This window comes from Nomascus leucogenys, unplaced genomic scaffold (assembly GCF_006542625.1).
Source record: "Nomascus leucogenys isolate Asia unplaced genomic scaffold, Asia_NLE_v1 Super-Scaffold_485, whole genome shotgun sequence".
Taxonomy (NCBI): domain Eukaryota; kingdom Metazoa; phylum Chordata; class Mammalia; order Primates; family Hylobatidae; genus Nomascus; species Nomascus leucogenys.
The window spans coordinates 235,617-306,824 of record NW_022095775.1 but is presented as its reverse complement, the minus strand read 5'-3'; the positions used below and the strand labels follow the sequence as shown (position 1 = coordinate 306,824).

At 51.0% G+C, this 71,208-nt stretch overlaps 1 protein-coding gene across 1 annotated transcript; it reads left to right on the top strand.

Moving 5' to 3' along the window:
* The first annotated feature begins 20,789 nt into the window (after window positions 1-20,789).
* On the top strand, window positions 20,790-56,477 carry LOC100597204 (signal peptide, CUB and EGF-like domain-containing protein 1). Its single transcript, XM_030808373.1, has 18 exons — window positions 20,790-20,850; window positions 21,296-21,412; window positions 28,750-28,872; window positions 31,448-31,558; window positions 32,069-32,074; window positions 33,072-33,194; window positions 37,364-37,483; window positions 37,838-37,942; window positions 39,285-39,401; window positions 39,987-40,124; window positions 42,127-42,330; window positions 46,524-46,685; window positions 48,232-48,399; window positions 49,699-49,860; window positions 50,540-50,737; window positions 52,585-52,737; window positions 53,197-53,276; window positions 56,322-56,477. The coding sequence occupies exons 1-18, from the start codon at window positions 20,790-20,792 to the stop codon at window positions 56,475-56,477; spliced, it is 2,304 nt and encodes a 767-aa protein (XP_030664233.1).
* Window positions 56,478-71,208: the final 14,731 nt, after the last annotated feature.

Here is a 71,208-nt window from a genome sequence, read left to right as displayed (position 1 = left end):
ATTTCATTCAAATCCACTCCTCTCCACAATGCTCCACTCCATTCCATTCCTTTCCATCCCATTCCAGTTTCCTCAATTCCACTGCACACCAATCCACTCCACTCCCCACCATTCTACTCCAATCCACTCCACTCCACTCAACTCACCTCCATTCCGTTCCTTTTCATCTCATTCCACTCCATTCCAGTAAACTCGACTCTACTTGAATCCATTCCATTCCACTCCATTACAATCTACTCCACTCCACTGCATTCCACTTCACTCCATTACACTCCACTCCACTCCACACCATTCCACTCCACTCCATTCCATTAAATCCCATTCCATTCCACTCCACTCTACTCCTCTCCACTACACTCCATTACATTACATTCCATTTGACTCCATTCCTTTCTTTCTAGAGTAACTCACTATGTTACCCAGGCTGATGTGCACTGTCACAATCTCAGCTCACATTTCATTTCACCATTCCATCCCATTCCATTCCACTCCACTCTGTTCAACTCCACTCCACTACACACCACTCCACTCCATTGCATTCCATTCCATCCCATTCCATTCCACTCCACCCTATTCCATTCCATCCCATCCCATTCCTTTCCATGCCACTCCGCTCAACTCCCCTACACTCCAATCCATAACGTTCCATTCCATCTCATTCCATTACCCTCCATTCCACTACACTCCTCTCCACTCCTCTCTAATTCACTCCATTCCATTCCATTCCATTCCATTCCATTCCATTCCATTCCATACCATTCCACTCCATTCCATTCCATTCCTTTCTTTTGACAGGATCTCACTTTGTCACTCAACCTTGAGTGCATTGGCACAATCTCAGCTCACATTTCATTTCACCATTTTATTCCATTGCATTCCATTGCATTCCATTCCATTGCATTCCATTGCATTCCATTCCATTCCACTCCACTCCACTAAATGCCTCTCTTTCCCATTCCATTATACTGCATTCCACACCACTTCACTCCACTCCACTCCATTCCACTGCACTCCACTCCATTCCATTCCATTCCATTCCATTCCATTCCATTCCATTCCATTCCATTCCATTCCATTCCACTCCACTCCATTCCATTCCATTCCATTCCATTCCACTCCATTCCATTCCATTCCATTACATCCCATTCCATTCCACTCTATTCCACTCCACTCCACCCCACTCCACTTCACTTCACTCCACTGTACTCCACTCTAGTCCACTCCATTCCATTCCATTCCATATTATTCCACTCCATTCCATTCCATTCCTTTCTTTTGACAGGATCTCACTTTGTCACCCAACCTGTAGTGCACTGGCAGAATCTCAGTTCACATTTCATTTCACCATTTTATTCTATTTCATTTCATTCCATTCCATTCCATTCCATTCCATTCCACACCACCCCACTCCACTCCACTAAATGCCCTCCATCTCATTCCGTTTCACTTCATTCCACACCACTTCACTCCAGTCCACTCCATTCCACTGCACTCCACTCCATTCCATTCCATTCCATTCCATTCCATTCCATTCCACTCCATTCCATTCCACTCCACTCCACTCCACTCCACTCCACTCCACTCCACTCCATTCCATTCCATTCCATTCCATTCCATTCCATTCCATTCCACTCCACTCCATCCACTCCATTCCATTCCATTCCATTCCACTCCATTCCATTCCATTACATCCCATTACATTCCACTCTATTCCACTCCACTCCACCCTACTCCGCTCCACTTCACTCCACCCTACTCCACTCTGCTCCACTCCATTCCATTCCATTCCATTCCATTCCATTCCACACCATTCTATTCCATTCCTTTCTTTTGACAGGATCTCACTCTGTCACTCAGATTGGAGTGCAGGGGCACAATCTCAACTCACATTTTATTTCACCATTCCATTCCATTCCATTCCATTCCATTCCATTCCATTCCATCCATTTCACTCCATTCCACTCCACTCCACTCCTCTCCATCCCATTCCATCCCATTTCATTCTACCCCATTCCATTCCACTCCACTCCACTCCACCCCACACCATTACATTCCGTTCCATCCCATTCCATTCCACTCCATTCCACTGCACCCCTTTCCACTCCACTCCAATCCATACATTTCTACTCCAATCCACTCCACACAATTCCGCTTCATTCCATTCCATCCCATTCCATTCCACTGCTTACCACTCCAATGCACTACAGTGCACTCCATTCCACTCTACTCCACGGAACTCGAGTAAACTCCGTTCCATTCCATTCCATTCCACTCCAATCTATTCCATTCTGTTCTTTTGACAGTATCGAAATTTCTTTCTTTCCTTTCGACAGTATCACCATTCCATTGCATTGCATTCAATTCCATTCCATTCCATTCCATTCCATTCCTCTCCTCTCCACTCCAATCCACTCCATTCCACTCATGGCCACTCCACTCCACTCCATTCCATTACATTTCTTTCCATTCCACACTATTCCATTCCTTTCATCTCTTTCAATATGTTCTCTCTCTCTGTCACCCAGGCTGGAGGTCAGTGGCACAATCTCAACTCACATTTTATTTCACCATTCCATTCCATTCCATTCCATTCCATTCCATTCCATTCCATCCCACTCCATTCCACACCTCTCCACTCCACTCCACTGCATTCTATTCCACTCCACTCCTCCCTGCTCCTCTCCATTGCAATCCACCCCATTCCATTCCATTCCATTCCATTCCACTCCACTGCACTCCACCCTACTCCACTCCTTTCCATTCCATTCAATCCTAATCCATTCCAATCCATTCCACTCTACTCCCCTCCACTCCACTCCATAACATTCCATACCATTCCATTGGACTCCATTCCACTCCACTCCATTCCACTCCATTCCATTTTATTCCATTCTATTCCATTCCATTCCATTCTATTCCATTCCATTCCATTCCACTCCAATCCGTTCCATTCCGTTCCTTTATTTGGACAGGATCTCACTCTGTGACGCAAGTTGGAGTGCAGGGGCACTATCTCAGCTCACATTTCATTTCACCATTCCATTCATTCCATTCCATTCCATTTTTTCCATTCCATTCCACTCCATTCCACTCCACTGCACTCCACTCCACACCACTCTATTCCATTCCATTCAATCCCAATCCATTCCACTCCATTCCACTCTACTCCTCTCTACTCCACTCCACTCCATAATGTTCCATACCATTCCAATCAACTCCATTCCACTCCACTCCACTCCACTCCACTCCACTCCACTCCACTCCACCCCACTAGATTCCATTGCATTCCATTCCATTCCACTCCACTCCATTCCATTGCATTCCTTTCTTTTGACAGGATCTCACTCTGTCATTCATATTGGAGTGCAGGGGCACAATCTCATCTCACATTTCATTTCACCGTTCATTTCCATTCCATTCCATTCCATTTCATTCCATTCCTTTACAATCCACTCCACTCCATTCCATTCCATTCCCTTCCACTTCATTCAAATCCACTCCACTCCACTCCACTGCTCTCCGCTCCACTCCAATCCATGCCACTCCACACCAATCTATTCCATTCCATCACATTCCATTCCACTCCATTCCAATCCACTCCTCTCGGCTCCACTCCACTCAATTCCACTCCTTTCTATCCCATTCCAATTTCCTCCATTCCACTGCCCACCACTCCACTCAATTCCGCTCAATTCCACTCCACTCCACTCCACTCCACTCCACTCCATTCCATTCCACTCCATTCCACTCCTCTTCACTCCACACCATTCCCACTCTATTCCACTCCTCTTCACTCCACACCATTCCCACTCTACTCCACTCCATTCCATTAAATCCCATTCCATTCCACTCCATTCCATTCCACTTCCTTCCACTCCACTCCACTCCATTCCATTCCACCTCATTTGACTCCATTCTGTTCCATTCCTTTCTTTCTACAGTAACTCACTCTGTTACCTGGGTTGATGTACACTGGCAGAATCTCAGCTCACATTTCATTTCACCATTCCATCCCATTTCGTTCCACTCCAGTCCATTCAACTCCACTGCACTCCATGCCACTCCACTCCATTCCATTCCATTCCATTCCATTCCATCCCATTCCATTCCACTCCATTCCACTCTACTCCACTCCAATCCACTCCATTGCATTCCATTCCATCCCATTCCTTTCCACTGCATTCCATGCCACTCCACTCAACTTCCCTACACTCCACTCCATAACATTCCATTCCATTCAATTACACTCCATTCCACCCCACTACACTCCTCTCCACTCCACACCAATTCACTCCATTCCATTCCATTCCATAGCAATCCACTCCATTCCATTCCATTCCTTTCTTTTGAGAGGATCTCACTCTGTCACCAAGGCTGGAGGGCAGTGGCACAATATCCGCTCACATTTCATTTCACCATTTTATTCCATTGCATTCCATTGCATTCCATTCCATTCCTTTCCATTCCACTCTAGTCCTCTCCAATCCATTCAACCACATTCCACTGCAATCCACTCCACTCCATTCCATTCCATTTGACTCCATTCCAGTCCACTCCTCACATCTCTACTCCACTCCACCACACTCCACTCCATGCCACTCCATTCCATTCCTTCCAATTCCATTCCACTCCTTCCACTCTATTACACTACACTCCTCTGCACTCCACTCCACTCCATTCCATTCCAATCCACTACACTGCACTCCACTACATTATATTCCATCCCATCCCATTCCAGTGCATTACACTCCACTCCACTCCAATCCATCCCATTCCACTCCATTGCATTCCATTCCTATCTTTTGACAGGATCTCACTCTGTCACCCAGGCTGCAGTGTGGTGGCAGTATCTCAGGCTGAGATTTCATTTCACCATTACATTCCATTCCATTAGACTCCAATCCACTCTACTCCATTTCATTCCACTCCATTCCACTCCACTCCACTGCACTCCTCTACTCTCCATTCCATTCCATCCCATTCCATTCCACTCCATTCCACTCCACTCGACTCCACTCCACACCATTCCATTCCATCCCAACACATTCCTTTCCACCCCATTCCACTCTACTCCACTCCACTCCAATCCACTCCATTCCATTGCATTCCATTCCATTCCATTCCATTCCTTTTTTTCTACAGGATCTCACTCTGTCACCCAGGCTGGAGTTCAGTGACACAACCTCAGCTCACATTTTATTTCACCATTCCACTCCATTCCATTGCATTCCACATCACTCCTCTCCATTCCATTCCATTCCGTTCCATTCCATCCCATTTCATTCCTCTCCATTCTACTCCACTCCTCTCCACTCCACTAAATTCCACTCCATCCCATTCCATTACACTACATTCCACAGCACCCCACTCCACTCCACTCCATTCCACTGCACTCCACTCCATTCCATTCCATTCCACTCCACTCCATTAAATTTCCTTCCATTCCACTCCTTTCCATTCCACTCCATTCCATTCCATTCCACTCCACTCCATTCCAATCCACTCCATTCCATTCCACTGCATTCCATTCCATTGCTCTCTTTCGATATATTCACTCTCTGTCACCCAGGCTGGAGTGCAGTGGCACAATCTCAACTCACATTTCATTTCACCATTCCATTCCATTCCATTCCATTCCATTCCATTCTATCCCACCCCATTCCACACCTCTCCACTCCACTCTGCTCCATTCTATTCCACTCCACTCCTCTCCACTCCACTCCATTGCAATCCACCCTTTTCCATTACAATTTTACTTGTTTCCATGTGGAAATCCAGTTTTCCCTGAACCGTGTATTGAAGAGACTATTTTTTACCTTTTGTAACCTCTTACTGCCCTTTTCAAAAGTTACTTGACCATATAAGTTTGGATTTGTTTCTGCGGTCTCTATTATATTCTACTGGTCTATGCGTTTGTGAGGGAAATAGATTATTGGAAATCAAATTTGAGCAACCATTAAGTGTGTTTTTTTATTCTTTGTGTTTCTTTTAGTATTGAAGCTTTTCATTTTTAAGTAATTATACATGCATAAGAAGTTGCAGAAAAAGATCACAGAGACCCCATGTCCCCTTCATTCACTGCAGAGGATGAAAGTCCCACCTTTCCACTAACCTTCCTGCACCACCACCACAGAGGGCAGCAGAAGTTTCTCATTACCTCCAGGTGACGGTAGAAGTCCAAGTACCTAGTGCCTCTGAAGACACTACAAGGTTGGGGAGTGGGGTAGGAGATTTTATTTTTTGGTGTTGGTGAAATTTCTGGTTTTCCAATAACCCCCTTCTCACACTACCTGAGGAAGGAATGGGACAGGCACCTCTTATAGTCATGCAAAGATGGAAGTATTTGCTTTCCACTCAGGCTTTGCTGATGTGTGTATAGATGGAGACACAGGTTTAGGTTTTTCTCATGGCTAGGGTGGAGTAGAGAAGTATCGTTATTGAAAAACGTTACCTCTTGCTAGGATCTTCTTTTCCTCGCTCTTTGTCTAGAGAGGACAAGCTTTTCTTTTTTCTTGATGTGACCCTTTGCTGTTTCTGGGTTGTAAGTTTCTCCAGTATCCAGTCCAGTTAAAATGAAGCAAAAAGAAACCCCAGTGGAACTCACCTTCATGTAATTCTTCTGGCGCAAGGCGTTTAGCTTGTCTGCCTTCTTCTCTCCATGTTTTTATGTTATTTTACAATTTTAGCCATACATAGCATGAAGAATACTGAGAAGTATTTCTATTACATCTTTCCTAAAACTTGGAATCTCTTTCCCTTTTTGAAGCATGTTCTGTATATAAAAATTAACTTTAAAAATGTTAACTAAGCTCAAGTGAATATTTACTTTAAAATAAAATTCTTCATTTTGCACAGTAATTCACTTTGGAATTTCAATAATCTCTCTCTTAAATATAATACATGGTACAATTCCTTTGAATGTACAAATTTACAGGACTTTTCAGGTACATGTCATTCTATAAAAGGATGCATATTTGTATTGAAAATTCTAAGACTGGCGCTGGGAAGATGATTTTAGATACCGTCTTTATTTATTTTTCTTTGAATTCGTATTAATAGTAGAAATTCACAAGTGCCTCACATTCATCACAGTGTTCTTTGTGCTTTGATCTATAGTTGTAACCTTCCCAGGCACTGGAGGCAATGTTGTTTACCCAACATAAAAAAGTCAGGGTCACAGCTTTGCTTGCATTTGCAGCCTGAATATGCTGAGAATATTCTTATAAGACTCTTGGATCATTATTACATCCATTATGCACATAGCTGTTACACTAAATTTAATTTGAACTTTGTTTTCAATTATGCAAAAATCCCTGAGTCTGTAGTTAAGCCAGCGTAGTCTGAGTGAGTGTAGAGATAAACCCATTATTGGAAAAAATACATTCTTACTACTAAAAGGTCACAATATTCCCAGACTCCAGAAAAGGGTGAAAAAAATACTTGTCTTTTCCCATGAAATGCTATTTGTCCAGCTTTGATGGTGATGCCAGGCCAGAGCCCCTTCTTCCATTATCTTCTTCTGTCTTCTTTGCTTTAGTCTTTTATCTTCTCTGTCCTGTCCCAGACTCCTCCTAACTTCAATACTTTGAGGTCCTTGTAATCTTCATAACCGTTTTGACTTCAAGTTGGAAGACTGACAGCAGTTATTATTCTGATTCATTTTGGAGGACTTCACCATTTTGGTTTCATCTTGGAGCACTGACAGCAGTTTTCTACTAAGTCCCACTCTGTGCTATTTCAACTTTGAGGTTCTTTAAGGTAGTGCTTTTAAAAATAAAAAAATGTTTATCATGTATACAATATAATGTCTTTGCTATATATACAAATATATGCAATGTTTAAAATGTTGAGCACATTGATAGCAAAATGAGGAATCATGCTCATGGAGTCTTTGTCTTTACAACCCTCAAAGTCAAGCAGAAACAGAAAAAGAGATGAGGTGGAATGAAAATCTTGCTTTGCCATATGAGGTTTAGTATATTTAACTTAGTCTTAAATTTATTTCTCTTACAAGTAACTGGAAAGATTAGAAATAGGATTTGCAAAGTCAGTAAAAATTAAGCATGCTGATATTATATTTATATCTCTGATTGTTTTATGTATGTAAACACATGTATTGGAAATACATAATATATATAAATACAGTTGACCCTTGAACAACATGGGTTTGAGTTGCACGGTTTCACTTATACATACATATTTTTTCAATAAATATATTGGACAATGTTTTGAAAATTTGCAACATTTTGAAAAATATTGCAGACAAACTGCACAAAATATAATTTAACAATACAACTTAGGAAGAGTTAGGTAGGTCATGAATGCATAAAATATATGTAGATACTAGTCAATTTTATTATTTACTATCATGAAATACACACGAATTTATTATAAAAAGTCAAAATGTATACAAAACTTACACACCATGCATGGCACCATTCACAATGAAGAGAAATGAAAACAAACATAAAGATCCAGTATTAAAACATAATTGCATAAAATTGTAGTATATTTTCTACTACTGTATTGATTTTGTAGCCACCTCCTGTTGCTATTTTGGTGAGTTTGTGTTGGAAGCATCCACTAAAAACATGGTGTGGCTCTGGTCATCCTTGAGTGAAGAGTTCATCTCTTCAGTAAATTGTGTATTCAAGTAAAAAGTGTTCTCTCACATTTCTTATGTTATTTTTCACTGTGCTTAGTGCAATATCATAGACCTTGAATAACACAGGGGACCCATATGCAGTGCCACCATTGATGCTGGAAGTGCTCCAGAGAAGCATGGAAAAGCCATGGCATTACAAGAAAAAGTCGAATTGCTTAGTACATACCAAAGATTGAGGTCTGCAGCTGCAGTTGCCCATCATTTCAAATAAATGAAACTAGTGTAAGCACCATTGTCAATGTAAGAAAAAAAATTGCTGCAGCTATGCTAACAGGTACAGAAACCTTGCACTTTTCATGAAATATATTTTTTATCTCACACCCTTATGCTAGTATAGAAAAATGCAGCTCTTATATTAGCATAGGATTGTTATAAGGAAAACATACCAATAGACTCTAATATAATTCAACAAAAAACTAAACCATTATATGGAACTTAAATCAAAAGGAAGATGAAATATCAAAGCTGGATAACTTATTGCCAGCAAAGGATGGTTTGATAATTTTAGAAAAAAAAGTTTGGCCTAAAAATGTCTAGGTAACAGGAGAAGCAGCCCCTATCAACCAAAAGGCAGCAGATGAGTACCCAGATGCTATAAAAAATAATTGAAAAGAAAAGGTATCTGCCTGAACAGGTTTTTAACGCAAATGAAAGGTCATAAGGACCCTCAAGGCTCATTATGCACGGTGCTCTATGGAAATAATTTTCAACTCTATGGAAGAGAACCCTGATAGAACATCTGGAAGAATTACACTGTTAAATTTGCCATCATTGCTACAGAAAAGCAATGAACACCAACAAGCTTGAAACAATAAATTGCTGCTGGAGAAAACCATATCCAGAAAACTGTGCTTGACTTCATGGGATTTCTGACAGAGCCAATCTAGGACATAATAAAAAAGATTGTGGATATAGCAAAAAAAGGTGAAGTGTGAAGGGTTTCAAGATATGAGTCTTGGAGAAATTCAAGAGTTAACAGACACCACACAAGAGGAATTAACAGAAGATTACTTGATAGAGATGAGTGTTTCTAAACTAGTGCCAGATAATGATGATGGGGAAGTTGACTTTTGACAATCGGTCAAAAGGTTTCCAATTATTCAAGACTGCTTTTGACTTCTCTTATTACAAGGAACCTTCTTTGATATGGCCCTGAAACATGGTGGAAGAAAGATTTTTACCATATAGGAACATTTTTAGAGAAATTAAAAGGCAAAAAAGTCAGAAATTATTATGTATTTTCATAAAGTTGGGCCAACTATTCCTGCTTCTCCTGACTTCCCTTCTATAACCTCCACAAATCTGCCTCTGCTACCCATGAGATAGAAAGGCCAGCCACTCCCCTTCCTCCACCTCAGCCTGCTCAATGAGAAGATAAGAATTAATAAATTATGATGGCCGATTTCCACTTAAAAAGTAGTAAATATGTTTTACCTTTCTTATAATTTTCTTTATAATTTTATATTCTTGAGCTTAATTTACTGTTAGAATACAGTACATAATGCATATAACATTTAAAAGACATGTTAATCAAATGTTTATGTTACTGGTAAGGTTTCTGGTAAACAGTAGGCTATTAGTTAAGTTTATCAGGAGTCAAAAATTATACACAGATTTTTGCCCTTGTGGGAAATCAGCACCCCTAATCCCCACATTGTTCAAGGGTGATCTGTAATACATAACACATATAAATATATATATATTATATACATCATAATCCAATACTCTAAGATAATAATCAGGAAAACATGCTTTTTCTGAGAAATTAATATTTTATTAAATTGAAAATACATTGTGTTTTCATTAGTTTTCATTAGTGACTCCTTTCTGTGAGGTCATAATAAAATCCAAAATAAGGTCCATGTGGAAGTGGAACCAGCAATGAAAAATATTTGAATAGCTAGATGAGCACTGAAATATGACACCCAGAAAATATCGTGACAGACAATAGCTGGATGTAGAGCATAGAAAGCAGTCAAGGTGGCAACAGATGACATAGTGGAATTTGGGTAGATTTGGGTGGATAACCAGAAGACTGGAAGACACAATATACGGAAGTTAAGGCAGACTGTTGAGACAGAAAAATGATAGCTGAAGGTGTCATTCCTACCATGAAAATTTAAATTGTAGCAGTGGGTTTAAAGCAGGTGTGGTGATTCATGTGGCCACACGAATAATAAAATCCCCTGGGTAACTACATCAAACATACTCCTACACTCTAGGGAACATATGGGGAAGGAAGCTGATGGACAGTAGATCCCTACAGAGGTTATACAGTAGGCTTGTGGAAAGAACAGAGGATTATTTTGTTCAAGACAGAATTAATCCTTTATAGTTTTGCTTTTCTACACAACAAGAACATTATTTAGCTACTATGTATAAGCAGTTAAATTTGATTTCTTTGGTTTATAACATTAAGCATGGTGTGTTTTTGTAATTCTAATCCAGTATTTTAAAGATTATTAAAATTATTATCACAGTTGTGATTGTGCTTCCCATTTCATTTTTTTATCCTGATACCTACATTCTGACCTCAGGTTTCAATTTTTTTATAAAACTAGGTTTCTTCTTTGCTCTGGTTCTCTATGTTTCTATTTGGATAATATGTCCCTTGCATGATTTTGCCTTCTAACAAGAACCGTAAACGGATCTTGGCACAGAAACATTTGATAGTTTCTCACTGCTATCACAGAGTACATCCTCATAATTCTGTGTTTCTACACTTCAAAGAGTCATCAGCCTCACTAGTCCCCATTATTTTTTTCTACATAACTCCAGCAATTTCCTGCCCTTGATATTGAATCACTGATGTCTTGCTGGAATATAACCTGCTTGATACCACCAAGTAAATACCATGAGCTTACTGATTAACTCAAATTTCCCATAAGTCCCCATGCATGTCATATCTCAATGATTAGGTCAGGTTCAAAAAAAGTACATATTTTTTTCTGCCAAATTCTCCTTAATTAGTACAGGGTTGGTTATAGCTTCTGGTTTTAGCAGGCAGTTACAGCTGCTGGAATGAAGATTTTAAAATATCCTCTCTGGGATATGTTATGTTTGGATTAATCCCTTTTTCAGATGCCATTCTTGAAATCTACAAAAAAGCTAACCTAGAGATGACTGATTTTATCTATTATGCTACTCCAGTATTTGTCATGCAGACGAAGTGTGACCATGTGCTTGCTCATATCTTGACTTTCACTGTGTTATTTTATTTGTGTTTTCTTGTTTGTTTTTTGTTTTTGTTTTTTTGTAATTGAGTAACTGGATGAGGGTTGAGGACTTCTATGAAGATCTAGAAATGGATATCTTCTTTTTTTCAGATAAAACTGGATGGGCGAGTTCAAAGGTCTACATTTTGCATTAGGAGGTAGAATATTAGTGTTAACTTTGTTACCAAGGCATATTTTACTTTTTCATTTTTGTGACAAGGTCTGACTCCATTGCCCAGGCTGGAGTGCAGTGGTGGATTACGGCTCACCGAAGCCTCAATCTTCTGGGCTCAAGTGCTCCTCTCACCTCAGCCTCCCAAGTAGCTGAGACCACAGGCTAGTGTCACCACGCCTGATTATTTTTTGTATTTTTTGTAGACATAGGGTTTCACCATTTGCCAAGGCTAGTCTCGAACTCCTAGGTTCAAGTAATCTGCCCACTCCACCTTCCAAAATGGTGGGATTACAGGTGTAAATTACCCTAAGGCATATTTTTCAATCAAGCTGTTACTTCAGCTTTGCTCTTGGTCTACAATTTTTGTTCTTTATCTCGATATGCTCTTGTTTGAGAACGCTTGTAGGAGACGAATCCTATTTGGCACATAAACCCCAAAACAAAGTAATCTTTAGCAAGACTGCTATATACAGAACACAGCTCTGTGACTGATAGTAATGACACTCAGCAAGTACAAAGTCAAAATGCAGATATAAAAGTAGCAGTTACTAGTATTGGGGTTGATATTTTTGACAGACGAATGTATCAGAGGCCAAGATTCTAACCAATTTTTTTCTGAATTAAATTTCAGAGAACAGCTGAATTGAACTAGGGAGACATAAATTTGTCATGAATAAATCTTGCAGCAGGAATGTATTCAAACTATGGAGATATGATATACAGTGAATATATTTGTGGCTAGCAAAATGATGTTACAGTTTTACGATAATAAATTTCTTAGTATCTTGCACAGCACTGGCATGAATTACATATTAAAACTTCCTGCTCCCAAATTAAGCAATACATTATTAGAAAATGTTAGTCAATATTTATCAGTATGTATGCCCCAAACATTTTGCAAAGTATAGGAAATGCAAGTTTTAAAAGTCATTGTCTTTGCCTAAGGTCTTTCCATTTTATAAGGGAATAACATCAAGAATGGAAAAGGAAGAGCGGACAGTGTTGAATAAAAGTGACATAGAAGTGGAAAAAAGTATGAGGAATAGAAAATGTACACGAAGCAAGAAATAACATAGTGATGAGAAAAAAAGAGGAAAGAAGTATAGTAGTGAATACTGAAGAGGCGAGAGGATGATGCAAAAGAAGGATAAATACATGCAAGTGGAGGAGCAAGGCAGAAAGGAAAAACAGAGAAAACATTAAGGGCAAATTAGACCAGAAAGGAGGACCAAAGGGAAAGTCCTATAGACAAATGTTTCTATATCTGCTATAGTTAATTCATTACAATAGATGATACATGCTTTTACTCTAATAGGCTTAGTAGTAACTGATTTGAAATTATTAATATATATAATTTTGAGATTTCTTTTAGAAATATTAAATTGGTGGCAGCAAATTAATAAATGACCACTAGGTAGAAAAATAATTGTTAAAATTTAAAAGGATAAATTCTTGACAGAAAACTGCTGCAATAACAATCGCTATCTTATGTAACAAACACAGAACTTCCATTGGCTCCAATTTAAACCAAACTGACAGGTTTCACTAGGAATTTGTTATGACTACTAAATATTCTTGTAAAATTATGTAAGAAATAAATCTTCTTTATGAAATAGCAGTCATATTCCTGAAATAAAATGTAGATGCCAGGTTGTTTTACCCACTCCACCCCATTGGAGATTGACAATTAATTATAAAATATGCATACATGTGCAAGAATGCAATTAGCACATATAAGCATATTACTCTCTCACACAGACACGCGTGCACACACACACGCACAACCATTCATGCACACACACAGAGTTATTGCATATGGATAATTTTAATCGTTGCTACTCTTTTCAACTGTCATTACCACCCTTGTATCTTTTTCTTTTTGACTAATTGCTCCCCACTGTTAGAATGGAATGAAATCTGATAATAAAAAGAGAAACTTCTTGAGGTTTCTTCTCCCATGTTCCCCATATCCCTCAGCAAATTTCATCTTTAGTTTTTTAAGCTAATAAAAAAAATGATTAGAGAGCATCTCTGTCTCCTGACTGAAACAGTATGCATTCATCATTGTTGCACAGTAAACATGTCACATTGGTCCAGCCCCAAGCATTGCTTATTTGTACAGCGTTGGCCTCTAGCAGTGGGTACAAACTAGCCCCAAGTATGGTTTTGTCCTGTGGATCTAAGTACTTCTACTGCATTTTCAGAAACTCCAAAATCTAAAATTGTCTAGTGAAAAGGAAACAAATGCAATCTAAGTCATTATCTTCAGTACATTGTTATTTCAGAATATCTAAAGCATGTGCAATGAGTTGTTCATTAATATCAGGAATTGACAAAGTCTGGAAATGTGCCTAGAAATCCAAATCTATCATGACGCCATTATAAAATAAAGGATCAGGAAGTAATTGCTACTACAATGAGAAAAATAAATGTTGTTTATGATTGTTTGCTAAATCTATTTCTGAAATATTTTATGATTATAAAATGATTGACATGCAAATAATTCGCATGATTTTAGGGTAAAAGCTAAAAATTAAATTATATTTATATGACCTGAATCAAGACAGTGGAATAAAACAGTAAATATTCATGAATGTACACATAGAAAGAAATGTATTTGTTTGTTTCCTGAGATTTGACTGTGTTCCCTGAAAACCCAGTGGGTTGTTTTAAACTGGCAAGGAGGAATAATCCAGCTTGTTTGCAATGTGGCAGCCCATATCAACATCCTGTTCCACACAGTCCTTGAGAATCTTGAAAATGAACACGTCAGCATTATCATTACCTAAATACACATCCTGTGTGAATTTATACAGCTAGAATGTAAGATTAATATGAACAATTCAAAAGCATTCTTCCCTGCCTAAAAATTAATTTATATTACCCTCTTATATTCATATCTTCCATAGTATAGTAAAGGTGCCTTCTCACACTTTTCCCCCTATCTTGAGCTTCTGCCTTCCTATGTTTTTAAACTAAGTTACTCTCTATTTCCTGAAAATGCCTCCACTTCTAACACTGAGTCTTTACCCACGGAGACCCCAAAATCCTTCATATACATTAACTCCTCAGTTTTCCTAACATCTGGATACTTCTTACTTCTCTAATCTCCTCAGTCTTCATTCCTTCTCAAGAATCCTACATGGTTAAAATCTTGCTAGACTGAGTCATGCATTCTCAAAAGGATATTATTGTCCACAATGTGGTTACGATTGGCTCTTGAGGAGGAAAATCTTCTTTAGAATTACAATAGTTTGGGCTGGGCGCGGTGGCTCGCGCCTGTAATCCCAGCGCTTTGGGAGGCCGAGGCGGCGGATCACGAGGTCAGGAGATGGAGACCATACTGGCTAACACGGTGAAACCCCGTCTCTATTGAAAATACAAAAAATATTAGCTGGGCGTGGTGGCAGGTACCTGTAGTCCCAGCTACTCGGGAAGCTGAGGCAGGAGAATGGCGTGAACCTGGGATGCGGAGCTTGCAGTGAGCGGAGATCGTGCCACTGCACTCCAGCCTGGGCGACAGAGCGAGACTCTGTCTCAAACAAACAAACAAACAAAATTACAACAGTTTGGGTCTCCACGGTTTAACACTATAGGACAAGATCTTCATCGTTAAAATTTAATTTCATGATAGAATGGTGGTGATTTTGTAAAAGCATCTAAAAGGGATCCTGGTAGGGAGAGGAGTGAACATGAAAAGAAGATTGGGAAACACTGGGCACAATCATCGTCCCAGTTGCCCTCAATATATTTGGAAAGCTCTGGACCAATACACGTTGTTCTTTTTTTCTCTCCAAGATAACTTTGTTCAACACTTGATGACTTATCTTTAGAAAACCCTCCCATTCTTCCAGATACAGCTCAAATGTAAACTCTTGTAGCTTTTGTGGATACAATCATTCCACCTGCACCAGGCAGAAAACTTCTTTTTACATGTGTTCCCATATTTTCCAGGTACTTGGTATGCAATGGACCAAATGTTTCTGGTTCCCCCTGCAATTTACACATTGAAACCCTAATTTCAGTATGAAAATTTTTGGAGGTGAAGCCCTTGAGATGTAATTAGGTCAGGAGGATAAAAGCCCTCATGAATGGGATTGCTGCCCATATGAGAAGAGGGGAGTGAGCTAACAAGAACTCTCTCCACCAGGTAAGGGCTCACTGAGTGACTCTCTGCAACCCAGATGGGAGTCCTCACCAGAACCTAATCATGCTGGCAACCTGGCTACCAGAACTATAAGAAACATAATTCTGGGGCGGGGGCAGTGGCTCACTCCTGTAATCCCAGCACTTTGGGAGGCCGAGGTGGGCGGATCACTTGATGTCAGGAGTTCAAGACCAGCCTGGCCAACATGGCGAAACTCCAGCTCTACTAAAAATACAAAAATTAGCCAGGTGTGGTGGCGGGCACCTGTAACCCCAGCTATTTGTGAGAGAGCCTGAGGCAGGAGAATCGCTTGAACCTGGGCGGAGGAAGTTACAGAGATCACGCCATTGTGCTCCAGCCTGGGTGACAAAATGAAAAAAAAAAATCTGGTTTTCACTGTCTCCTAGGCTGCAGCCTCAGGCTCAAGTGATCCTCCTGCCTCAGCCTCCCCAGTAGCTAGGACTACAGGCACGTGCCACGAAACCCGGCTAAAGTTTTTATTTTTATTTTTATTTTTGTAGAGAGAGGGTCTTTCCCAGACTGGTCTCGAACTTCTGGCCTCAAGCAATCCTTCCACCTTGGCCTCCCAAAGTGCTAGTATTACAGACATGAGAATTTCTGTTGTTTATAAACCACACAGGCTATAATTATTTTGTTATAGTAGCACCAACTAATACATATCATCACTGTATATCCATTTATTTATATATTGTTCTTCCCTGTGATAATATGTCTTCATATTTAAGTCCAAACTATCTACAACTTTATAAGCCTCAGTAATACAGAATTGTTACCATACTAAGCAAGATGATTTAAAGATTAGGAAAATAAAAGCCTTTGGATAAAAAAAGTAACTGAAATATTATTGTTTTGATGTAGAGAAAGAATAGGTAAAGATATAATCCTGCTTAATTTCAGATCAACTATAGGCTATTCTGCTTACCTAGTATGAAACAGGATTATCAAGGCCAAATTTAGGTTTTTAAAATAGAGCCATAAAGTGAGTATGTGCTTTACAAATTGTATTAGCATCATAGCGGTCCCCATAGTGAGTATAAATATAAGACCATGTAGATGATAACAAAAAGTCCTAGAAGAAAGAAATATTTGTAACCTGTACCTATTTGTCTGTATTTATTTATATCTCTAATCTTTTGAGCAATTTATATTTACTTATATAATATAGTAATATAATTATATAATATACTATATAAATTTATAGTAAATATAAATTTACTGTACATCTATGGTTAATATATTTATTAAATATATTTATACATTATATATACATAATTTTATCTTAATTAGAGACAGAGTCTTGCTGTTTAGCTCAATAGCTCAGGCTAGAATATTGTTGCTTTTCATAAGTGCAATCATTCCACACTACAGCCTCAAATTCCTGGACTCAACCAATCCTCCCACCTCAGCCTCCACAAGTAGTCAGGACTATAGATATCCACTACTGTTCCTGGCTCTATATTATATACTCATGTATAAATATTTTGTAATTAATGTAAATAAGAAGTTATGGTATGTTACATAATATAATAATAGAATGTATTGCAGCCGGGCACTGTGGCTCATGCCTGTATTCCCAGCACTTTGGGAGGCTGAGGTGGGTGGATCACGAGATCAGGAGATGGAGACCATCCTGGCTAACACGGTGAAACCCAGTCTCAGCAGGGGTGGGTGAGGAATGGTTGAGGGCTTTTAAAAGAGTGACAGAATCAGAGGGGCCAGGAAAGAGGCAGCTGTGGCAGTCCCCAAGAGTCTTTGAGCATAGTGTCCAGCTCTCTGGCCCTGAATCCAAGGCCCCAGCAGGCTCCTCCAGGGCCAGCACTGCTCACGTCTAAGGACGCGGTGCTCGGCCCCACCAGGCCCGCCTGTCCTGTCATCGTACACTTCAGTCCCCAGCCCTCACTTCAGCCCAAAGGACCTCGGTCAGTTTCATTGTTGCTCCCTCTACCCGTCTTGCATTTATAGTGAACCTCTAAAAACCTCACAATATGGCTGAGGTGGGCACCGCAGAAATGGCCATCCCTGTGCTGTAGAGGAGGGACGGAGGCCCAGGCAAGAGGCTGCAGCCTGCCCCAGGCCCCGAAGCGGGAAGAGGTGAGGGCGGGCCTAAGGCCAGACTGCTCCCTCCACTTGACCCTCCCTGCCTGCACAGGGCCTGGCAGAGAACGTCCCAGGGACTGCTGGCTCCCAGCGCTCTTACATGAGCCTGACATGGGCACATTTCTCTGGCTGCCCAGGATGAGGCAGTGATCTGGAGGAGGGACCATGGGAGGCAGTGACAGTCACAGGAGGACAGCGGTGGCCTGGCCATAGTAAGAGCAGGGGCTAGAGCTGGGAAGTGCTGGGGAAGCAGCAGGCCCAGGCCCTGGGTCCCAGGGGAAGAGGAGGGGGCTCCTCGTCTTCGGCTTGGGGCAGGTAGGGGTAGCATCCCTGCAGACAGGGAGCACTGGGGGAGGAGCTGCTAGAGGAGGATGATGAAGAGTCCAGTGGCACGTGCTTGGTGGTAGGGCCCTGGAGCTGCCAGGTGGGTCACTGCCCGCAAGGAGCCAAGGGGGTTAGACTCAGATGGAGCAGGTCCCCTCCAGCTCTGCCATTGAGGCTGCACAGCCTTGGGCCGAGTTCCTGATGCTCCGTACGGGATCCTCTTCAGGGAAGTGGAGGGCACAGGAGCCACCAGGCCAGGAGCATGAGAGTGGGAGGCAGAGCAGGGCCCGGCCCATGGTGACCACGTGGCCCCTGCTGTGGCGCGGGGTGGTCAGCACCCAAGAACAGGCCCTAAGGGACTAAGAGCCCCTTGTTCAAAGCCTGATGTTTACATACCAGCCATAGACTGAGGCAACTCGGGAACTCAAGCTGCCTGGTCCAGAGAGCGGGTGACTTTCAGGTGGAGCTTCCAAGTCCCATTAGGGACTTCAGGGAAGAGAAGAGCCTCCAGGATTCTTGGAGTCTGTTTGGCCGGGTCCGTTTCTCAGGGTCACTGCCCCTAGAGCCTGCACCACACCTCACCTCCCCCTCCGCAGAGACCCAGTGCCCTCAGCCCTGAGTTTTCAGCGCCTGTCTCCCCCCACCCTCTGCACCCTGCCATGCTCCCCCATCTCTCCAAGGCCTGAGCCTTAATTACCTCCACCTGGAAAACAGGCACATTCTCTGCCCGCCTCTCCAGAGGGGGGCTCTCGCACAGGAAAAGCTGAGAAGGCAGGAGGGGAGCCCATTGGTTCCTGGATTCGGGGGTGGGAGGCAGAAGGGGAGCCCACTGGCTCCTGGATTGGGAGTGGGAGACAGGAGTTCCCTCTCTGGTTGTCAGCCCAGGGAGGAAACTAACAAGCCAGGTGCTTGTAAGCGGGTTGATTTGACCCTCACCTCCGCCCTGGAAGAGAAGGCTCGTCCTTATTTCCAGGTGTAAGTGCGGAGGTGCAGCCCCAAGGGGTGGCTGCCTGGGTGGCCCTGTGAGTGACAGCCAGGACTCATTCCCTGGCCTGCCCACCTCCACTATCCCAGTAGATGGCCCAGAGGGCATAAGCCAGCCAAGTGCCAGTCATACCACCTGTATGAGCCTAAGGGAGGATGACATCTTCCCTCCGTGTCTGCGGTGTCAGGGAGGCTCCTTGCGGAGGTGGGCTCTGAGCCAGGCCTTGAAGGATGAACAGGAGGGAGGCGTCCAAGCCCTGGGACCAGCACACTGCCATGGCAGGAGGTGGGAGGGCAAAAGACTGGTTCATAGAAACCACCCATGCCCAGCTGAGGTCCAGGATTTGAGGAGACATGCAGAGGGCGAGCCAGGAAGAGTGTCAGGGTCAAGACCACCCACCTTCCACTGGCACCCACAGCTCATCCTACGGTGGTGATGGCTCAGCCATGACCATGAGGAGGACGCCCACCACTGCAGCCCTGCAGAATCTCAGATGCACACTCGCACACACACACAGAGGGGAACATGAGGTTTCCCTTTCCCCCTGCACACCCCTACAAGGTGAAGTTCAAAGGAAAGGCAACATGCATTTAATTTAATTAGCACCAGGGAGTCCTGACAGCTGAGGGTGTATATTCATTGATTCCCCCAGCCTGCAGAAACGCAGACCCCACAGCACAGGAACAGAGTAAACCCATTAGGGAGACGCTTAAGGGAGAAGGCATACCAGGGCCAGGAGTCCAGGCGATGCCGAGGCAAAGGCAGGCAGGGGGATCCAGGTTATAAGAGATGGGCACCCATTGGCTTTCTGCCTCCCAGCAGCAAGGCGAAGAGGGAAGCCCACGCAGCCACAGTTTTCACAAGATAAAAGCCTGCCAGATGCTCAGGAAGAAACCCAGGTGGCAGAGACCCAAGGGCTGGACGAGCCCCCAGCATCCTGGTGTGCCAGCTCTGCCAGCCCCTCCTCCAGGCCTGGGGGGGATCACTCATGGCACGATGGCTTCAGTGACCTCGGTTATGCCCTAAGCCACTCTAGCCCCTTTGAAATTTGGAGGAAAAAAAAAGCACTAGACAAGCTTCAAGTGGACAAAAACCAGATGCCTTTGGCATATCACTCAGTGAGAACAGATGTTGGGCTAAAAGCCTCATCAAGGTGATGGATGGTGTGCGAGCCCTCGGAACCTACCCCTCGGCTCCCTGGCCGGGGCCACAAGCCAGTCCGTACTGAGATGCATTTGGGGGCCCCAGTCACCTCCAAGTAACCTCTAGCCTGGACTTGGAGTCTGAGTCCAGGCTGGTCAAAGGTTTAGGAATCCAGCCTTGGGCAGTTAAATACAGCCAGGCCAGTCTGGCCCCAGATGGTAGTTTTGACCCTGTTGGCAGCAGCCTCTGTATAAGCACAGCCCTCTGCAGTTTGCAGACAGTGTACTCATCCCTCACCACACGCAGCCCCACACAGGAATGGTGTCATTCCCCCATTTCACAGATGGGGAGCTTGAGGCTCAGAGAGGCAGCACAGCTTCCCTAGAGTCCCACAGCCAGAGAGTGTATCAGAGCCAGAGCTTGAACCCGGGTCTCCTGTCTCATAGAAGATCTCTCCACGGAAGGGGAAAGCCAGTGGCTTCTGTCCAAGGAGACTGAGGTCTCTGTCTCTTTCCCTCCCCAGAGACGTGTGCAGTCAATAAAAGAGGCTGCAACTGGATGTGCAAGGACACAGCCACTGGCGTGCGATGCAGCTGCCCCATTGGATTCACACTGCAGCCGGACAGGAAGACAGGCAAAGGTCAGCATGTGGAGCTGTGTGGGCGCCCCGGCCTGTACTGGCCTGGCCAAGAGCCTCTGTGTGCTTGCTTGCATAGCAGGGCCCAGGGCTGGGCTGAATGGGGGCCACGTGTGGCTGTGGGAAAGGACACGTGGCAATCATTTGCGTTGCTGTTGGAGAGGCCAGGAAGAGGGAGGGCTGGCCAGCAGCAGGGTCCCCGGCAGAGTTTGAGAGAACGCAGGTCCCACGGCACATCAGCAGGTTCCTGGGCCAAAAAGGCACTGATGTCAGAGAATTTGGCTGCACACTGAGTTAAACAGTTAAGCCAGCATCTCTGCTGTGGGACTTCCTGGGCCCTCAGTGATAGTGTGGCTTCCCAAGGTGCGTAGAATGTGGCGCGTTTACGAACCCCTTGACCTTTGGTTGCAGTGGGTCTTGCAGAGCTGGTGGGGACAGTCTGGTACAGGGCCATCTGGGACACGCAGGTCTACTCATGCCAGGAAAAATAAGGACAGTGTGTCACTACTGGGAGGGGGGCGAGGCTAGGGGGATCCCATCTGAAAAGATAAGGACTCGGCCAGGCACGGTGGCTCACGCTTGTAATCCCAGCACTTTGGGAGGCCGAGGCGGGTGGATCACGAGGTCAGGAGATGGAGACCGTGGTGAAACCCCGTCTCTACTAAAAATACAAAAAATTAGCTGGTCATGGTGGTGGGCACCTGTAGTCCCAGCTACTCGGAGAGGCTGAGGCAGGAGAATGGCGTGAACCCGGGAGGCGGAGCTTGCAGTGAGCCGAGATCGCGCCACTGCACTCCAGCCTGGGTGACAGAGCGAGACTCTGTCTCCAAAAAAAAAAAAAGAAAAAAAAAGATAAGATAAGGACTCAGGACTTCTGCTTGTCATCGGAAAATGAGGAGTCAGGAAGACCTGAGAGTGACTGTGGTTGAAGGAAGGAGGGACAGGGCTGGGCTGCCGGTGGCTGGCAGTGAGGGAAGGCAGAGGTGTATCCTCCCACTTGTCCCCTGAGTCACCCCACAAAGACTTACTGAGTACCTCCTGGGTTGAGGGGACCCTCGGGAAACAGGAAGCCCAGGGAGCTGGGAGAGGAGAGCTGGGTGGGCTCTCGAGACAGCCCTGCAGATGAGGAGGTCCAGCTACCCCCAAAGGACGGACGGAGCCCCAAGAAGCTGTGGGCCCTGGGGCAGGGTGTTAGGCCTGAGTGCCAGAGCCACCTGTGCAGAAGGGTGAGGGGCAGCGCTCAGTGCCCCCAGCATCGCTCCAGACCACCCTCTAAACGCCCCCACCCCAGCGCTGGGCAGTACTCCCACACTTCACCAGGAAGGGAGAGCCTAGAGAGCAGGGCGTGGAGGGGAGAGTAACTGGAACTTCCAAAGTCCCGTCAGGGAAAATATTGAAAGTGGAGGTTAGGGTGACTTAAAATAGCTTGAGGTGGACTTTTTTTAAGCCTATAAAAATAAATGTCTTTTTGTACAGTGTATGACTTCTCCCAACTTGCTGGGAAGAACTGAGTGATTATTGACAGAAATAACAGTGCTTCCGCCTGTTTATTTGAAAATAAAGCCCTTCTGTGGCCACCGCTCAGCCTGTTGATAGCCTTGGTGTGTTCCTGGCAGGCAAGTGGGCAGGTGGGTGGCGTCTGAGTCCTCGCCACATGACTCAGTGCCAGGAGTGACTGGCCGAGGAAGCCCAAGGTCTGTGCAGATCTGGGCATCTTCACAGCCCAGCGATGGCACAGCCTGCCAGCATTTGCCTTCGAAGGGCCAGAAGGGCAGGCAGAGCTTAATTCCTTGGGCAAGGCTGGGGCTGCTGGAATGGGGTCTGGAGGTCAGGAGCCACCCTGTCTGGGCCAGAAGGGGGCCTGGTGCAGGGCAGGCATGTGGCCCAAGAGGGGGCTACTGGGATTGGGGCTCCCACTGCTGACCCCTAACCATCCCTCTGTAGCCCAAGGGACACTCGTTTCCTCCCACTCTGCTTCTGGCTCTGAGGGTAGGGTGGCGCTCAGGAGTGATGTCCACAGCCCCAAGGCGACCCCCCAACCCCCCCCCAACCCAACCACATTTCCTTTGCTCTTCAAACAGTCGGGGCCCTTTCACCAGGCTGCCCCACTCAGCCCTTTGGCCAAACCTCCTCCATGGACGCCCAGCCCTGGGCCTGTGGCTGCACTCAGAGCCATTAGGGTCCTGGCTCCCACTGGCCAAGGTCAGAGATCATCTCACTCGCTCACGGAACTGGTATGTTTTCTGGGCTCCTATTGTACGCAGGTTCCAGTGAGACAGGATGAATAAAAGAGACGGTTCCTGCCTGTAGGGGTCCTCTACTGAGTGCGCAAGACAGGTTTTCATGTTTAAAATCACTAAGATCATTGAGTATTACAGACTGCTTGGTGTGGGACAGAGAAGTTCAGTATGGCAGGAGGTTGGGGGAGGCCGGGGAGGGCTGAGGGGAATAGGCGTTTATCAGGCAATGGTGGGGGCAGGGGAAGCATTTTCAGCACTGTGACTGTTGCCAGAGGCCTGCAGGTTCAAGGACCTGGGACTGGGAAGGATGCAAAGGAGGCAGGCCAGATGGCGCAAGGCCCAGGGCTACCCTACAAGCTTGGCCAGGTCCCAGTCAACACTGGGCAGGGGAGGCTCACGCCCAGGTTTTCACTTTGAACTGACCCTGGCCACAGTGGGGTCACAGTAGGGTCTGGAAGAGCAGCCAGGCACAGCTGCTGTCACTCAGGCTCGTGGCAGTGCCAAGGCAGGACTGGCAGCAGACATAGAGAAGGCAGAGACTAGACATGTCCATAGATGCCCACATTTCAGCACCAAGGGACTGGCTAGAACTGCCCACAGGACCACCTCAGGGAGCCTGAGAAACCAGACGGTGGCCTCCAGCCCCAGGGCTGGTGTCGTTGGTGTGTTCCCAGCCCTGGCTGGAGAGGCACAGGCAGGAGGATTCCCAGCAAATTGAAGGCCCTGGCCCCAGGGTCTGGCTCCTCGGTCAGGTGCACACCCTGATCTTGGCAGGGTCTGGGGAGGATCTCAAAGGAGAGAGTTCAAAGGCTCCATGTTTTCTGAAAGCCAAAATGTCAATGTCAAGCAAGAGGAGTGGCTGGAGAACAAAGGTCACAGTGGGCTTGGACAACCCAGGGCTGCAAACCCCGGGCAGGTGGGGGTCACGTGGGCAGGTGGAGGCAGGGGTGGGAAAGTTGGGAGGTTTTGTCTAAATGTTGGGGACAAGGGGGGCCTGGAAGATGTGCCTAAGCCCTCGTCTCAAGGGCTCCCTGTTGGGTACCGTGCCCATTTGGTGTTGGGAGGCGGTTATCTTGCTAATCGGTCCCTCCAAGAGGAAGGGGATCCTGGGCCTCAAGAATAAGGATGCAGGACTGCTGCTTGCCATTGGCAAGTGAGGAGTTGGGAGGATGGGAAAGTGACTGTAGCTGAAGGAAGCAGGGAAGGGCTGGGCTGCCGGTGGCTGGCAGTGAGAGAAAGCAGACATGCATCGTCCCTTCCTCAGCGGGAGCCTGCATTTCCCTCAGGGACACCAGCCCCTCTTCCCAGCATCTCCAGAACAATCTGGGAGAACCCCCTACCTACCACCTGTTTCCTCTCCTCCCTCTGCAGTGCTCTGGGCCAGGCAGGCCACAGCCAGGGTTTTTACCCGAGTGGGAGCAATGATGCCCTCGAGTGACCGCCAACTGGCCAGCCCCGCCCAGCAGCTGGCCCTCCCTGCTGGGCACTCCAGGATGATGCCAGCCCATGACCCTGTGCCCTCCCTCTGCTCCCACCCAAAAGCCCTCCCCTACATGGTCCCCCACATGAGATGGGCAGGAGGGAGCCAGAACCAGTGTCCTGTGCGTCCCTGTAGCTCACCCCATCGCCCTGCCCCCATGCACACGCATTCAAGCTCCAACCCTGAGTGATGCATACAAATAGTCCACTCAGTGGCCCAAGACCCCACCCTTCCCTCAACCCTCAGACCCGCTCCATTGTCTGGAACCACCCTGACCCATTCATTCATTCAGTGAGTGTTCCTAGACACTCACGCTGGGCCCTGGGGCACAAGACAGGAACAGACACCCCCAAGTCTGTGTCCCAAGGCCCTCTCATGCCCCCAAAGGCAGGTCCCATGAAGAGAGAGCTACTGGCTCTGGAAAAACACTGGGAAAGGCTTTCTGGAAGGGCCGTTTTTCCCAGGGCTCGGGTCAGCAGGTGAGAGGGGGGCTGTGGCTGTATTGGGTGTGGTCGCTGGAGTCCAGGCTGCCAGGGTAGGAGCCAAGCAGTCTGGAGAGAGGAGGCAAGGCCGCCTGGCCAGGCTGGAAGGGAAGCGCTGGGAGCCTCTGCAGAGGGAGGGCCCACATCCTAGCAGACTCAGAATGCTGGCCAGCAGGCAGGGACTCAGCCAGATTTGTGTGTGGAAGGTGGTGCTGGCTGCCTGGCGGGGGGCGGTGGGGTGGGAACCCAGGGAGGAGCAGAAGGGCAGAGAGGCACAGAAGCTGCACCCCAGGGGCCATGAGCCCAGCACCTGCTTCACTATATCCTGAGGTAGTGTGAGGAGGGGGCTTCCCTCCATCCTGACCCCCAGGCAGCCAGCTACACCAGCCTGGGCCCCAGGCAAACATGCCTCTCTCTGCCTGTCTGGTTGCTATGACAGTCCCTTAGCAGACAGGCCCAGATGGGGCAGGGGATGGGGCTGGGGCTTCTGGAAGGCCTGAGGCTCCACTGAGGAGGCAGGAGTGGTGAGAATGATCACGTGCTGCCCCTGTCTGCTTAGCAGCCTCAGCTCATTTCAGTTTGCTAAAGATGCTGGGAGAGGCGATGCTAGGAGAGGCACCATTTAGCAGCCCGGTTTGCAGATGGGACCCTAAGGCTCAGAGAGGTGCCTTTCCCTGCCCAACATCACACAGCCAACTGAGGCAGAGCCAAGATGGGCCTCTGTTCTTCTACCTGAGACTTCTATCTAGAAATTTCCCATCTACCTATAATCCCGGGGCTGGGGGGGAAGGAATGATAGAGATTCCTAAGCCTCCTCCCTGGACCAGCACAGCTGGGCTTCATATCTCTTTCTTGGTGGCTGCAGGGCCAGCGTGACATGCTGCAGCAGGCCCGTCTTTGGGTTTGGATGGTGCTGGCTGAGACCCAGCTCCTGCGTGTAGTGCTGTGACCTTGTCTGTAAAATGGGAACCCTGTTGTCTGGGTTGGTTTGAAGGTCACATGAGATGACAGCAGGAAGTACATGGCATGTCCCTCCCCGAGGCTCCCAGAGAGCCACGTGGGCATCTCAGCCCCACACTCCTCTAATATTCTTGACCAGAGATTTGACCTCTAATAGCCTGGCTTTGTCATCACTGGGGGGCATTCCCTGGAAACATTGCTTTAGGACTTTGGGCAGGTAGCAAGTCCAGCCTGTTTGGTTTGAAGAAAAAAAGTGAGAGTGGCATGGGCCGGCCTGAGGTCGGAGGAGCAGTGCCAGGAACAAGTTGCCTCTACGGGGCTCAGTGCCATCTGTAAAGTGGGGGCAGGCTTACCTTCCACACAGAGCGGTGCCAGTGACACTGGAAAGGGCCTTCAGGTACCTGGCTCAGCAACCATGCCCAGGACGGGCTCTGCAGATGATGGAATCTGCATCTGGCAGGTCTGCTGAGACATGGCCAGTGACCAATAGGAGCTGCTCTTCCCATTGTCCTCCCTGGAAGGGCCTCTTCCACTGCCTCCTTTTTGCTTCTCCAAGTCAGGGTGAGACCACCGTCCTGAAAGCCAGCACCAATTATTATTATTTTTTTTTGAGATGCAGTTTCACTTTTGTTGCCCAGGCTGGAATGCAATGGCAAGATCTTGGCTCACCGCAAACTCCACCTCCTGGGTTCAAGCGATTCTCCTTCCTCAGCTTCCCGGGTAGCTGGGATTACAGGCATGCGCCACCACGCCCAGCTAATTTTGTATTTTTAGTAGAGATAGGGTTTCTCCGTGTTGGTCAGGCTGCTCTCGAACTCCCGACCTCAGGTGATCCGCCTGCCTCGGCCTTCTAAAGTGCTGGGATTACAGGCATGAGCCACCATGCCTGGCCAGCACCGATTATTTTTTTAAGCTACCCCGCAGTGTAGAAATAAAACCTCTTATTTTTGTTACTCATTGCTGGAGAGAGTCTGGAGGGGGTGGCCAGCATGGGGGCCTGGAGGCCGGGACCCAAGAGGAATTTGGGAGTAGCTGAGACTGTGTCCCTTGGAGAAGAGGCCCCTTGGGGACAGGGACCTCTAACGGCACAGAATGCCAGGCTGGCCCAGGGCCTAAGGGCAAAGCCCAGATGGGCCCAACAAGGGGGCAGGACCCGTGTGAGACAGGGCCCCCAACCCTCTGCACAGCTGGGGAGCCAGCAGCCAGCCTGGGAAGTGGGCACCAGGCAAGTCAGGGCAGGAGCATGGGGGCTCACAAGGGTCAGTGCTGTGTTTACGGTGAGGAAGACATCTGTGAGTCTTCGGCCAGCAGGCCATGCTGGGAGGGAGAAAGTTCCCTGTCACTGGAGGGGTGCAAGCAGAGGCTGACAGGCAGAGTTGCTCGGGATGGCATCATTTATTACACGGGATTGGGCCAGGCAACCTTCGGAGCATACCACAACTTATTTACTGCTAAGCGAAGAAGCAGCTCAAACAAACAGGCGGGGAGTCAGGCTGGGAAAGAGGGGAGCGTCAGGCCCGCTGCATAGCCCAGCTTCCCACTTACCTTCTGAAGCAGGTGCTTTCCCTCTCTAAGCTTCAGTCTACTCCTCAAACAGACGCAAAAATGCCTACTTTTTGAAAAAGGTTTCTTGAGGGCTGACCAAGCACCGGCACAGTGGAAATGTTTTGTCACCTAGTCCTTGTGATGTCCTTCGAAGTGGGTGCACTTCCTGTCCTCGCTCTGCAGGCAGGAGGCTAAGGCTCAGGGGTCCAGGAGCTTGCGGAGGTCACCAGAAGTGGTGCCTGCCTGCTCCAGCCTCCCTGCTGGCCAGGCGGCCTCCCTGAACCTGCAGATGAGAGGACATGGGAGAGTCGCCATCCCTGCTTTCTTGCCAGGCACAGCAGCCATCAGTTCCTCTCTACTCAATGTCTCATATCCCAGGCTTGCCAAGTCTCAGGGGAAGTGACGAAGCTTGGGGAGCTGGCACTTCCCGGTACAACCCAGCCCCAACCCTGACCAGTGCAAGACAGGGCCCCCAACCCTCTGCACAGCTGGGGAGCCAGCAGCCAGCCTGGGAAGTGGGCACCAGGCAAGTCAGGGCAGTGTCATCCCCCGCCCCTAGCCTGTTGTCCCCTCGCTGGTCACACAAGCTGATTCTCCTGGCTCTCACTCCTCCATCCCCCTTGGCTCCCACAGACATCAACAAGTGCCTGGTCAACAACGGAGGCTGCGACCACTTCTGCCGCAACACCGTGGGCAGCTTCGAGTGCGGCTGCCGGAAGGGCTACAAGCTACTCACCGATGAGCGCACCTGCCAGGGTGAGCCCCTGCCATGCCCCGGGTGGCCCTCGGGACTAGCGGGATTGTGCCCCTTCCCCTCCTGGGCTGACACGGGCTCCTAGGAGGGGAGGGGAATGAGGATGGGGCTGGGCCCGAGGGAACGGGGTCCCTTATGACTCTAGGGGACATCGAGTCCAATCTGTTCCTTTTATTGATGTGACACTGAGGCCCGGGAGGGCTTCAGCACATGTCCCAGGTGGCAGAGGGAGCTGGTGGCCGAGCTCATCAGCTCACTGAGCCCCTCCCTTCCCAGGTGGCCCACGGGCCTCCCAGCATCGAACTCCTCTGGCTTCGGAGGTGGGATGCTGCCATCTGTTGGAAAGCGTTGCACATTGCAGGCAGGCGCTCTCGAACAATCCTCACCTTCTGGGAACAAGGATAATGAGAAGGAGGGGTCTGGGCAGAAGCCAAGAATCCCGGCCCAGGACAAGTCTAGTGGGATCCAGGATGCAGCGGGAGGCCAGAGGCTGGCAGTGCAGAGCGGGGTCAGGGAAGGCTACGGGGGAGAGCCCGTTGGTGAAATGCTTGAGGGGTGAGTAGGGATTTTCCAGGAGGAGCCAGGGAGGGAAACGCACCCAGGAGATGGCACTGCCAGCCTGAGGAGGTTTAGGGGACCACAGGGAACTTGGTGGGGCCGGATGAGGCCATGAGGAAGGAGACAGGTACCCTGTGAGACCCACACTGGGAGAAAGTGCAGGAGGTGGGGCACCCCACGGAGCAGGGCAGGGGCTCTCTTTCCCTCATGATTATCCAGCTGTGGTCTGGTGGTTTTGTGCCTGCGGGGTACCAGCAGTTGTGGGCAGCATGTGGCCTTGTCTGGGTACCGGGCTGTGCTTCTGCCTGTCACTGCAGCTCAGGGGCTGGCACGGGGCAGGGTGAGGCCCTGAGGAGCGAGGGCTGGGCTCCCACAAGGTCCCTGAGGAATGTAAAAGCAGGAGGCTGGCGAGAGTGAGGCCAGGGCCTGCCGTCCTCAGAATCATGTGTGCCCCAGGCCAGCCGCTCCCTTCCCCAGGCTCAGCCTCTTCGTCGTCCCTGGACAGGCATCCTGGCCATGTCTTCTCCTCAGGGCCTGAGGTCTGGTCAGGAGTACAGCGTCTGTCCAGGCCCTATCAGGGTTCCTCTGACTTTGACTTTGTTTCTCCATTGGCCTTGCCAAGTTCTGCAGAGGGCTGAGGAGAGCCCTTGACCTTGCATCCCAGCTGCCCCCTGAAAGAGGCAGGTGGCTATCGAGGAGGAGGTGAGATTGCTTGTGAGGCCCTGTCCTCACCCGCCCCACCCCCACCTGTATCTTTTTCCACCCCCTTCCAGGCTCATCTTTCTGAGGACTTGGGGCTGTGGGCTCCACAGGTCCAGCAGGGAAGGGTCCATGCTCCTTTGCTTGGCACTCAGGGGACCCCAGACACCCCCTCCCAGTCCCCCTTGGGCTCCACACAAGTGGACCTGCCAGGGTGGCTCCTAGGAGGGAAGGGGAGTTCAGATGGGGCTGGGCCCAAGGGAACAGGTGCGTCCCCTGGGCACCCCATGCTCTTACCTCCTAGCCACTGCCTGGAGCACCCTTCCTCCACATTCATTCGCTCATTCCAGGCTGGTCCCATCCTTCAGCTTTTAGCCCAGGTGCCGCAAGCACCAGGAGATCCCAGATCCTCCCTGGGAGGGAGCACACTCGCCTTTGAGCACCCATGCACAATTTCTTCCTTGTGTTAATGTTTTTATAAATATGCATATATTACAAATATTTGTGAAATTACATGAGCTAATGTTTTCAAAGAATGAACTCTTAATTGCTGCACCCAAGGAGGGGCAGGTTGGCTTCTGTTTTGCCTTCAGGGGTCCCCATCAACTGTCCCATAATAGCCATTTTCCTCAGAATTTATGGCCAGGACAGACTTGTCTCCAGTCAACATGGTGGTTCAATTTTTCCCTTCCAGGAACAAACACCCCATGACCTTCCCTCTTTCCCTTTTTACCTTGGCTGCCAGGAAGCTCATCGTCACATTTCACATTCTATCAGTGCTCCCTTTTTGACCTTTATGGGTGGCGTATTTCCTCTTCTCTTTTTACTTGTGTGGTTTTCCTTATTTTCTCAAGAACCATCATGGGGTGATGGGGAAAGATGCTTTGGTCAGCATCCAAGAGGCCTAGATTTATGTCCCAAGTCAGCTGCCCCCCCAGGGCCCTAGGGCCAGCCGCAGTCCATTTCCTGCAGGCGTGGATTCAATGCCTCTCTACCACTCCTAATCAGAGTTGACTGTGAGATAATAAAATGGCAGAGATTCATAATAATCCCTTCCATTCACAATGTTTCTGCCCTGCTCATCTCCAGAAAAGATGTGAGGTGGCTCCCAACCCAGAAACAGAAGGCTAATGGAGACACAATGGAAAATCAAGCAGCAAGAAGGAGTCTCCCATTTCCTGTGGGTCGGTGCTGTGCTGCACCTCCGCCCAGGGACTGTGTGTCCACAGATGTGTCTTGAGTGACTGAGAGTGACAGGCCGTGCCCACCCACCACTCCCTCAAACTCCTCCCCCAACTTTGTCTTCCTGTGGCCACACAGATATCGACGAGTGCTCCTTCGAGCGGACCTGTGATCACATCTGCATCAACTCCCCGGGCAGCTTCCAGTGCCTGTGTCACCGCGGCTACATCCTCTATGGGACAGCGCACGGCCACCTACACCGCACCCCACATCCCAATGCTGCCCTCAACCCTGGGGGGCCCGAGGCCTCAGCAAGGGCGGGGACTGCTGGGCAGAGGGGCTCAGCCAAGGACAAGTGGGGCAGGGCTGGGGAGACAAGGGGTAGCAGGGAACGGTTAGAGGTGGGTAGCAGGTCTCTGCCAGCGCCAGGCCTTGGCCAGATGGGCACGGGGCTAGAAACCCCATTTACTAGAGAACCCAGGCCAGGAGCAGGGGCAGCCAATACATGGAAATTCCAGACAGCTCATTCCAGGGAGGCTTGCAGCAGAGAGGGGCAGAGTAGAGGGGCAATTCGGGATCCGCAAGGGGGAGTGTTTGGCTGGGGGATGGGGAGGCACTCCAGAGGGATCCGCATGAGAAAGCAGTGGACAGAAGGAGCGAGAGGCAGCCACAGGGCTGGAGCCCGCAGGAGGGAGCTCAGAGGAAGATGCAGATAGGGGGCGCATCCCACCATGCAGGCTGCGTGAGCCCGCAGGGGAGTTGGGGGTTTATTCCCAGTCCGATGAGAAGCCTGTGGAGGGTTTAAGCAGGGGTGTGATATGGTCAGGTTCAGGGAACTAGATGCCCCAGTGGCCACGTGGAAAGGAGAGTGGAATCCAGGGTACCACTGGGAAGACAGCTCCAGGCATGGGGGCATGCACTGCTGGAGCCGGGGCAGGGTGGGCAGGGATGGAACAAAGAGGAAGTTTCTAGATGTATTTAGGAGCCACAGCCAGGCTGCTGGGACTTGGTGTTATATGGGCGTGGTGGGTGAAGATTGGGAAGCCAAGGACGGTCCCCCTGTCTCTTCCTTTTCTGTGACCTGGGGGTAGCCACACTCAGGATGCCAGGCCACTTGAAGATCAGACAGGGTCAGGCAAGAATGTGATCAGGACGCAGCTGGTGCTTGGGCTTCTGGAGGTGGGCTACAGATTCTTCTGGAAAGACTCTCAAAAACCTGGGCACCCCTTCCCTGGGCCTGCCGAGTGCAGGCAGCTCAAGAACTAACAGAATGTGGGGCCCGGCCCCTTCCCCCAGCTCCAGCAGGTGCTTTTGGTCAGAGGAGGGAGGGCCTTAGCGGTGACCTCCTTCACCCTGGTGTCTGTTGTACCACAGGGGACCTGGGGCTAGAAAAGGGCTTGTCCAGAGTCCCACAGTAAAATCAGTTTCACAATCCCCGGAGCAGTGCTCATTCCCTGCGCCACAAAACCAGGTTGGGTTGGAACTTTAATCGTGTGCCACCTCCTCTGCCCCCTAGCCTGGGGTGCAGCTGCTTGAGTTCAGAAAACGACCGAGGTTCCTGGGGGAAGGGACATTGGGGTCTGTGAGGAGCCTTATAAACCCAGGCGTGTGTGCGCCTGTGGCGCGTGCACTGCTCATCTGCATCCCCTGATGCTGTCCAACTCGGTGGGGGTCAGGAGACTCTCTCCCTCTTGCACTGGGTGGTCCCTTCCCCTGCCAGCCACCAGCCTCCCCTCTGCCCTTACGCCCGCTGTGCTTCCAGATGTGGACGAGTGCAGCATGAGCAACGGGAGCTGTGACCAGGGCTGCATCAACACCAAGGGCAGCTACGAGTGCGTCTGTCCCCCGGGGAGGCGGCTCCACTGGAACCGGAAGGACTGCATGGGTAGGTGGCCGCCCTGTGCTGCTGGCTCCTCCCCTGCACCTGGGCTTGGATGGGAGGGGCAGTGGCTTTTCTGAGGTGGAGGTGGGCAAGACAGCCCCTCCCTTTCCTCTGGGCCTTGCCTTCCCAGGCAGAGGTTCTCTGCTGTTGGGGTATGGCTGAGAATGAGGACTTGCAGAAAAGGAGGGGGTCCCAGGCAGAGCATGCCAGTGTCAGCCAGAGGCACAGCAACAGGGATCTGCGATGGGGAGGAAGGCACAGAGGAGATCTGGGGGTCCGTGTGCAGCCCCAGCCGTGGGCCACAGGGACCCTGCTGATGTCTCCATAGGGCTGGAAGCTTAGAGGGAGTGGGTGTGGAGGCCTCTCCTCTGGCAGCTTCCCCTTGTCCTGCTGAGGAGGCTGAGGGGGAGCAGGAGGGTCACTCGGGGTGCAGCAGCCTCAGTGGGGCACAGTTGCAGGGGATGTGGCAGTGCCTCCTGGAAAGCCCATGGTCCCTGCACCCTCTGCGGGTGTGCTCGCAGCACTGGGTGCCCCTAGGCTGAGTTCTGGATGGGCCCCTGCGTTCCCTGGTTCCCTGTACATGGTGCCCTGTCTGGGTGCTGGGGCTGTGGGCCTGCCCTCCTGGAACCTCCACACCGGGTCCTTGCCTGGCCACACTCTGACATCCCCAGGGCAGCCTAAGTGAGCCTTTTAAATTTAAGTTAGAACATCCCTCTGGGCTCAGAACCCTACCATCCCCCCAACCCTCTGCCCCTTCCACCCCCTATAACTCCTCCTTTGACTCTGAATCAAAGCCACAGTGCTTGGAATGGCCCGAAGGCTGCTGCCAGCTGACAGGATTGCCCTCTGCTGTCTCCCTTGCTTGCTTCACGCCAGCCTCACTGACTTTGCAGGGCCTCCACCAGCCCTCAGCCCGAGGCTGTGCGCTTCTCTTGGCCTGGAGGGCCCTCCCCCAGCGCTCCTCACTCCTCCCTTGCTGTGAGGGTCTGTGAGTGAGGCCTGCCCCATCACCCACCCAGAGCTGCAGCCTCGGCCACTTCCGCAGCCATTTGGGCCCCCTTTGCTTCCAGCCTTCTTTCCCTCCCATCACACTCCCAGCCACCAGAAGTAATGTGCACTTTACAGGTTCATGTTGGTTTATGTCTGTCTGTCTGTCCATCTCTCTCTCCTCACTAGAATGTAAGCTTTACACAGTTAAACAGGTCTTCTTGGCCTGTCCCATTCACTGCTACACGCCCAGCACCTGGAACAGACCCTGACAATCATAGACACAAAGTAAATATTTGTCAATGAACACATTAATGAATACAGACCATCATTTAATATCTGAGCTCAAAAGGCTGGGTTTATCATGTACTTATGGAAGGAATTGCTGTGCTGTTCAGGCAAAGTCTCACTGAACAAAGTCAACTGCTGCTCTTCTGTTGAGTTTTGGGAAAGAGCTTGTTTGGGGTTGTGCTGGTGGCAGAGGCAGCATTAGGGGATATCCGTCTTAGAAGCATAGGAAGGATATGGTACCTTCAGATTCTTTGCAGGAAAGCGTTGTTCATTGAGGGTGTTGGGGGTCATTGCTCCTTTGTGAGCAGGTTTACGGAAACCTGCCTCCAAAGGCCAAGGAAACTGAGTGGCAGAAGAAAGCGGCTGACACATTTAGTTTCTCAGAAAGAAACATTTGGCCGGGCACAGTGACTCACGCCTGTAATCCCAGCACTTTGAGAGGCTGAGGTGGGCAGATCACCAGATCACCTAATGTCTGTATTTTTAGTAGAGACGAGGTTTCACCATGTTGGTCAGGCTGGTCTCAACCTCCTGACCTTGTGATCCACCCGCCTCAGCCTCCCAAAGTCCTGGGATTGCAGGTGTGAGCCACCGCACCTGGCCACTTCTACCGCTCTTTACCATCTGTTGCTTTTGAACTTTTTCTTCCATCCAAGATCCTAACACTTACGTGAACTCATTGTGATACAGATCTGATCATCCAGGACAGTAACTATCCAGTGATATCCTGAATTCTTAAGCAAGGATGTTTGTCTGTCTCCTGGAGTTTAGGAAAATTTCCTTCAGCACTCAGCATAGCTCTAGACCTGACTTTACATCCAGCATTAGAGATCTGATTTCTGACTTTCCTGGGATAAACCCTAAGGGAGGAGTTGCTTGTGTAGGAGGTGAGGGGCAGGAGCAGAGAGGGTGGGATGCAATAAGTGGCTGGTGAAGACAGAGCTGGGCAGAGAGAGTGGCAAGTGGATTTTGGAAGGTTTGAGTGGGAGAAAACTGAGGCCAAGGTATACCAGTGGCAAAAGCTGTTAAATGATGGCATTTTGTCTCCTAACATTTTAGAGCTCCTCTTAAATATATTAATGTATTAGTTTTGATGTGTCAGAAGTTCCCACTATGACCAATGTTATTCCAAGCTGGTGGTGGTGGTTGTCGCTGTTTGGGTTTTGTGGTGAGTAGGGGGCAGTTTGCCATTTACCATGACAAGCACAAGTTAGGATAATAGTCTAAATTCATAAGGATGCAGGAGTTCAGCCAGGGAAGTTGCAGCCTTGGCATAACCAACCCATGATCATCACTTTCATCAGTCAAAAGTGTGTGCTTAGAATGATGTTCCTGGTTCCCCCAACCAGACACAGGCTGGAAAGGGCCGTGCAGTCAGTGACCTGACAGCTGTGACCCCAGAATATGGAGAAAACAAAGGGGCCTCCTTTCAAGTGTTGGCAGAACAGGAGCACCCTCAGGAAGATTTTAGAAGGGACCCAAGGAAAGCTCTGCCTAGTCGCCTATAGGAATTGGCCCCTAGTACCATAGACCTCTGACCATTGATCCTGGGGGCCAGCTTGGATTGAGTTGGAAGCATGCAGGGCCTGTGTCACCATCTGCTCCCCAAGGAGCACCCTGTTATCTATCCATCAGACACAAGACAAGTCAGAGCACAGCAAAACTCATAGGATAAAACTTTATCTAATAGTCAAGCAAAAGCAAAGTGCCCAGCAGCAGAACACGCAGGTAAATGTGCATCTCTGAACACAAGGTCTTGCTCCCCAGCCAGAGGCCCACTTGCTAACAAAGCAGTCAGCACGAGAGAGCAGCAAAGCAAGTGAGAGCTCAGAGTGTTGTCACACTGTGCCCTCCCAGAAAGCAATCAGCAGGACAGACAAAATGTGGGCCCCGGGGACTTGACCAAGGACACCTGTGGTCCTCGGTGCCCAAAGGACACTGGGAAGCAAGGGTTTCTAAAACAATCTCAGAGGAAACTCCAGAATTACCAAAGGATGAGATCAGCCACCGCTCAGTATCTGAAACCAGAAAGCTGAGCTGTCGCTTAAGTAAGGGGGAGCTGTGTTGGTCAGGCAGGCTCAGGGAGCAAAGCAAACTGCTGATCTTCCCTGGGGATTTGGGGCAAAGCTTATTCCAGGCAGGTCAGGATTAGGTTGATGGGAGTCTAACAGCATGGCCTGTGTGGGTTACAGAAGGGAGATGACTTGACTGAGCCTGGAAGCCTGGTTATACTGGAGTAACTCCACACTGATGACTGACCAGAGTGTGAGGCTGTCACTCATGAGGTGGCTTTCAGAGGCGTGCCACATAAGCAGGTTGTCACTGACCAATTAGCCGTCTATAAAATCAGTTCTGGTATTTACCATGGCTGTAGAACCGTCTGTCTTTTCCTAGGAGTCCGGGGGACTTTTTCATCCTCTAATGATAAGTAAGCAAGTGAGAAATTCTGGAGGGCTGTTTTGGGCATCTCCAGACACCTGATGGCTGTAGCAGGTGCTGCCCCAAAGAGGTGCTTCCGAGAGATCCCTCCCATGGCCCCTCCCAGGAAGCCAGTGTTCATTTACTGCCGTTCCTTTCCCCAGTAGGAATGGACGCCTGCCCTGGAGAGCTCAGCCCTGCCCTCAGGGAGTTCCTGATCTGGGGATGGGGACATGAACCTTCTCACAGCCAGGATTAGAGCCTGAGGGGGAGGAGGGACTAAGCCAGCTGTCTGGGCCCAGCATCCCCACACACCCAAGGGACCTGCGATCTCCAGGCGCCTTCCCACCTAACCAGCCCAGCCATGGAAGAAGGGAGTTGGGGGAGTCCCCATTAGGCCATCCCCAGGACCCTCCCGGCTCCAGGAAGCCTCTGCCCTGGCCTCTCTCAGCCCTCTCTCATATCTCCCTTCACAGAGACAGGCAAGTGTCTTTCTTGTGCCAAGACCTCCGCCCGGGCCCAGCTGTCCTGCAGCAAGGTGGGCGGTGTGGAGAGCTGCTTCCTTTCCTGCCCAGCTCACACACTCTTCGTGCCAGGTAACCCGGGCTGTCCCTGAGATGGGATGCTGTGGCAGGGGGGTCTTCCTCCCTGGGGTCCCACCATTGCTCCCAGCTGTCCTCCAGGAAAGAGCCCGACCTAGGAATGACAGCCTCTGATAACTGAGTGGCCCTAAGGCAGCTGTCTGGTTTTCTGTGGGCCTCACTGTCCTTCTCAGTAAACCCAGTGGGCTCCTTCCTCCTGGCCACTTACTTGTGGTTGTGTAGCAGAAACTGGTGGAAGAATCTGTCCTGATCTTCGCCTCACTCCACAATTCCTCTTAGGCCCCAAGAATCTGAGGGCCGTGGGAGGGAGGAGCACCAGGCCCACCTCACCCACCGGCTTCTCTGCAGACTCGGAAAATAGCTATGTCCTGAGCTGCGGAGTTCCAGGACCGCAGGGCAAGGCACTGCAGAAACGCCACGGCACCAGCTCTGGCCTCGGGCCCAGCTGCTCAGGTAACCCCTCGGCCTGTCCATGCTGCATGCCACTGGGTGACCTTGACTGCATCCAGCAACATGCTGGCGGGGGAGGAAAGGGCACCGCCCAGGGAAGACCTTCCTGCTCTCGGCCCTGCCCCATGTGGCGTGGGGTACTGGTGATGAGCCAGGCCAGGACCTAGAAGCCAGCAGGCTGCAGGCCGAGTTCCAGCCCAGGGTCAGGGGACCATGGGAGGGCCCTTCCGGCTCTGAGGTCACAGCCAGAGTGGTTCAGGGACCCTAAGGTGCTGTGAGTGCACAGATCTCAGACTGTATGGGTGGAGCAAGCCACATCTGCTGTGGCTATTAGGTTCTGCCGAGTCGGAGCTGGCCTGGCCGTGCAGAGCGTGCCAAGAAGCGTCGAGGCGCAGCACAGTCCCAGCCCTTTGGGAGCAACCTGCTGGGCTTGATCAGCATGGCACAGCCAGCCTTAGCTCCTGCCAGCTAAGGAGCTGGGGGTTGTGTCTTCAGCAGCTTTTCTTATTCAGGATGCTGGATTTGATAGACAGGTGCATTTCTGTATGTTTATTTTTATTATTATCTTTTTAAACGGAGTCTCGCTCTGTCACCCAGGCTGGAGTACAGTGGCTTGATCTCGGCTCACTGCAACCTCCGCCTCCCAGGTTCAAGCAATTCTCCTGCCTCAGCCTCCGGAGTAGCTGGGATTACAGGTGCCCATTACCACACCTGGCTAATTTTTGTATTTTTAGTAGAGACAGGGTTTCACCATGTTGGTCAGCCTAGTCTCGAACTCCTGACCTCAAGTGATCCGCCTGCCTCGGCCTCCCAGAGTGCTAGGATTACAGGCGTGAGCCACCGCACCTGGCCCATTTCTATATATTTAATGCATATGTCATTTGATTCTAAGCACCTGTGGTGATAGGCTTCTTTAGTCCAAGGGCTATGATTTGCTCTTGCAAGGAACTGGCAGTCCTGGGATCTATAGTATTTCAAAGCCCCTTCCCTTCCTTGCTGTCCTATCTCTCTTCTGTTCTACGCTCTTTCCTAAAGCACAATCATGGCTTGCTGATGGGGAGGAGGTAGGAGGATCCCTTTCCTCCTTCACAGAAGACCTCTGGCAGGTGGCCCCTGGGCGTGAGCTTGACCCCACCATCCATGTGTTCACCTGTTTTAGGCCTTGCAGGGAGAGAAATGGGGCAGGAGAGGGTCCCCCACGCCAGGAGAGCTGTCGGGGCACAGGGACTCAGATCAAGCCCCACCCCCAGCTCCAGATGGATTTGTGCCCTGGCAGCCCCCGTCCCCTACCACCTCCTTGCCTGCAGGAGAGGCCACCACCTGGGGGAATTTTGGCTTTCCCCAGATGCCCCCACCACCCCCATCAAACAGAAGGCCCGCTTCAAGATCCAAGATGCCAAGTGCCACCTCCAGCCCCACAGCCAGGCAGGAGCAAAGGAGACCACCAGGCAGCCGCTGCTGGGTGAGTGGGACGCCCTGCTCTTAACCCACAGCAACGGGGCTGTAGGAGAGTCCTCATGCCTGGGAGCTGGGGCCCCAGGGTGCAGCGAGTCTGATTTCCGAGGGTGGAGGTCTCTCTCACCTGGCAGCTGTTTATTGAATGAGAGTTTCCAAGGACATTGCAGGCTGGGGGAACAGCAGAGGGCAAGCTTGGTACGGGGGGCCCCGGAGGAAGGCACCAGCTCTGTCCCCGTGAAGATTCCTCCTCAAACCTAACAGAACTCTCAGCATGCAGCAGGCTCTGCCTGGAGCCGAGTCTGCACTGGCCAAACACTCAGCAGGCCCAGAGCTGGGGGCACAGCCTCATTCATGAATATGTATGAGATGCCTCCACCTGCAGCAGCGTGATGGACCGGTCGTGAGACCTGGCTCAGCCACCAGCCCCTCCTGAGACCCTGAGCCAGCCCTGGCCTTCTCTAGCCTGAGTTTTTCCATCTGCACCACGGACCAGGAGGTCCTTGCCAATGGCAGTCTGTGTGCAGGGCTTGGTAGGACCTTGCTCCTTGCCCCATGCTGCCTTTGCCACAGTGGTCCTTTCCTCGTCCAGACCACTGCCATGTGACATTCGTGACCCTCAAGTGTGACTCCTCCAAGAAGAGGTGCCGTGGCCGCAAGTCCCCATCCAAGGAGGTGTCCCACATCACAGCAGAGTTTGAGATCGAGACAAAGATGGAAGAGGCCTCAGGTAGGTGAGGGGTTCTCTTGGGGGCTTCTGCAGGCCTGAAAGAGGACAGCAGGCTGGTGGTGCTGCCGGAGGCCTGCCAGGCATGAAGCCAGGCTCCCACTAGATCACAGCTGTGGCTAGGATGGGAGTCCAGCTTCTGGAGACAGAGGCAGGCCCACAAGCAAAGGGAGCTGGCAGGAGTCAACGCCTGCAGCCCAGGATAGAAGAGGCAGCCCAGGGCAATGAGACAGAAGGGCCGAGGTGACCTCAAAAGTCACGTGACCCTTATCTGCCCCTCCACACTCCTGCTGGGGCCCGGGAGGAGAAATAGGTGCAGCCCCCCTAGAATGCTTGAGCCAAGGATCGTCTTTCCTGGTTCCAGAAGGGGGTTCTAATGCTGGCTCGGGTGTCACAGCAGCACTTGGCTCTTGGCTATATGTGAGTGTCAACTTGTGAGTCGTCGATGTTGAAGAGATGGGATCTGTCAGCAGATAAGTGTGGTATGGGCCTGGCTGTGGGCTTGGGTGCTGTGGAAAGAAAAGTCCCCACCCAGGTAACACTCTCAGCCAGAAAGGCAGACGCATGTGCAAACCACTCATTGCCAGGTGAGACTGTCGGTGGTGGGGGCACAAGAACAAACAATGCATAGAACTGAGGTCTCTCCCCACGGGAGGGCTTAGGAAATGTCTTAGTCTGGCTGGGTGCGCTGGCTCACGGCTGTAATCCGAGCACTCTGAGAGGCCAAGGTGGGTGGATCACTTGAGGTCAGGAGTTCAAGACCAGCCTGGCCAACATGGTGCAACCCTGTCTCTACTAAAAATACAAAAATTAGCCAGGTATGGTGGTGGGCAACTGTAATCCCAGCTACTCAGGAGGCTGAGGCAGAAGAATCGCTTGAACCTGGGAGGCAGAGGTTGCAGTGAGCTGAGATTGCGCCACTGTACTCCAGCCTGTCGACAGAGTGAGACTCCATCTCAAAAGAAAAAAAAAAAAAAAGGAAATGTTTTAGTCTATTTGTGTTGCTAAAAGGAACACCTGAGGCTGGATAATTTATCAGGAAAAGAGCTTATTGGCTCTCGGCTCTGCAGGCTGTCGGAGAACACGGCAGCAGCATCTGCCTGGCGAGGCCTTAGGCTCCTTCTGCTCACAGAGGAAGGTGAAGAGCAGCTGGCATCACATGGCAAGAGGAAAGGAGCAAGAGAGAGGGGAGGGGGTGCCTCTGTCTTCAACAGTCACATCTCATGGGGACTAGTAGAGCCAGCAAGAACTGACCACCACGAGGACAGCACCAGGCCATTCATGAGGGACCTACCCCATGACCCAGACACCTCCTACCAGGCCCCACCCCCAGCATTAGGGATCATATTTCAACATGAGGTTTGGAAGAGACAAACATTGAAACCATATCAGGAAGCTTTCCCAGAAGAGCTGCCATTTGAATGAGAGCTTAGAATCAAAGCTCACTGGGTGGAAGAGGTGGCAAGGAATGGCATTCAGGCAGAGGGAATAGAATAGGCAAAGGCACAGAGGTCAGAGAGAGGAGGAGCTGTCCAGGAAGCCATAAGTAGGGCTGGGCGGCTAGACATTGGAATCCACAGGGAGTGTCAGAGTGGAGGGGATGAGGCTGGGAAGGCCAGATGGGGCTGGATCTTGAAGGGCCTTGGATTCAGGGCCAGAGAGCTGGACACTATCCTGGGGACAGTGGCAGTCCCCAAGAGTCTTTGAGTGACAGAAAGGGGTTCTTGCCCCTTGAGTCATACCCTGGGGGGTGATGTGTTGCAGTGGCAGCTGCCTGGATTGCACTCATATCTGCCGCGTGGCCTTGGGCAGGCCCTGCCTCCCAGGTCCACAGCCTCCTCACTGTCAGATGGGCGTGACAGTGACCCCTTAGGTCAGGACTATCGTGAGAACGTGCTGAGGTGTCCGAGCCCAGTGCAGGGCCTGGCACGGGGCAGCCCTCAGCTAAGAAGGCAGCGGCTAGCAGGGTTGCCAGCAATTCATGTTGTCTGTCCTGCCCCTGCAGACACGTGCGAAGTGGACTGCTTGCGGAAGCGAGCAGAACAGAGCCTGCAGGCCGCCATCAAGACCCTGCGCAAGTCCATCGGCCGGCAGCAGTTCTATGTCCAGGTCTCAGGCACTGAGTACGAGGTAGCCCAGAGGCCAGCCAAGGCCCTAGAGGGGCAGGGGGCATGTGGAGCAGGCCAGGTGCTACAGGACAGCAAATGCAGTAAGTCCTTGCCCATGGCCACTCAGATGCTGACTCTGTCCTTCCTTGCACACGAGCTGGGGTAAACGGTGGGCACGCAGGGGAGACAGACACCTGGGGAGGGGACAGAGAGATGCAGAGGCCTGCCGGGGAGAAGGACTGCAGCCCTCATGGTCATCGCTGTCATTTGAAGAGCACTCCTCTGTGCTGGGCCTCGGGCATGTCATCACAGCCTGAGGAGGGACAAGGAGTGGACAGGACAGCAAGGCCACGGTCGAGGGGCGCGAGGGGGCACGGGAACCAGAACAGGCCCTCTCTAGTCTGGGATGTGGTTCAGGGAAGCTTCTTGGAGGAGGAGAAGTCACGTGAGCTGAGACCTCAGGGCTCCAGGAGTTGGGGAGCCTGAGTCAGGGTCAGGGGACAGAGCAGCGATGTCGTGAGGCCTAGGGCCGCCCAGGAGGGCAGCGTCGTGCTGCAGGGAAGCAGGTGAGGCTGGCCCCCAGTGGGCTGGTGTGGGCTGGAGGGGAGAGCCTGGAGGTAGGACAGGCAGAACCAGCACACGAGACAGTCCTAGTTCTAGTGGAGCTCGCATGCCCGTGCGGAAGATGGCCAGTGGGCCAGTGAACATGCCCACAGGTACAGTGATGCCAGAGGTGATGGGGCCTGGCAGGCCACAGACACCACTCTGAGTTGGATGGGGAGCCATAGGAATGCTTAGAGCAAGGACGCAGGTTCACGCGCTCTGTTATGGGAAGGCTGAGTAGGGGGCGGAGCAAGGACGCAGGCACGCGCACTCTGTTATGGGAAGGCTGAGTAGCGGGGTTAGAGCAAGGACGGGGAGGAGCATGAGATGGAGGGGTCTCCTAGGGAGAGACAGACTTCAAGGACGACTCCAAGGGTTTGGCCAATTGGGCGGAGGTGGTATCGCTTCCTGATGCTGGCCAAATCCCCAAGGATTTGAGGAAGGGGGGGCTGGGGGATGGGGTGCGCAGGCTGTACATGTTCAGTTTGAGACGCTCACAAGTCATCCACATGGAGATGTTGGATGGGCAGTTGGAGCCACAAGTTCGAAGCCTCAAACAATAGGGTTGGCCAGGGGTGTAAACTGGGAAGCCGGTGGAGAAGAGATGATACCTGGCGGGGTGGGGGGGTTGGGGGAAGCTGTTGGTGAAGAGATGACACCTGGCGGGGTGGGGAAGCTGTTGGTAAGGTGACCTGGGGGTGGGAAGCTGTTGGTAAAGAGGTGACACCTGGGGGGTGGGGAAGCTGTTGGTAAAGTGGTGACACCTGGCGGGGTGGGGAAGCTGTTGGTAAAGAGGTGACACCTGGCGGGGTGGGGACGCTGTTGGTAAAGTGGTGACACCTGGCGGGGTGGGGCAGCTGTTGGTAAAGTGGTGACACCTGGCGGTGGGGAACGCTGTTGGTAAAGTGGTGACACCTGGTGGGGTGGGGCAAGCTGTTGGTAAAGTGGTGACACCTGGCAGGGTGGGGCAGCTGTTGTAAAGTGGTGACACCTGGCGGCGGGGGGAAAGCCATTGGAGAAGAGGTGACACCTGGCAGGGGTGGGGGGAAGCTGTTAGAGAAGAGGTGAGGCAGTGGCGGGGGAAGCCATTGGAGAAGAGGTGACACCTGGCGGGGGTGGGGGGAAGCTGTTAGAGAAGTGGTGACGGCAGTGGGGGGGAAGCTGTTGGAGAAGAGGTGACACCTGGCAGCAGGGGGGGGGGGGAAGCTGTTGGTAAAGAGATGACACCTGATGGGGGAAGGGCCAGGTTGGGGAAGCTGGGACTCTGGCTCAGACAGTGGAGGGGGACAGCCGTACTGACAAGGGGGGCACAAAGGGAGCTTGGTGATATCATTCTTCTACTTTCTTTTTTTGTTTTTGTTTTTGAGACAGAGTCTCGCTCTCTAGCCAGGCTGGAGTGCAATGGTGTAATCTCAGCTCACCGCAACCTCTGCCTCCCAGGTTCAACCTATTCTCCTGCCTCAGCCTCCCAAGTAGCTGGGACTACAGGTGCGCCCGGCCTCTTCTACTTTCAATAATTTATTTTGGGCAGGGCATGGTAGCTCACGCCTATAATCCCAGCACTTTGGGAGGCCGAGACAGGTGGATCACCTGAGGTCAGGAGTTCGAGACCAGCCTGGCCAACATGGTGAAACCCCGTCTCTACTAAAGATACAAAAATTAGCTGGGCGTGGTGGTGAGCGCCTGCAATCCTAGCTACTGGGGAGGCTGAGACAGGAGAATCACTTGAACCTGGAAGGCAGAGGTTGCAGTGAGCTGAGATCACGCCACTGCACTCCAGCCTGGGTGACAGAGCAAGACTCCATCTCAAAATAAAAATAAATAACTTATTTTGAAATTTTTTCAAACTTTCAGAAACATTGTCAAGCAGAACAAAAAACTTCCATATTTTCTTCATCCAAATTCCCCAATTGTGCACATTTTACCACATCCGCCCCGTCTCCCACACGTGTATGCATGTATGCGAGTGTGCATGCATGTGTGAGTGTGTAGTCTTTACCATCCAGCCCACACACCCACCCCATTCAGCTCCAGCAATCCTTCCAATAATGTCCCTTTTTTTTTTTCTGGTCCCAGCTCCCATCCAGAAAGACATGTCACCCTCCACTGTGTCTTCAGGCTCCTTCAGTCTGGAGCCACTTCTCCCCTTTCCCTGCCTCTCCTGTCCTTGTCCCAACCTCACCTCCTCTAGGCTAATGCTCAGAGCTCCCTCTGGTCTTTCCTGGGGACCTGACTCAGGGCTCAGGGTCCAGCAGGAACCTCAGCTTCGAGGCCTGATCCTGGGCGTCCCATCAGCAGGCACAGGATACCCCCAGCCCACCACAATACCCCCAGCCCACCACACGATACCCCCAGCCCACCACAGGATACCCCCAGCCCACCACTGGATACCCCCAGCCCACCACTGGATACCCCCAGCCTGCCACTGGCTTCACTTTCACTTGCCATTTTCCCTCTGTGATTGATGAGTGTTTTCTGGGGACATTCTGAGTTTGGACCAATATTCTCCTCCTCATCAAACTTCTGCACAGCTCCCGCCATGTCAGCCACCTCTACCATTCCTTCCACCCTCTCCTGTAGGAAAGCAGGTGGCCATGGCCATTTACCACTGGGTCTGTATCCCTGTAGACTCAGATTCCCCTTACTCATTGCGTTGTGATCCATTCCTGATGTTATTTAGTTCGGCGCCCACTGTGTCCCCAGGGTAGCCAGGGATGCCCCACCAAGCTGGCTCTTGGGTCTTTCTGACCTGCCACACACACGCTGCGAGCCTCCCCTTCAGATCCAATTGACACTCTCCATCCCCTGGCATCAGCCAAATCCCCAAGGACCCCTGGTTCCTTTGAGAGGAAGATGATGGGTAGAAACCAAAATCTGGGCTATTCATTGCTCCTGAAGTACCACTGCCTCTAGGCCCTCTCATTGGACAGAACTGGAAAGCACAGGTGTGTATACACGTGTACACATAGGCATGGGGATCTATGAGTTCATGCCAGTGCCTCCTGTTCCACACCTCAGGGTCTTTTCTAACCCTCACTCCCCGTTTCCACGTTTGTAAGCATCTTCTCCAGCACTGAGAAACTCGGCTCCCTTTCTCCTTAATTTACTGATTTACTCAGTTTCCTTACTCATCAGTTGGTGTATTTGTTCAGTGTAGCCAACCAGACTGCGCTGTCTTCAGCCCATCATCTCCTCACTACGCCCCTCCCACCTCCCCCGCCAGGCCCTCCTGCCCTTGCCTATTTGAGCCCCAGTCCTTCCCCACTGCCCCTGACTCCTCCACTGAGGAAGGACAGGGGAGCTTTGGGGTGAAATGACTGTAGCATATCCAAGTGGCGACATCCAGGAGGCAGTTTGCTAAAGCTGGAGGGTAGGGTGTGGAGCAGACAGAGGACAGACGTATGGGGGAAGTGGGGACCACAGGCTTTTATAAGCGGGTGGAGATGGAGGGGTCCGCAGAGGACTCTGAGGTGCAGCAGCCAGAGGGGCCAGGCTTCATGGCCCTCACAGATGGCTGTCCCCTGGGTCCTGCCCCAGGCTCTTCTGGGATAGGTCAGGGGCCCCTCTGTGTCCTTGGGGCCCCAGGGAACAAGGACTGTGTCTATCAGGAGAGCCTGGGCTTGAGCACACAGGAGACACCCCCAGCCTCCCCGCCTCTGCCTCCAGCAGCCTCTCCGCTTTGCCTCTGCAGTTGCCTGTGGGCCTGGCACCCACTTCAGCGGTGAGCTCGGCCAGTGTGTGCCATGTATGCCAGGAACATACCAGGACACGGAAGGCCAGCTCAGTTGCACACCGTACCCCAGCAGCGACGGGCTTGGTCTGGCTGGTGCCCGCAACGTGTCGGAATGTGGAGGCGAGTGCGGGCCTACCCTAGAAGGAGAGGTGGGGTGGGGGTGAGGGTGCGGGTGGGGGGTGGCGGGTGGGGGGTGGGGGGGGCTCCTCCTGTCTCTGATGAGGCCCTCCTGTCCGAGGCCCTCCTCTCCAAGACCCAGGTGCCTGGTGTGGCCACAGAGTGTGGTATTTTCTAAAGTTCCTTGTCCTTTCCAAAACCCTTCAGGATGTCTGTGCCATCACCACTTACAAAGCGCATGACAGATCCCAAAGCATCAGCAGTCCCGGCCTGCACTACAGAGCTGAGCGCTGCACCGCACTCGGTGTGCTCTCAGAATTGCACTGTGCCCTTTGGAAAGGACTTCACAGTGTGCAACTTACGGTTTCTAAGGGAGGCACATAGGTGCCTTATGGTGGACCAGACAGCTTCCATTTTATGGAACATTCCATTACGACTGGAACACTTTGCAGAGTGTATCTTATACTTGAGCAGGAACTTTGCTCCACACAAAGAACTTTATGATGTGCCCCACAGACGGTTTCGAAAGCCCTTTTTCAATTTACCAAATGCAGTTAGGTTTGCAAAGAGCTTTTGCATTTACCTCCCTCTCCCCACTTAACTCCATCTGTGAAGCTAGCTCAGTCTCCCCATGAGCCTTTCTTCCCAGGCCACTGAGTTTCACCGAAGAGAATCCGCGGGGAAGCTTCTCAGCACCCTGAGAAGCACAGTGCCTGTGAGGGTAGGGGAGTGGGGTCCCAGGATACTGGGGACCTCCAGCTTTCTGCCGGTGACGGAAGGGCTCAGAGCCCAGCCCTGAGTCCGTGCAGGCTGCCGGCTGCTCTCTCGCCCACTGCCCGCTCCAGGACTGTGGTCTCCACCCCTGGGGGGAGTGGCCACTGGTAGGAGATTCGGTGTTTGGGTGGAAGCTGAGAATCCCAGGGTCTGGGCTGAGAGGATGCTAAACCCGCCCCTCACTCAGTGCCAGAATACTCTCTGCATCCTGAGTCTGCTGGAATGCTAGAACATTCTTTATGTGGAGCTGAAATTGGCTTTCCTGTGGTCCCCTCCCTTTGTCTCAGAGGTGCCCTTGAGTACCTCAGAAACCCTCCCCAGACCCACCTCCTTCTGCTCTGGCCTGGCCCTGCTGGTGGACCAGGCAGCGTCACCCTGAAGCTGAGCAGGTGCTCCTTCTGCAAAGACCCTGGTGCAGCCTGCCCCCCGGGGAGAGCCCCTCTGAGACATGTGACCCGCCCCTCCACCTGTGGGTCCCCTTCCTAGCTCAGCAGCAAGGCCTCTTGCTCTTCAACCCCCAGGCCTTCTTGCTGGTGGGAGAAGGAAAGCCAGGCTTGACCAAGGCCGCACATGAACTGCTGGCAGCATCCGGACCAGGGCCCAGCCTCCTGCAGCCCGGCTGCTTCGCTCTCCCCACCCCGTCCCCACCCCAGGCCTCGGGTGCCCGGTACCTTTTCCAGGGCCAGGCAAAGGCCAGGAGCAGGGCCTGAGACCACCCACAGCCTGGGCCCTGCAGTGCCTCCTGCTCGCCTGAGCTGTGACCTCTGACTTCCAGGCCAGTGTTCTCCAGGCTTCTTCTCGGCCGACGGCTTCAAGCCCTGCCAGGCCTGCCCCGTGGGCACGTACCAGCCTGAGCCCGGACGCACCGGCTGTTTCCCCTGCGGAGGGGGTTTGCTCACCAAACACAAAGGCACCACCTCCTTCCAGGACTGCGAGGCTAAAGGTGAGCATGCCCCCCCACCATGCCCGCCCACCCCGAGAGGCTTCCCCGAGCCCCTCTCATTTCCTCCACGTGGCAAACCTCCCAGCTCAGAGGAGGAGCTGGAGCTGTCAGGCATGGGCGTGGGTGACCCACTGTGCCCTGCATCAGGACAGGGACACCTTATAGCTGAGAGCTTTCTGAGCTCCAGGGGGACAGCAGCTCCTCAGAGCACTGGGCAGGGCTCTGGGGACAGGAGGCCTTGAGCAGCATGTAGAAGGGAGGTTGAGAGGGTGAGGAGGGGGCAGGAGTGTGGGGACAGGAGCAGGATCAGGGCATCACCTCAACTGCTGTCTGTTCAGGGCATCTGGTCCCACCCAGGTCTGCATCCCGTCTTCCCTCACTCACCAACTCCCCCCAAATCCTCCCCATTCTCAGCTGCTGACCCTGCTTCCCCACCGCGCTCCCTCTCAGTGTCTGTCCGTCTGTCCAGGTGGCCTGGCCCTCAGCCCCCTGGAGCCAGCCACATCACCAGATACTCTCCTGCACATACAAACTGTTCCGAATTTGCCCATTTAAAAAAACTGAAGCCAGGTGCGGTGGCTCACACCTATAATCCCAGCACTTTGGGAGGCCAAAGTGGGTGGATCACCTGAGGTCAAAAGTTTGAGGCCAGCCTGGCTAACATGGTGAAACCCCGTCTCTACTTAAAAAAATACAAAAATAATTAGCCGGGTGTGGTGATGTGCACCTGTAATCCCACCTACTTGGGAGACTGGGAGGGGAGGATAGCTTGAACCCAGGAGATGCTGGTTGCAGTGAGCCAAGATGGCACCACTGCACTCCAGCCTGGGTGGCAGAGCGAACTCCATCTCAAAAAAAAAAAAAATTGCCCACCTCTAGCCCCCCGCCCCGCCACCCCTCAGACTCTGGCTGCCTGTCTCTCCTGCCCCAGCAACCTTGTAGAAAGAGGGTTTGGCCTCGCTGGCTCCACCTCCCCTCCTCCCTGTCTTCCCTGCACACCTCCAGTCGCATCATCGCCCCCACTCTCTCTGAAAATTGCTCCCATCAAGGTGGCCTGTGTGGTCCCTGTTTTGCTGAAGCCAATATCACATCAATCTGCCATGTGACTCCCACGCCAAGGGCTCTTCCTGGCCATGGTGGAGTGAGGGCGATGGGAGGTCATGGGGCGGTGGGGAAGAGCCTTGAACTCTGTGCCAAAACAGACCTCGAGGACATGAGAGGTCCTGGGGACAGCTCCCCAATGCTGCCCATGCCCTGCACCCCTCCACACCCACCACACTGCCTTGTGTCCCCTGGCAGTGCACTGCTCCCCCGGCCACCACTACAACACCACCACCCACCACTGCATCCGCTGCCCCATCGGCACCTACCAGCCTGAGTTTGGCCAGAACCACTGCATCACCTGTCCAGGCAACACCAGCACAGACTTCGATGGCTCCACCAACGTCACACACTGCAAAAGTGGGTGCTGCTGCTCTGCCATGGGAAGCTGGGAACGCAGGAGGGGCTGGGCAGGTTGTGGGGGCGGGAGGAGACCTGATCTCACACGAGCTCCACGAGGACACTGGACTCCTCCTGCTCCATCCCGTCTGCTGTCGGGTGCCTTGCATCCATCTGGAGGCCTGTGGCACCAAAGGGGCAGCCCTGGCTTGGCCCACTCTACAGAGCCCACAATGGTGCCCATCATTCATCAGTTCCCACTGCTCACCCAACACAGCCCGAGCCTCTGCCCTGAGCCAGGCCCTGCTCTAGTTTCTGGGTCTGCTGGGGTAGCTGACAGCCTACAGGGGCACTGACGGGGCCGCTAGAGAGGGCAGGGCTCCAGGCCCTCAGTGCCCCTGACAAGGCCCAGCCACAGAGAAATAGGGTGGGCCTGCAGGCATGGCAGCCCAGTAAGAAGAAGCCCCCAGGCTGGGCCTCAGGGAACCACAGGCGTGAGCAGGGGACCTGCCCTCCTGCTCTGGGGGCAGCCCAGGCAGGGTCCCCAAGGAGGATGGGCTAAGGGTCCGAGGGCTGGTGTGGGAGGGTACAAGAGCACCTTCCAGCCCTGCCCTAGGCCTCCCAGGTGGTTAGAGGCCTGGCCGGCCAGGGCCCCTGCCCAGCGGAGCCTGATGAGGCCCTCAGGCCACTGTGCCCACAGACCAGCACTGCGGCGGCGAGCTTGGTGACTATACCGGCTACATCGAGTCCCCCAACTACCCTGGTGACTACCCAGCCAACGCTGAATGTGTCTGGCACATCGTACCTCCCCCAAAGCGCAGGATCCTCATTGTGGTCCCTGAGATCTTCCTGCCCGTAGAGGATGAATGCGGCGATGTTCTGGTCACGAGGAAGAGCGGTACGTTGGGGGCGGAGGGGACTAGAGGCAGCCTCAGCCGCGTGTGCACCCCCGTCTCGCTGCGGTTCCGCCAGGCGGGATCGCTGCCTTCACAGGGCAGAGAGGAGGGCCCTGGGGCTCAGGGGACCAGCCCCTCAGATTCCACCTGGGAGGCAGGGTTGAAACCCACTTGGGTATAAAAGCTGGCTTTACAGAGTTCTATGGAAAGATCTGGAGAGCTTAGGGTATTCCGAGAGTGGATGCTGGGATGTGGTCAGGCCTGGTCTCAACTCCGGCCACGAGCCCAGCCCTGAGCCCGGCCCTCATCCCAGTGGCAGGACCAGCCACAGGGCCCCTTCCCACCGCTTTCTGCCACACTGCTCAGGGCGAGACCTCAGGCTCCAGCTCCATGGGTCTCCTCCCGCCTACTGAGGTTTGGGGGACAACACGGCCGTCCCATGCAACACACAAGATACCAGCTCAGAGAGCCCTCCCCACCCCTCTGTGAGCCCTGGACTCCAGGCCCATCCGCCCCATCAGGGCTCCTCTTGAGACTTCAGGGAGTGAAGGATGGAATGGCATGAGAGAGGACTGGACTCAGCAGTGGGTGTGACCACATGTGTGCCCAGCTGGCCACAGCAGCAGGAATGCCTGGGAGGCCCCTGAGCGCCCCCCCCCCCCGCCCCCAGCACCAGCCAAATCCCTGCAGCGCACCTGTCCAGGGGACCTCCTTGCTGTCGGGCTATGGGTGCCCATGTGAGCAAGCTCCATGTCTGAGTGTTAGGGAAGGAAGAGCAGGAACCCAGACACCCACAGACACTGGCCAGAGAACATCTCGGGGTACACAGCGACCACAGAGACCGGCCAGAGGAGGGCATGGGGAGGGGCCTGAGGTCTGCTCTGGGGCTGCTCCGCCAGAGCTGCGTGCGTTATCCTGGGCAGGAGTTGCTCAGCATAGCTAATGAGTAGACAAATGTCAGCAAGGCTGACACAGCTGACCAGCCAAAAGCCGCAGTGTGCAGATGGGCAAGGGACCAGCCTGGGACCACCTTCCCCGCCCGTTCCCCTCACCCGCTCCCCTGCCCCCAGCATCCCCTCCTTCTATCCCCCACCACAAGGCTGAGCTCAAGTGAAGCCCAGCCTGTCCCCCATGAGGGGCTCCTCGGGAAGGCCCCCAGGGAACCGTGAGGCCTTGCTGAGGAGCCCTTAAGCGGGGAGAGGCTGGGCAGGGCTGGGGTGCTCCCACTGTCACCGCATCTGAGAAAAGGATGGTTTTCAGAGTTTGGGAAGATTTACCTGCCGGTCACATGCTGTGCCCACGCTGCCGCACTTGGCTCCTGATTTCCTCCTCGGGAGATCAGGGCTCAGTGGGCCTTGCTGGTGCATTTGCTCTCAGGGAGAAGGGACTTCCCAAGTCTGTGCCTCTGGTCCCAGCAGTCAGTGCCAGTTCATCTCCCACGTCCTCCCCCAGCTTCCACTCCCGCCCTGGCCTTGCACCAAGTGCAGGCCTGAGCCCTTTCACCGAGGAGCAGTTAGCTCGAGAGAGATGGAGACCCACTGACAGAGGGCCTGTGATAAGGGGTTCACCAGAGCAGAGCAGGAGCTTGGGAGGGGATGGGGGGCAATCAGGGAGGCTTCCTGGAAGAGGGGACACAGAGATGGGTCTCAGAAGGACAAGTAGGAACCAGGGTTGAGGGTAGGGAAGTGCCTCAGAGACAGAGGGAACAAGCACATAGACTAAGCTGTTGTGTTTGGGGAACCAGGCGTTCGGTGCAGGTGCTGGGCGGTGGACTGGATGGGAGGCAAGCGGCCTAGGGCAGGAGGAGCTGCCCACCTGGGGCGGCTCAGCAATGATGCTTCACCCACAGCCTCGCCCACGTCCATCACCACCTATGAGACCTGCCAGACCTACGAGAGGCCCATCGCCTTCACCTCCCGCTCCCAGAAGCTCTGGATCCAGTTCAAATCCAATGAAGGCAACAGTGGCAAAGGCTTCCAAGTGCCCTATGTCACCTACGATGGTAAGACCCAACTGTCTTCATGGCCCACTGTGCATGGCTCAGGCGGGGCTCTGGAGACACAGAGATGAGTCGCACGTCCTTGCCCTCAGGGAGCTGTGACCTGGCAGGTACAGACCTGGAAGCAGAACGAACACCATTAGTGGCCAGAGCCAGACAGGCCGAGGGTGGTACCGGGTGGTACAGGCAAGGCAGCAGTTAGTGGCATCTGCAGGCTTCAGCTGAGGTGCTGCCCAAGCAGGGTTTTGAGGGCTAAATAGGGGGTTCTTAGTGAAACCCCGAGGAGGACAATACAGGTGGAGGGAGCCCCAGGTTCAAAGGCACAGAGGCAGAGCTGTGGCCAGCCATAGCCCGGAGCCCGTGGCTGGAGCAGGGGAGGCAGGGCAGAGGCTGGAGGTGAAAGGGGAGCATGTGGGTCTCAAGCCCCTCGCCTTCCTCTCCCCCTGCTGCCCCGCTGCCCAGAGGACTACCAACAACTCATAGAGGACATCGTGCGCGATGGGCGCCTGTACGCCTCGGAGAACCACCAGGAAATTTTGAAAGTGAGTGAGTTTATTGGAAGGGAATCCACATAACCCTGGGATGGGGCCTGTGATGAGCCAGGACCGCCCCTGCCCCAGCCCTGGCCCCTGGAGGAGCAAGGGAGGATGGGTGGTGATGGGAGAGGAGCAGGAGGCTTGGGGGGTCCCAGAGACCTAATGGTGGGGACTGGGTCCTGCACATCTGTCCCTCCAGACCAGGAGGCCTGAGGGAAGCTGTTTGGTGAGGATGTGGGGACCAGGACCTGGTGATGTGGCCTCAGGCACGCTCCTCACCAGCTCTCAGCCTCACTCGCCTCATCTGTAGAATGAGGGTATTCTGGGGGGTGTCTCAGAATCAGTGGGATCTATCCAGTGCCATTGTCACTTGGAGTCCCCCCTGCCGCTGGGACTGGGCTCCCTCCTCTTCCTGCTTCCAGCCTGGAGAGGCAGGGCCGCCTGGTGTGTCACATGGTGGGTACTGGCCAGAGGTCCAGGGACCCGGGACTCACCCAGCTCAGCCCTGGGCAGCAGCACTGTTAGCCCAGGAGCCCCGGGGTGTGGAGGACAAGGGCAGGGCTGGAGCGCTCCCGCTGTCACCTCTTCTGAGAAAAGGATGGTTTGCAGAGTTCGGGAAGATTCACTTGAGTCTCCCCATAGTCTGCCAGTCACATGCTGCCGCCCTCGGCTCCTCATTTCCTCCTCAAGCTGCTTGGGCAGAAGCCAGGGATGCATCCTGGGCTCTTTCCCCCCAATCCCTGTCCCCCTAGCTCTGCCCTGGGAGCATCGCTCCCAAACTGGAACGTCCTGACGCTGCTCTGGGAACACAAACCTCAGCCGGAGGGCTGTCCTCCTCCACAGCGGCTCCCAGCTTCTCACACACCGAGCCTCTCGGCCCATTCTTCTCTCCCCCACCTCTTTACCCCAACCTTCCGCCCTCAGCTGGGACATCCTGTCGTCCTCTGGGCGGCCTGCCCGGACCCCCTGACCTGGGCACACCTTTGCAGCCCCTTAGGTCCCGCATGCCCCTCCTTCCTGGCACCCACCAGAACTCACTTTAGGTTTGTTCTGTGAATATTTAGCCCCTGCCCCGTTGCGGGGGAGGAGCTGCCAGGGTTCATGGTCAACTCTGCCTCAAGCGCCGGCACCACGCCCAGCACAGAGGGGGGCAGGAGTGTCTGTCTCCAGGGTATGGGTTCAGGGCACGCGTGTGTGTGGAGAGTGTAGGGGAGTGTGCTGACTGTGTGGTGTGTTTATGGAGGCATGTATGGTGAGTTTGGAGGTGTTCTGTGTGTGTGGTGACTGTGGTGTGTGTGTAGGGGTGTGTGGTGGGTTTGAGTGTGGGGTGTGAGTGGGTGTAGTGTGTATGTAGGGGTATGTAGGGGTTTGTGTGCTGGGTGTTTAGGGGTGTGTGTTGAGTGGGTGTGTGGGGGTGTAGTGAGTGGGCGTGTGGTGGGTGTGGTGTGTGTGGGGGTGTGTATGGTGGAGGTGGTGTGTGTGGTGGGTAGGGGTGTGGTGGGTGTGTGGTGTTTATGGGGTGTGTGTGGTCAATGGAGGTGGGGGTGTGTGGTGTTTGTGGGGGAGTGTGGGGTGAACAGAGGTGTGTGGGAGATGTGTAGTGAGTGGGTGTGTGGTGTGTATATAGGGGTGTGTGGGGTGAGGGGGTGTGGTGGGTGTGTGATATGTATGGGGGTGTGTGGTGAATAGAGGTGGGGGTGTGTGGTGTGTATGGGAGTGTGTGTGGTGAGTGGGGGTGGGGGTGTGAATAGAGGTGTGGGGGTATGGTGAGGGGGGTGTGGTGTGTGTAGGGGTGTGTGGTGAGTGGGTGTGTGGTGGGTGTGTGTGGTGAGTGGGGGTGGGGGTGTGGTGAATAGAGGTGTGGGGGCATGTGTGGCGAGGGGGGTGTGGTGGGTGTGTGGTGTGTGTGGGGGTGAGTGTGTGGTGAGTGGGTGTGTGGTGTGTGTGGGGGTGAGTGTGTGGTGAGGGGGTGTGTGGTGTGTGTGGGGGTGTGTGGTGAGGGGGTGTATGGATGGGGTGTGGTGGGTGTGTGGTGAGTGGGTGTGTGGTATGGGGTGTGGTGGGTGTGTGGTGAGTGGGTGTGTGGTATGGGGTGTGGTATGGGGTGTGGTGGGTGTGTGGTGTGTGTGGGGGTGAGTGTGTGGTGAGGGGGTGTGTGGTATGGGGTGTGGGTGTGTGGTGTGTGTGGGGGTGGGTGTGTGGTGAGTGGGTGTGTGGTGTGTGTGGGGGTGAGTGTGTGGTGAGGGGGTGTGTGGTGTGTGTGGGGGTGAGTGTGTGGTGAGGGGGTGTATGGTATGGGGTGTGGTGGGTGTGTGGTGTGTGTGGGGGTGAGTGTGTGGTGAGGGGGTGTGTGGTGTGTGTGGGGTGAGTGTGTGGTGAGGGGGTGTATGGTATGGGGTGTGGTGGGTGTGTGGTGAGTGGGTGTGTGGTATGGGGTGTGGTATGGGGTGTGGTGGGTGTGGTGGGTGTGTGGTATGGGGTGTGGTGGGTGTGTGGTATGGGGTGTGGTATGGGGTGTGGTGGGTGTGGTGGGTGTGGTGGGTGTGTGGTATGGGGTGTGGTGGGTGTGTGGTATGGGGTGTGGGTGTGTGTGGTATGGGGTGTGGTATGGGGTGTGGTATGGGGTGTGGTGGGTGTGTGGTATGGGGGTGTGGTATGGGGTGTGGTATGGGGTGTGGTGGGTGTGTGGTGAGTGGGTGTGTGGTATGGGGTGTGGTATGGGGTGTGGTGGGTGTGTGGTGTGTGTGGGGGTGAGTGTGTGGTGAGTGGGTGTGTGGTATGGGGTGTGGTATGGGGTGTGGTGGGTGTGGTGGGTGTGTGTGGGTGTGTGTAGTATGGGGTGAGTGTGTGGTAGGTGTGTACGCAAACAGATGAGTGTGTGCCAGGACAGGTCCACCCCAGACACAGCAGATGCAGCCACAGTCAATGGGGCAAGGAGCTCTCACGCCCCAGCAGGTGGTGGTCTCCATTTGCTGAGCACCTTCCCTGGACCGGGCTCTGGGGACTCTGTCAGGAACCAGACCTCCACCAGGCCTCACCTCTGCTCCATAGTTTCTGCCCAGGGTGGCAGCCAGTGCCCCACTAGAGAGAAGAGACACTGGGGCTCAGCGAGGGCGGGGACTGCGTCTGCCCTCCAGAGACTGCCCTGGAGGACAGCTCCATTGGCTGCCTAGATCCCCGCAGCAAACCTGCACTGAGCACCGCTGAGGACAGGTTCTCTGTTCACGCCAGCGCGGATCCTTTTCCTCGCAGCCCCAGGAAGAGGCATCATGACCTCTCTGTGCAGGGAAGAATGAAATTCAGAGCAGCAAAGCGATGTCCCCGAGGTCCAGGGGCCAGCAAGCAGGCCTGAAGTGATGATTTGGGATCTGCCAGCTGCAAAGCCTGTGCTCTTGGCTGAGTGTTCTCTGTTTGCAAATGTTGGTTGTGTTGTGTCATTTTGCAGCGGAACCCTTTGTTAATCTTTTTTTTTTTTTTTTTTTTTGAGACAGTGTCTCGCTCTGTCATCCAGCATGGAGTGCAGTGGCGCACTCTCGGCTCACTGCAACCTCCGCCTCCCAATTTCAAGCAGTTCTCATGCCTCAGCCTCCTGAGTTGCTGGGATTACAGGCGGGCACCACCACGCCCAGCTAATTTTGTATTTTTAGTAGAGATGAGGTTTCCCCATGTTGATCAGGCTGGTCTCAAACTCCTGACCTCAGGTGATCTGCCCGCCTCAGCCTCCCAAAGTGCTAGGATTACAGGTGTGAGCCACCACACCTGGCCTTTAATAAAATCTTATTGGAATCCCAAGAGTTAATGCCAAGGATCTATTTAAAAACCAGTTACAGGCCAGGCGCTGTGGCTCACGCCTCTAATCCCAGCACTTTGGGAGGCCGAGGTGGGTGGATCACCTGAGGTCAGGAGTCTGAGACCAACCTGGCCAACATGGTGAAACCGCATCTCTACTGAAAAGACAAAAATTAGCCAGGTGTGGTGGTGCGTGCCTTTAATCCCAGCTACTCGGGAGGCTGAGGCAGGAGAATCACCTGAACTCAGGAGGCAGAGGTGCAGTGACCCAAGATCCCGCCACTGCACTCCAGCCTGGGTGACAGAGCAAGACTCTGTCTTAAAAAAAAAAAAGACTGAATGGATGGTCATTGGCACAGAGGAAAGCACTTAGGCTTTGGACCTGGCCAATCCTGTTTTTGTTTGTTTTTGTGTTTTGAAACAAAGTCTCACTCTGTTGCCCAGACTGGAGTTCAGTTGCGCAATCTTGGCTCACTGCAACCTCCACCTCCTGGGCTCAAGGGATTCTCATGCTTCAGCCTCCCAAGTAGCTGAGACAACAGGCACGAGCCACCATGCCCAGCTAATTTTTTTTTTTTTTTTTTTGGCAGAGGTGGGGTTTTACCATGTTACCCAAGCTGGAATCCTGAGTTTTAATCTCACTCCCCCTACTTCCTTCTCTGCAAACACAGAGAAAAGGTATTGTAATATGAAGGTCTAGAGAGAATACCTGGGAAGCCCAGATCACACTGGGGACCCAATGAGATCTCTCTTGCCAGAGTTTCAGGATCGGAGGCTAAGGCTTTATTTTCCTTCTCTTGGAACCTTTTATAAATAGCACCTGGCATAAGTCTTAAACCATTCATTGGTGCCCAATATACAGTTACTGAACAAGTTCCAGGTATTTATTTAAATATAAACCCATCTTTTGGTAGTCATTAACACTTTAGTGTGAATTAGTATATAGAAATACTAACTCAGGTAGCCAGGAGAAAAACCAAGCCAAACTACATGGGAATCAAGTCAGGATTGGGGGAAAGAGGTTCTGAAGGAAAAGACGGGTCTGGGGGAGACGTCAGACCTAGAAGAGTCCCTCCGGTTCTCACAGGTAGAGAAACTGTAAGAATTTTAATAAATTAAGAAAATTAAGCATTTTCTGCTTAAAGGCAGAATATCTGGCAGAGGTGTCTGGGTCCTTGGAGAACAACTTAGTTTTTCTTCTCCTCCCTGCTGGTGATGTGCTGGGAGGAAGAGTCCATCTGAGCTGCCCTGTTCGTCTCTCCACTAGCTCAGCAGGTGGGAGTCAGCCTTCTCCAGCCTCCTGATTTTTGTTAACACAGAGCAGGAGATGGAGAAACAGCCTCGCAGAGGAGGGCAGGGATCGTTCTCAGTCCTCACTGCAATTGGTTTGTGCCAAGGGCAGAACTTCCTCCCCTGAAGGACCAGACATTCTCTGGTCCATTGTCTACCTAAGCTCCTGCTCCTTCCAAGCTCCCCACCCGTTCTCAGCGGCTCCTTGCCTTCAACCATCCCTCCATTGATATCACAGGGTCAGGACTGATGCTAAATACAGCCTGCTCACTTTTCCATTCCAAATAGCTTCTTGACACCTTTTAGCAAGCATCTCAACCTTAACACGTCCAAAAGCAAACTCTTTATTTTCTTTTTTTTTTTTTTTTTTTTTTGAGACGGAGTCTCGCTCTGTCGCCCAGGCTGGAGTGCAGTGGCGCAATCTCGGCTCACTGCAAGCTCCGCCTCCTGGGTTCACGCCAGTCTCCTGCCTCAGCCTCCCTGAGTAGCTGGGACTACAGGCGCCCGCCACCACGCCCGGCTAATTTTTTTGTATTTTTAGTAGAGATGGGGTTTCACCGTGGTCTCGATCTCCTGACCTCGTGATCCGCCCGCCTCGGCCTCCCAAAGTGCTGAGATTACAAGCGTGAGCCACCGCGCCCGGCCGCAAACTCTTTATTTTCTAGCTAAAACTTTCCTACCAAAATCTTCCCCCTCTCAAATGACATCACATCCACCCAGGTGGCAGGGTGCCCAGCAGCAAGAGAGATCTGCAGGGGCCCCGATACCATCCACCACGTGAGTTATCTTTCATTCCGCGCTCCAGTCACGTCCCACATCTGACCCATTGGAAACACCGTCAGCTCTGCCTTCGTGGGGCATTCCATTATGACAAGTTGTCACCAGGCACGCTTCTTCATCTTAGTCCATGCCACCACTGCCTGTTGCCTGCACCAACCCCACACCCTCTGCTCAGCCCATCTCCTGGTTTCACTTTAGCCTCCACCAGCCATCCTACAACCAACCACCAATCCAATCCTTCCTTCCTTCCTTCCTTCCTTCCTTCCTTCCTTCCTTCCTTCCTTCCTTCCTCTCTCTTTTCTTTCAAGACAGAGTCTTGCTCAGTTGCCCAGGCTGGAGTGCAGTGGCTCGATCTTGGCTCACTGCAACCTCCTCCTCTCGAGCTCAAGTGGTTCTTGTGCCTCAGCCTTCTGAGTAGCTGGGATTACAGGCACTCGCCACTACGCCTGGCTAATTTTTGTATTTTTAGTAGAGACGGGGTTTCGCCATGTTGGCCAGGCTGGTTTTAAACTCCTGACCTCAGGTGATCCGCCCCCATTGGCCTCCCAAAGGGCTGGGATTACAGCAGTGAGCCACTGCGCCCAGCCCAATCTTTTAAAAACATAACTCACATTAGGTCACCATCCCTCTGAAATCCTTCTGGAGCTACTCATTGTACTTGGAACAACACCCAAACCTGACCTTTGTCTAGAAGGTTCAGAGTGATCTGCACTTTCTTTACCTCTTGTACTGAATTTCTCATCATTCTCTTCCTCACTTGCTAACTCCTGACTCCTTTACATTGACCCCTTTTTATTGTTCTTTAAATTCACCCAGCTGGTTCTACCCTCAGGTCCCTTGCCTTTACTGTTTAATTTGGATGCTTTGCCCCCAGCCTGGACTAGTTCTTTCTCATCTTGGGGAATCTCAGTTCACAAGTCCTCCAAGTCCCTCTTTGTCATATCAGCCAGCTGAATTTCTTTGTAGCACTTTGCACTGTTGGCAAGTATTCTGTTGATTTTTTCCACCTGCTTACTTCCTGTGTCCCAGCTAGAGACTCAGCACTCTGAGTGCAGGAGCCTTGCCTGTCTCCCTGCCTAGGACACTGCATACTCACGGTCTAGGACAGTGCCTGGCACATACGGGCTTACAATAAAGATTTGTTGAATGAGTAACTGAATGACCCTTCTCCCCTAGTCTCTATCTGTATTAGTCCGTCATTGTATTGCTATACAGGAATACCTGAGACTGGGTAATTTATACAGAAATGAGGTTTAATTGGCTCTGCAGCCTGTCCAGCAAGCATGCATGGTACCAGCATCTCCTTGGTTTCTGATGAGGCCTCAGGGAGCTTCCAATCATGGTGGAAGGTAAAAGGGGGAATCAGTGTATTACATGACAAGAGATGGAGCAAGAGTGAGCGGAGGTACCATGCTCTTTTTAAACAATGAGATCTCCCGTGAACTCACTGAGCAAGAATTCACTCATCACCAAGGGGATGGCGCTAAGCCATTCATGAGGGATCCACTCCCATGATCCAGTCACCTCACCCAGGCCCCACCTCCAACACTGGGGATTGCATTTCAATCTGAGATTTGGAGAAGACCAGCATCCAACCATGTCCCCTGTTTTAACTGCTTTCCTCTCCTGGTTTTGGACAGAGGACCCTGACAATGCTGCCCTCTATCTGGACTGTGTTCTGGGGGGTCTACTTCTCCCAACCCCCAGGAAGAACCCTGGCCCCATGAGCGTCTGTGACATTGACTCTTCCCTCTGGGCTCAGGAGGACTACATACTAAGCCTGCCCCACCAGGGTGATCATAGCAGAAATGGCGTCAACAACCTCCTCTGCTTTCACTTTGGCTGGCTGAAACTGAAACTTTTCTCTTTCTCTTGAAGAATCTTATTGAGCGCTACAAAAAGGAGCCAACACAGTCCAACATCCTTACATTTTTCTACCAAATTCCCTAAGGCTTTATCCCTTGAGGCACACAATCAGAGTCTCAGTATACAACTAGTATAGTTTAGCCAAGTGCCTCCTATTACCTAACTAGAATTTTCAATTCCCCAGCAAGGATTGGGGAACCCTCCCAGGCCTGCATCTCCCCTCAACTCAGCTCATTCCACATTTTAGGCTGTCATTTATAATATATCATTTTGGGGTACCAATTTCTTAATACATCATTACTGTTTTAGTTGCTAATGACTAGAAACATGACCTTAATGAGCTTAAGCAAAAAGGGGAAGGCATTGGTTCATATAATTAGAATACCGAGGGTATGACAGTTTCAGGCATGGCTGGATCCAGGGACTCAAGTGATGTTTGCAAGACTCTGGCCATCTTTCTTCATTCCTCTCTCTGTAGTTTTCAGCTCTGCTTCTTTCTGTATGTTAGCTTAAATCTCAGACAACCTTTACCTCACAGGGTGAGAAAGAAACTCTGCCAAGTCTCTCCCAAACTCTACATTGCTTATGATCCAATAAGTTGTTTTCTCCCACAGTCCATACATCTGACCTCGTGGAAGGAATCCAGTTGGCTGTGTTTGGATCAGCTGCCCAGTCCTTGGGCCAAGAACTATGAAGGGTGAGACCCATGGCAAAACAACAGACACAGCAGGGAGCCCTGCCATTGATTGATCCACTGGAACCATGCGGGATGGGAACCTGGAGAAGACATAGCAAGTGATGTCCCTTGCACCTGTGCTCCAAAGATTATCCTTGATTCAAATAGAAAACAAAACAGTAATGCCTGTAAACCCATCAAAACCCATAAGCATTATAGTTGTTTCCACGCAGGTCATGATGCCAGTACTGTTTCCATGACAAGGCACAGTTAGGCTGTGAGTCCTGAGCAAAGCCCAGGGCTAAAGCTGTAATTCCACAGCTTTCTCTTGCACCCGAAAAGCTGTCCAAAAGTATGTGGGTGGGAACCATGATAATTCAATTCCTTCTGAGTCTCAGTGACTTTCTGTAGAATTAGCTGGGATACACCTCCCACAGATATTCACTTGCTAGGCAAACACTTGAAAGCTGTTGTTCTAATGAATGAACACAGTGATTCCCACAGTATGTCCCATAAGATATAGTTGTCATGGGAAGGAAAAAGGATTGCATGGTCAAATACATTCAGGCAAAATGGATGATATGGTTTGACTCTGTGTCCCCATCCAAATCTCATCTTGAATTGTAATCCCCATATGTCGAGGGAGGGATCTAGTGGGAGGTGAGAGGTGATTGGATCATGGGGGTGGTTTCCCCCATGCTGTTCTCCTGATAGTGAGGGAGTTCTCATGAGAGCTGATGGTTTAAAAGTGGCAGTTTCCCCTACATGCTCTCTCTCTCCTGCCACCTTGTGAAGAAGGTACTTGCTTCTCCTTTGTGGCCCACCATGATTGTAAGTTTCCTGAAGTCTTCCCAGCCATGCGGAGCTACGAGTCAATTAAACTTCTTTCCTTTATAAATTACCCAGTCTCAGGTAGTATCTTTACAGCAGTGTGAGAACAGACTGATACACTAGATTAAACAATATCAATCCAGCTTCTTTCATGGAGGATTTCTCAGAGCCTTTAGGTGCTAATGAATATTGTGACTTTCCAAGAGGGAGAAAGAGTTTGCAGCATTTTGCAAAACAATTCACCCAAGAAGTTCTTTTTTGGCATATTACATGGCTCTCATGACCCATGGGACACACTTGGGGAGTGGAAAGATGACAGGACTTAGAGACAGCACAGCCAGGTTTGAAGCCCAGCTCTGTCATTTGGCAGCTGTGTGACCTTTATATTTTGAGCCTCCGTTTGCTCACTTGTAACATGGGATCATTATCATTATTGCCTTACCTGTTTTATTTTTGCCTTGTTTTGAGGGTTATGTATATGAAGTCATTCACTGAGAGCCTGGCACAATGAGTTATTCTTCTCTGAACTAAATTCTGCTCTTGCAGCAGAATCATCAAAGGATATGAACAGTGTCCTTGGTGGTGATAGCCTAAGAGTGTCACCCACACACTGAATCCCCCAGCTACAGAAGTCTGGTAACCTTGGGAACTCAATAGCTTGCTTGCACCTGACATCCTGAAACTGCCCTCCAGCAAGCAGGTGCCTCTGGCCTATGTCACTGGGAGCTTTAGGAATGGGAAATGTCAATGTCTAATGGTTCTGACCAATAGGTTGAGGCGCATGCATTGAAGGAGGGGAGATGTCAGTTCAGCCAAAGCAGAAACCTTCGGGAACCTCTTTGTCCAGTGGCCATTGCTATCTAATTATCCTGGGAACTGTCTGACTCTTAACTTCAGAACCCCTTATGTTTACATTACTGAAACTTTAAATGTTACAAGTTTTATAAGTCCTACCCTATGAGTATAAGGCATGCAAAAAAAAAAATTTTTTTTTTTTTTGAGACAGAATCTCCCTTTGTCACCCAGGCTGGAGTGGGGTGACGCAATCTCAAGTGATTCTCATGTCTCAGCCTCCCGAGTAGCTGGGATTACAGGCACCTGCCACCATGCCTGGCTAATTTTTGTATTTTTAGTAGAAACAAGGTTTCACCATGTTGGCCAGGCTGATCTTGAACTCCTGCCCTCAAGTGATCTGCCCGCCTTGGCCTCCCAAAGTGATGGGATTACAGGCATGAGCCACCGTGCCCAGCCAAAAAAAAATTTCTGTTAAGGATGCTGTATTTGACTATATTTAAGTTTTGCATTCCATTAGTCATGGATACAGAGCTGACAAGAGGGTAAGTGAGACTGGAGCAGCCTGCACCCAGAATCTATCCCTTTAGGATTCATCTCCCCTGATTCCATGGCTTTGAAGAGGAGGTGGGAGGAGGTGGCTCAGGAGCTATCAGGCCCCTCTTCCCTGCTGAAACCAGGGAACCAAGCAGGAGTAAGAGATAGATGCAGTTGGCCCTGATCCCCAAAGCCAGCCTTTTAAAGCTGTGAGCTTCACCAGCAAGGCAACACATTCCCTTTCTCTTATAAACCGAGTTATGTTTCTGTCTCTTGTGGCTAAAAGAGTACTGATCAATCTGAGGATTGTTTGAGCCATTTATTAATAAGCAGTTATTCAGCCGGGTGTGGTGGCTCACGCCTGTGATCCCAGCATTTTGGGAGGCCAAGGTAGGAGGATCACTTGAAGCCAGGTGTTCAAGACCAGCCTGGACACTAAAGTGAGACCCCAGCTCTACATAAAATTTAAAAGTTAGCCGGGCACTGTGGTGTGCACCTGTAGTCCCAGCTATTATACTTGGGAGGCTGAGGTGGGAGAATTTCTTGAGCATAGGAGTTCAAGGCATAGCAGTGAGTTATGATTATACCATTGCACTCCAGGCTGGGCAATAGAGTGAAACCCTATTTTTTAAAAAAGCAGTTATTAAACAAATGTTTATTGAGCACCTACTATCTGCCAGATCCTAGTATGAGTTCTGGAGATGCAACAGGGGACAAAGCAGGCATGTTTCCAGTCTTCCTAGGCGTGTCTGAAGTATAGATTCAAAGGGTGAACTAACTTAAAAATATCACCTTTAGGCCGGGCACGGTGGCTCACACCTGGCATCCCAGCACTTTGGGAGGCCAAGGCAGGCGGATTGCTTGAGGTCAGGAGTTTGAGACCATCCTGGCCAACATATAGTGAAACCCTCTCTCTACTAAAAAAAAATAAAAAAATTAGCTGGGCATGGTGGTGCACGCCTGTAGTCCCAGCTACTTGGGAAACTGAGGCAGGAGAATCACTTGAACCCGGGAGGCAGAGGTTGCAGTGAGCCAAGATTGTGCCACTCAACTCCAGCCTGGGCAAGAGAGCGAGACTCCATCTCTCAAAAAAAAAAAAAAATTCACCTTTAATTCAAAATTATAAAATGAATACAAGCCAGGTGCAGTGGCTCACATCTGTAATCCCAGAGCCTTTAGGAGGCTGAAGCAAGAAGATTGCTTGAGGGGAGGAATTTGAGACCAGGCTGGGAAACATAGCAAGACCCTGTCTCTAAAACAAAAAAAAAATAGGCAGGGGTGGGGGCTCACGCCTCTAATTCCAGCGCTTTGGGAGGCCAAGGTGGGAGGATCACTTGAGGTCAGGAGCTCAAGATCAGCCTGGCCAACATGGTGAACCCCCATCTTTACAAAAAATACAAAAATTAGCTGGGTGTGGTGGCACACACCTGTAATCCCAGCTACTGGGGAGGCTGAGGTTCAAGAATTGCTTGAACCCTGGAGGCAGAGGTTACAGTGAGCCAAGATCATGCTACTGCACTCCAGTCTGGGTGACAGAGTGAGACTGTGACTCAAATAAATAAATAAATAATAAAAAATAGCAAAACAAAAAAAAAACCACAGAAAAAGAAAAAAATACGAAAAAAAAACATAAACTCCTTGGAATATAAAAAACAGTAGAAAGAAGACATATACAAAAAAAGTAGAAGAAAGATTTAAAAATTGACTCATCATCTCATGACCCTGGGAAAATTACTATTAACATTTTTATGTAGTTTTTTCAAAACAAATATGCATTTTAAAATGAAAGAACGTGGAATTTATAGCTTTTATCTTGCATTTCCATAAAAGGCATCATGAATATTTTCCCATGTCATTAAATATTCTTCAAAAGTTTTATTCTGAAAAACCATGATTCAAAACAGCTGTATTTTTTTTAAGCACATGGATCAACAGCGTTTTAAAAAATGAATCCTCTATTTTGGGGCAGCCAGGTTATTTCCAACATCGTGCTGTGATAAATAACACTGAAATGAACATCTTTGTACAAAAAACAGACTTCATCCATATCAAAAGACTTCTTTAGATAAATCTCCGGAGGTGGCATTGCGGTAGGCCATAGGGAATAAATATTTTAATGTTTTTGGATGGATATCACCAGTCTGCCCTGCAGAGAAGCTGTATCAGTCTGGATCCCAGCCAGTAGGACAGGAGCAGGTCCGTTCACAACACCTTCCTCTTTTAGAATTTACCTGGGCTGAGATTGGGTGAGACCCATGAGACACTTGCCTGGGGCACAAAATTTGAGAGGGTGCCAAAAAGCTCAGTAATTAAGATAAATACTATTTCAATGCAATACTTTATTTAAAAATCAAAGTTAACGCCAAAAGAAAATCCATGATGAATAAAATATCAAAATTTAAAATAAAAATAAGATTTGACAGTGCCCACCACACTGCTATGTTGAAGCCTGAGGAAAACTGCGTGCCCATATACACATGATTTTATGCATTTTTCAAAAATATGCTTCCCAGAATGTTAAAGAAGCTGAAAAGTTATTAAAACATTAAAAAGTGGGTTATTAAAACTCATAATAGTATTTTAAGTTTAAATATCTAGAGAGTATATTCATATCTTTTTCTAAAGTTTTACATTCATCAAACATATTTTCAAAGTTTTCTCTCATTTGTTGTAACTTACAACTCTCAATTGAGAAAGAAAAATAAGCATGGCCAAGTGTGGTGGCTCACACCTGTAATCCCAGCACTTTGGGAGGCCACGACAGGAGGATCGCTTCAGCCCAGGAGTTCCAGACCAGCCTGGGCAACACGGTGAAACCCTGTCTCTACAAAAAATCCAAAAACAATTTAGCCAAATGTGGTGGCACCTGCCTGTAGTCCCAGCTACTAAGGAGGCCGAGTCAGGAGGATCCCTTGAGCCTGGGAGTTCGCAGCTGCAGTGAGCCAAGATCGCACCACTGTACTCCAGCCTGGGTGACAGAAAAAAAAAAAAGAAAAAAGGAAAAAAAAGAAAAACAAATAAGTACAAATAAGTACACTGACTTTACATTTTGATTGTTATTGATGAGTTTATTTTCAGTAAAGACAGGCAGGCAAAATTATAGTACATTCTGATTTTGCTATAAATAAAATATTGAAACTTAAAATAATGTTGTGATTTTTAGTACTCTTGCTTTTTATTCTTCAATATTCCTTTCCTTAATGTTCTAGAAAAAAATTAACTATTGAAAAACCACCTAAAATATGTATACAGAGGCGCACATTTTTCCTTTCACTTGGGTTCCAATATGGCTTGGCACGGTGGCCCTGGAATTTAGCTCAGTCATGGTTGATGTGAAAATGACAATCGTTACATATTCATTTATTCATTCACTCATTCAGTCATCTGATTTTGTGCACATATTATGCTGAGTCCTGGGAGGAGGGGTGTACAGAGGTGCGTGCCACACAGTCTGCCCTGGGAGGCAGAACCGATGCCAGTGAAAGAAAACATCATTTGGACCTGGGTCCTATTATTCACCAGCTCTTCCGCCTTGAGCAAGCCTTCAACCTTTCCAGGCTCAGTTTTTCCTCTTGTAAGACAGTGATTTTAAAATCCTCCCTTGCAGGGTTGGTGTAAAGATCACATGAGATGATGGAGGTGAGGTGCTTGGTACACAGTGACTGATGACGGTGATGCTGTGATCATTTATACGTCCAGTTACTTCAAGCCATTCATTCTGCAAACAACTCTGGAGCAGCACCTAATGTGCCAGGCACTGCAATTGACTCTAAGAATTGTGCCAACACGTCTTCAGTCTAATCTCAAGGTGCTTATAATCCCGGGGACAGTCGGCACGAATGGATAAATGACAATATAATGCGATAACTCCTTGACGGAAGTTGTATCCTGCAGGATAAGGAGGAGTTTGCGAGGCAAAGAAGGGGGAAGAACAGAGACAGGAGGCAGGAACAGTCTGGGAAAGAGCATCAGGTCCAGGTGGCTTCAAGGAGGGCGAGTAGTGCCGACCCAGCAGAGCTCACTTCACCCTCAGAAGAGATTCCTTCACGATCCCAGTGGCCGGGACGCAAGCTGGTCTCTCCCTGTCTGCCTGCAGTAAGTGGCGTTAAGTGCTGAGTGGCTACGGGATTTCAATCAGGACACAGAACAGGGGACTCCAGGACACTGATTCAGTGAAGGCCAAACTTTGTGTTTGTCCTTTGGGAAAAGCTGGAGAAGCCGTGGCATTTATGCTTGTTTTTCAGTTTTTCAAATCCCATCTTTGATTATTCACCGCTCCTTCCGCCGTCGTGCATATGGACTGTTCCTGACATTTGGCCGTGAGTGTGTTCAGAAACAGCCGCCTGTAAATCACATCCTGTCAACTTGGAGCCAGTGAGAATCGAATGAATGTGACTCTCCCTGTTCCCCACCTCCCGGCCCCCCAACACCCTGTAAACGCCATGAGAGCCCCGGGGGTCCTGTCTGGCCGCTTCTCCCGGGATGGAGGCAGCACGCGGCCTGTAGTAAATGCTGGACGAACCCGTTTTGAATCGACACGATCCAGGTGATGGGAGGACCCTTTGAGGGATGTTTTAGCCGCAGGCTGGTTAAGTGCGAAAGACTTCTCGCTTTTTCTCTGCATCTTCCCAGTTTCCCTGGCTGTGTCCCGTGGGGCCTCCCAGCCTCTCTGTCTGGAAGTTACTGAGCTATAAACAGACACCTAAATGAATGAGTTTAGCTTTTAAAGAATCCTTTGAAGAAGGATTGCAATGTGACTAATCAGCCCCTAATTTATTGGCCTGTAAATTTGCATTTTCCTACAATACATTTTTCTTCGCAGAGGGCCCTCGCATCCCACAGACAAAGGCAATTTCAGCTGTGGCTGAGCTGCCCATTTAGAAGCTACAGATGCTTGTCTTTTCCAGCAGTGGAGTCACTATATTGTTTTAATGTCAAGAACGAGATTATAGGCAGGCAGGGGCCAGGAGAGAGGGTGGGGGCGGGGGTGGGGGCGGGAGCGGGGGCAGGAAGGAGGGGAAGGATGCGAGGGGGCGAGGCTAGGAGAGGGCTGAGGTAAGGAGCTTGGGCAAGGGAGGGGGAGGTCAGGGGCAGGCTTCCTGGGCCCATTGTTGCCCCCTTTCTTGGCCCCTATTGCAGTCCCTGCTCAGCTCCATCCTTCTGTACCTGGAACTGCCCTGCTACACCTCGCCCCTCCCAACTCTGGCCTCCCCTCCCCCATCCCTTGGCCAGGGGACAGGGTCGCGCAGGATTTATGGAGCTGGCCCCTGCGGAGAGGATCCGGGGATAAATCTCAGCTTATTTAGGAGCGTGATCTACATTTATTGCACTTAATGTGATCTTTAACGTGTCCAAAAGGGGCCCATAAATCCCAGCCTGGCCGGCTCTGCCAGCAGGGCCCCTGAGCCGGCCCCTCCCCTTGCTGGGGTGAGCTAGTGCGAGTTCCTGGGTCTGTTGTCCCCCTTTCCCTGGAGCTGGCGCCCTGGCTCAGTCATCCAGGAGTGGTGCCCTCCCTGAGCGGGATGAAGCCACATCCAGAGTGTATGCCAGGTTCTGCTGAGACCTGGGTTACCTCTCTGGGACAGAAACAGCGCATGCCTCTTTGACTGGGTAACTTCTGAGATCCTTTCCCGAGCTAGATCTGAAAGGGCCAAGATTTGTAATTAACGTGATGCAGACCCAGATGACAGAAGTGAGCCGAGCAGAGTAGAAGGGAGGCCATGGGAGCAGCATCCCAGTGTGGAAGGCAGACGCGGGGAGAGGGAGATTCTACCAACACTGCTTCCTGTGGTTTTTATAAATATGAACCCGTGCATATCTAACAACGGTGGCTCTCTAATGTACACAGCAGCTTACAATGTATAAAGCACGTGCACACCTGCCCTCCCACTGCCCAGAGGAAGAAACAACGGCTTCCAGAGGCCACACTTGCTTAAATTCACAAAGTTAATAAGCAGCAAACTGGACATGGACCTGTCTCTTTTCACAGGACCATGCTGCCCAGATGTGTGGGCACATGTGTGTACCCCCCAAAACACATACAGATGCTGTGTCCTTGGGAGCATTCCATGTGTGTGTGTGTGAACATGCACGTGGGTGAGCCTGCTGGAGCACTCCCAGTGGAGATTGTACAGACACACTCAAGGTCACCACATGTATGTTTTTAATCCTTTTGTCTCTGTTTTTCTCCCAGCAAAAAGAAGCCATGCCTAGCTGTTAAGAATCTGTATATTTGCATGTGTGTCTCTTGGATGTGTGAGTGTGTGTTTGGAGTAGGGTGGGAAAATGACGGGGAGGGAATCCCAATGAGTCTATTTGCCTGGAACGAGAGAAGCAGCTTTAAGAACTAGCTCTCATATCAAAGATCATTCTCTTCTCTGGATTAGAGATTACTGTCCCAGCCCCTATTTTGGCATCAGCTGGCAGCATGCCCAGCCTCAGGAAACACACTGTGCACACATCTGTCTGCACACACGTGTGCATGTACATGTGAGACACAGGGTTGAAATCCAGGACCCAGCAAGGAGCATTAGGACTGCCACTTAGGTTGAAGGGCCATATTTTTCTCTTGGGTGAATTTCTGTAAATGGTGTCATGTCTGTAATAAAGGTTTGCCACTGAGGGTTGTGTAATGAAAACCAAACAAAGATTAATAACTGGTGTTCTGCTGGATTTGACAGAAAGCTTACCCTTCTGTGTATTATTTTCTTTTTTTTTTTTTGGAGATCGAGTCTTGCTCTGTCGCCCAGGCTGGAGCGCAGTGGCATGATCTCGGCTCACTGCAAGCTCTGCCTCCCAGGTTCATGCCATTCTCCTGCCTCAGCCTCCTGAGTAGCTGGGACTACAGGCGCCCACCACCACGCCCGGCTAATTTTTTTGTATTTTTAGTAGAGACGGGGTTTCACCGTGTTAGCCAGGCTGGTCTCAATCTCCTGACCTGTGATCCACCCGCCTCAGCCTCCCAAAGTAGCTGGGATTACAGGCGTGAGCCACCGCACCTGGCCCTGTGTATTATTTTCTAATTATAACACTAATCCATATCCATCACAGAAAATTTGGAAAATCAGGAGAACACACTTAAGAAAAAAAAAGTTCACAAAATCGCATGTAATTCTTCTGTACAGAGATAACTAATTTTTAACTTTTCCAGGGTATATTCCATCAGGCAATTTTCTGTGTGTATATATTTCTTAAAACCTAGGATCAGTCAGGCACAGTGGCTCACACCTGTAATCCCAGCACTTTGGGAGGTTGAGGCAGGAGGATTGCTTGAGCCCAGGAGTTTGAGACCAGCCTGGACAACATGGTGAAACCCTGTCTCTACAAAAAACACAAAAATTAACCCGGCATGGTGGTGCACACCTATAATCCTAGCTA

Bases quoted from the DNA above. Each gene is read 5' to 3' on its own strand.
- LOC100597204 (XM_030808373.1), top strand. From the start codon at position 20,790: ATGGTGTGCGAGCCCTCGGAACCTACCCCTCGGCTCCCTGGCCGGGGC. The intron at 37,484-37,837 runs GTAACCCGGGCT...GCTTCTCTGCAG, and splicing joins TCACACACTCTTCGTGCCAG to ACTCGGAAAATAGCTATGTC. The intron at 37,943-39,284 runs GTAACCCCTCGG...GGCTTTCCCCAG, and splicing joins CCTCGGGCCCAGCTGCTCAG to ATGCCCCCACCACCCCCATC.